This window comes from Pinus tabuliformis, chromosome 6 (assembly GCF_031772625.1).
Source record: "Pinus tabuliformis cultivar Carrire ecotype Pingquan chromosome 6, CPIR1, whole genome shotgun sequence".
Taxonomy (NCBI): Eukaryota; Viridiplantae; Streptophyta; class Pinopsida; order Pinales; family Pinaceae; genus Pinus; species Pinus tabuliformis.
The window spans coordinates 768,772,616-768,844,704 of NC_142292.1; the positions used below are offsets into that span (position 1 = coordinate 768,772,616).

At 36.2% G+C, this 72,089-nt stretch overlaps 1 protein-coding gene across 1 annotated transcript; it reads right to left on the bottom strand.

Moving 5' to 3' along the window:
• Window positions 1-24,051: 24,051 nt before the first annotated feature.
• LOC149260993 (FRIGIDA-like protein 3) lies at window positions 24,052-44,964 on the bottom strand. The gene is made up of 4 exons (XM_089367053.1): window positions 44,931-44,964; window positions 25,194-25,439; window positions 24,379-24,554; window positions 24,052-24,261 (listed from the first exon to the last, which is right to left on the bottom strand). The coding sequence occupies exons 1-4, from the start codon at window positions 44,962-44,964 to the stop codon at window positions 24,052-24,054; spliced, it is 666 nt and encodes a 221-aa protein (XP_089223179.1).
• Window positions 44,965-72,089: the final 27,125 nt, after the last annotated feature.

A 72,089-nucleotide genomic window follows, 5' to 3' on the forward strand; every position in this document is an offset into this window, starting at 1 on the left:
ACTAAGGTACATTACATGGGGCATGTTGTCTCCAAGGAGGGCATTGGAGTAGATCCAGAAAAGATAAGAGCCATCATGGAGTGAGTAGCTCCTAATAATGTGGATGAGGTGAGATATTTCATGGGGTTGGAAGGCTATTATAAGAGGTTCATCATGAAATTCTCACATTGCTTATCCTATCACATCATTTCAGAGGAAAGGTAAGAAGTTTGAATGGACAGAGGAGTGTGAGGCTAGTTTTGAGCAACTTAAGAAGTTGTTGACACATGCACAAATGTTAAAGATTGCAAATCCGAACAAAGAGTTTGCAGTATGCACAAATTCTTGCAAGAAGGGACTTGGTGGAGTCCTTATGCAAGATGGATAGGTGTTGTGCTATGAGTCACAAAATTTAAATTAGCACGAGCAGAACTACCCTACACATGATCTTGAGTTGACAATGATTATACATGCATTGAATATGTGGAGACACTATCTTCTGGGTAGGAGGTTTACATTGATGAGTGATCACAGTGGTTTGTGATATATATTTGACCAACCGAATTTGAATGGTAGGCAAGCTCGGTGGTTGGATACGATCAATAGATTAAAGGGGCAGATTCTCTTAGCAGGTAGATACAAGTAAATCACTTAGCGGTTATGATCTCCTATGGGACAGACTTACAGGGTAGGATATTGCAGGCAGGTCAGTAGGATGTTAGATATATGAAGATCATGCACAAGTTGCAATAGAATACAGGTACAAGTGATAGTACAGATACATGTACATGTACAGGTACAAGTAATGGTATAGGTACAGGTGTAGGTGCACATGATATGGAATATTTCCTTACAACATATGGATTGGTCTGATTCAAAGATATGATATATGTGCCAAACAAAAGTGTGCTCAAGAAGGTGATCTTGATGGAGTTTCATGCGAAAACATATTCAGGTCACCCAGGTTATCAGAAGACACTAACAAAAGTAAAGATATTTTACGATTGGTCGAACTTGAAGAGGGATGTAGCAGAGTTTTTGGCTAGATGTTTTGATTGTCAGTGTGTGAAGGCAGAGTGTAAATATCCATATGGACTGCTATAGCCGATTGGGATTCTAGAATGGAAATGGGAGGTCATTTCCATGGACCTCATCACAAGGTTGTTGGGGACAACGAGGCAACATGATTCCATCATGGTTTTTGTGGATAGGTTGACAAAGGTTGCACATTTCATTCCAGTGAACTTTACATTCTTAGATAGTGATTTAGCACAGGTATTCATCAAAGATGTGGTCAAATTGCATGGTGTTCCAAATAATATTGTGTCAGACAGGGATGCGAAGTTCACTTCCAAGTTTTTAAAGGATTTATTTCTAGGTTTGGGCACAGAGTTGGCCTTCAGTACAACTTATCGTCCACAGATAGATGGACAGGTTGAGAGGGTCAAAGGATATTGGAGGACATGTTGAGGATGTATGTGATGCATCAACAACAAAAGTGGGAAGAGTATCTTCCACTGGAAGAGTATGCTTACAACAATGGTTATCAGGAGTCATTGAGGATGAGTCCTTTCGAGGCATTGTATGGGTGGAGTTGCAATACTCCCATAAGTTGGAGTGATCCAGTTAACAGGGTATTGATTAGACCGGGCATGTTGGTGGACATGGAACATGAAAGGCAAGTAATCAAGAAAAATCTAAAGGCAACACAGGATAGACAAAAGAGTTGTGCAGATCAGAACAAATTGTTTAAGGAGTTCTAGGTTTGGGAACAAGTGTACTTGTGCATCAAACTAAATAATAGCTCCTTATGGATTGGATCATGTGCCAAGATGATACCATAGTTTTATGGACCCTTCAATATCGTTGAGAGGATTGGGTGAGTATCCTATCGACTTGAACTACCTCTGATAGTGAAAGTCCATGATCTTTTCCATGTGTCATTGCTTAAGAAGTATGTTAACGATGTTTATCATGTGATTTATTGGTATGTATTGCAGGTGGAACCAGATGAAGAATTCCAGCTGGAGCCTCAGTTCATATTGCAGAAAAAGGTTCTCATGCTCTGAAGTCGAGAAATCGAGCAAGTTAAAGTGTAGTGGAAGCACTTTGGGCCCGATGAATCTTCATGGAGATGGCGGATCAGATGCGGGCTATGCATCCTTCCTTGTTTGTCGTTTGAGGCAAAGAAGTGTTGGCATGGTGTTTTGGTGTGGTTTTGGTATATGTCTTGGTATATTTTTTGGTATATGTTTGATGATGTTTTGTATATGTACATATGTATATGGATGTAAATACCGCCATGAGATATGTTATAAAGATCCAGTATGCGGTATGGATGTCATGTCATTATGATGTTATGTTTGTTATGTTTCATGTTTGTTTGCTTCTCAGCATGATGATCATTGTAAATACTGCATCGAGCTAGGCTATAAAGATCCATCGACAATATATTTTGCTTACAATAGTTTTATGGTTATAGATGTTGTTGAACATCGAGGATGGTGTTCCCCTAAGGGGGAGGGTTCTGTAACAACCCTGGTGAAAATTCCATCTAATAAATGTTAATAAAGGCAAAATAATAACCACGGTTGATGGGACACTTATTCCAAGATGAATGTTGGGCAAGACATCCTAGTGTGAGTGTTCATTTGGTTATTAATGGCTAAGGAAATTGGCAAAGGAAATGGCTAAGGCTCTGGAAAGGCAAAATGACATTTTTGGCACATTTATTTATGAAAATAATGGCAATTAGGAGAAAAGGAAGGTGAAAGGTCACAAGTGCTCGGTTCGACTCAGGATGATAATTGATGCTTGGTTCGACTCAGGATCACAAGTGAATTTCATTACATAAGGGTTGGTCAATAAATTGGGATTGGAAGATTGTGATCGTCCAAGCCCATATCCATTGGGATTGGTAATAAGGATGTGAAATAAAGGTAACCAAACATGCAAAATAAAATTTGTTATTAAAGCTTATTTTATTGAGTAAGTAAAACTAGATGTAGTTACCCATGATGTTTGGAACTCCAAATATGTACATGTGGGATGCAATCTTGTAACAAAACCGGGTTAAAATTTCATGTAATAAAGTTAGTAAAATAAAAATAATACCAAGGTCATGGGACACGTATTCCAAGGTTAATGTTGGTCAAAACATCCTAGTGGGTGTTCATTTGGTTTATTATGGCAAAGGGGAAATTGGCAAAGGCAATGGAAAAGGCCTTGAAAAGGTAAGAGACATTAATTGGCATTTTATTTTATGAAAACAAAGGAAATTAGGAGAAAATGAAGGTGAAAGGTCACAAGTTGCATGTGAAGAGGAAATTGAAGGAAAATAATGGAAAATGAAGAAAATAGAGGCCTTATTCATAAAAAGGATTTTGGGGATCAGTTGGTAACCTTTTGTCAATTTAGTTTTGGAGCTCTCTCATTATTCTCTCTCTCTCTCTCTCTCTCATACTCTTGGAGCACTCTTGGAGGGTGTGGAATACTTGGAATTTGGAGCAAGAAGGCAAAGGATGAGCAGGAAAGTGCAAGAGGGCATCGGGATGAGCAACTGCAACAGATTTTCTTGCAGGTACTGAGTTGCATGTATGTTTTCTTCACTAGTTTTTGCATGAATGGCATATGTGTGTGGATTTTTGGCTCTGATCTATAATTGACATGGAGGATGGCCATGATTTATAGTGGATTGCCTAGCCTTGCCATTCCTGGGTATCCATGGTGATTGTGGGTTTGTTTTCCTTGATTTGTTTTGGTTGGTTCTCATGTTTCCTTAGCTTGGGTTGAGCTATTAGTCCTGGAAGCCTTGGTTGGATAAACACTCTAGAAGCCCTGTAACAACTTGGGTTGAGTTACTAATCCTAGAACCCTTGGTTGGACAAATGCTCTAGAATCCGTTATTGTGTTGAGTTATTAATCCCAGAAGTCCTAGTTGGACAAACTCTCTGGAAGCCCAATAAAAGCCGTGGGTTGAATTACTAGTCCTAGAAGCCTTGGTTGGAAAAATGCTCTAGAATCCCTGGAAGGCTTGGATGGAGACCGATCCGATGATGGTTTTTGTGATGTTTGACGGTGAGGTTGAATCACTATTTGATGGGTTGAGGTGGATGGCCTCCGGAAGCCCTGGATGGTTTTGATTGATGTGTTCTATGAGATCCCACATTCATTCTTAGAATATGGCACGCAGATGAATGGCTGAAGAGAGATTTGGCTCAACCATTCTACGGTCAGGTGGAATGTGGAAGTCCCATCTTGGGTTTGGATTTTGCATCATTAATGAAAGGTTATTTCTCGTTGTATTTATATGAGTATTATACCAGATTATTTGTGGTCTATATGGCTGTGATTTCATGAGTATTTCTACTGCTATTATGTTGGTTATTTATGTGTTTTATGACAGAAGCTATGTATGGCTCTCATCATGTTTTTACTTATAAATAAATGATAAATGTATCTATGACCTAATGGATGGAATGAAAGTTGATGTGTTGAGGCATCAATATTTTTTAGCGATTCTCAGCTAAGTATGAAACCCCTATGCTCAAATCTATTATTTACACCTATAGATAACATATTTGTGATATGTTTGACAAAATGCCTACCATGGCTAGTAGGGGTCCAGTCAAGGTATTAGTAAAGTAATTGCATTAATACTATCATTTCCATGTTATTTTACTATTCTAAAGTTTCCATTCAATTATGGGCAGTGACCTGGGCTCTGGGCCTGAAAATGTGGCTTAATTCTGGGGATGCTGGCACAGAATTGAAAAAAAGAGTCATTGAACACTGGCATGGCTATAGCATGAGCGATCAGAGGGAAAGTTATCCAAAATATCAGTGGGACCCAGGGGCAAGTTATATGAAGTGTTGGCATGGTTCTCATGGGTCCTATAGCTAATGTGGAAGTTCGATATAGTGATGAGCCTCAGTATTGCAACAAGAATGTTGCAAATCCGAAGGCTACCGACTTTAATTATCAACTCGGGGTTCGTACAAACTTAAGAGGTATCGACACTATATGTGTAGCATACAATGTGTCCTTCCTTTTTTGTCATGATGTAATGGAGTGCATGTGCTGAAGTCAAATCCTAAACTAATTACAGAAAATGAAATGTTCGAAATGGAACCTTAACCTATTGCAAGAAAGAAAGTACAAGGAAAGAAACCTATTCTAATTGCATAAAGATCATGAACTAAATGTAAAAGAAACCTAGCTTAACCCTATTTATCACATGTGATGATTTAAACTAACTGAACATGAAATCTGATCTAGAGAGTACTAACCACTATGTTCATGTGTAAATATAAAAGAACTCATTTTTAAAATCTTTTTTCTTTATAAATGCACATGCTAATCATTCCTTAATCTTTGGTAGGGGAGACAGGTGTGGAGCAAGAGGGGTAAAATGATTTTTATGGCTTGGAGGTCCAGTAGGGGCTTAATCCCAGCTTTAATGATGATTTTTCTCAATTTGGGCTCAAAACAAGCCGCTACAGGATGTACTAGTTCTCCTACAGGATCTCCTAGTTCTCCTACATGATCCCCTGATTTACTATAGGATGTTACAAATTTACTATACGAAATTATAATTTGTCGAATGACCAAGAAAATCAATTCCAAATTGGACAGGAAAAATTTTGTTATTGACTAGGATGTCTTAGGTCCCCATTCCAAGTGGAATCACTTAAAAATATATCTGTTAACCCATGCTAAAAAATAACACAAAATTACTAGTCAAAAATCTAGAAATTCGAGAACTAGTGAGCTAGTAAATCTATAAAATGGCTAACCTAATCAAGTGAAAATGCAGTGGGGTAATTTTTGTTATGAACTAGAATTTTTTTGTGATCTAATGCAAGTGGAACCAACTTTATTGAAGCTTGTTAGCATGCTCTAAAAAATAGCAGAAATTTATTGTTCTTTGCCACAAAGGAGTTCTAGAAATCTAGATTTGGGAATAAGAAAGCTAATCCAAGTAGCTCAATGATTACCATGACCTTCCAAAGCTTTTCCAATGATGAAATTATGCTTTTGATCCTGAAAAATAACTTACATAAACCATTTAACCCAATCCTACAAGAATAAATCATTAATACTAAATGCACAAATAGAAAGAAAAAACAAGAGATGCATGTGAATAAGAAGTGAAAAGAAGGAAAGAAAATTATACATAAGGGATCTGAGGCTCCTGGGATGGCTAAGCCCAAGGAAACTCAGAGACCTATGGAGGAGAACAAGATTTAGAAGCTTAACATGACACCAATATTCATTATTTTCATCAATACAATTGCATCCCTGCATGAAAATACATTGGAACTGCAGAAATACGAGTTCTCTCCACAAGGACACTAATGAAAATCTATCCCTATAGGAAAATTCGACTTGGTACTTATACAAAATGATTATGAGTCATTTCCCATGAATGGAGGAAGCTTTCCCCACCAAAATCCCTTGATTAGTGGATCTGGTTCCCAATACAAGGAATCTGCATTAAATGGTAGGGAACACATTCCTAGATTTTCTCAATCATTGGAGTTCCACAATTTGTGCCATAATTCCATAATATCTTGTTGATTTATTATCTAATAGTGATTCTCCTGTAGTAGGGAGCAAGTCCCTAAATTATATCCTCCTCCAAATCTTCGTAATCTGCCCAGTATTCTCATAATATTCTACAAAAATAAATAATATTAGGCACAAATATGCAATTATTCATAAACCTGCCTAATGAATATATTAAAGTTAAAAATATATTATCTAATGCAAAAATAGAGGTTTAATATGCTGAAGGATGGTCATAGGCCTTAATTTATGTTTAATTTAGAGGCATGGGCCCTAATTTATGTCTAATTTAGAGACCCATCGTACCCCCCTGCTGAAAGTGTTTCTCATCCTCTAAGCAACTTAGTGACCTCATTGTGACTCATTCATGGCCCTAGTGGCCTATCTCTTGTGCATTAAGAATCTTGGTTGTAAGTTCTACAAGGACAAGCCCAAAAACATATTTGTGCAAAGAAAAATCCTTGTTTCTTGAGACCATTAGTTTGTCTTCTTCTTCTCTCTTGTGGCAAAGATGGTTGCATAACAGCCTTAGAGTTCTCTGTTTGGATTAGGTCTCTCTTAGGAACTGTCATTTTGGGTTTTAGCACAATTTTTTCTTTCTTCCTTCTTGTAGTAGCATTTTGTCTTCCTGTAGTAGCCATTCCTTCTTCCTTTAGAGTCTTCTAATTGTATGGGAGTGATGAGAAATGATGTAGGTTTGTGAAAATGGAGAGGATGATCTGTTTGCTTTTTCAACAAATTTTCAAGGTGAGATAGGGTTTGTTCTTGAAATTATGAAATGGGACGGATGAATCATGGATAAATAGTGAATATGAAGTGGATGGAGGGCTTGGAGTGTTGTGATGACTTGGCATTTGCAAAAAAAAAATTCTTTTAACTATTGTCCTCATTCCTTGAAATCATCACCCTTCATAATTTGACTTTTCAACATTGCATGAGTGAAGGAGTGAGCTGCAATTAACTAGTTGAAGGTGGTTGAGACTGCTGACCCATCCTTAGCTTATAAATTTTCATCTCTCGTGCATTGACAACAAATTTCTAACTATAATATGCTCAAGAGAAGAGGTTAAGAATATTGCATACATGTACCTACCTGATGGTTGTTGGAGAGACATGCTGAGTTGATGTTGATGTGCAGGTGTTGGGGGACATATATCAACCTTCCCTAAAGAATACCTGACCTTTTGACCCATTTCTCCATCATATTTCGTCTTGTAGCTTCTTCTCGACCTTCTTATAGATTTTCAGAACTTCCTATAGTACTACAGGAAACTTTTGTAGTAATTCAGGACAACCTCTTGTAGCAGACTTGTTTTTTCCATATCTTCAAAACGGTAGAATGGATTGACCTGAAACTTTCTGAGCATGTTTCCATCATCATTATTCACATCCCCATAAAACAAATTGGTCAATGGATGCACAGATGTCGAGAAAAACTAAAAATATTTGACGGTGATGGAGGTCAATTTCTTGGAAATCGTGCACTGAAATTTGTTGAAATTTCCTGGGCATGTTACCATAATCCATATGCATCTCCCCATGAAACAAATTTTTAAATGGATGCACGGATATCGAGAAAATGCAAAAATGGCTCTAGGCGATAGAGGTTGATTTCTCGAAAATTTTTCACTGGAATTTGCTGAAATTTCTTGGGCATGTTACCATAATCCATACGCATCTCCCCCTGAAATAGGTTGGAAAATGGATGCATGGTTTTCAAGTTATGGCAAAAACAAATTTCTTCTCTACGTATTTTTGTTTCCTGTAGTAAAACAAAGCCTTCTTGTAGTTTTTTAGGACAACTAGTAAATTGAATGGGAAAAGTTGTGGAATGATGGGTGGATGGTGGAAATAGATGAGGTTGATGGATTGGCACGGCCTTGGCCTTGTTGGAGAATTTGAGAAAAGGATGAGAAAGACAAAATTTGACTTCTTTTGACTAAGCTTGACCAATTTTTTTTTTTTGGTACCAACTTGTTTTTGTTGCTTGTAGATGTTGGAGAGTACATGCATTCATCAGAGAGACACATGGAGGAAAGATTTATTATTTTTTTTCTCTTTTTTTAGGCCTACTAGCTGCCTCAATGAGGTTTTCAACTAGTAGGTCTGCCTAGGCACCTCAAAGGAGGTTTTCACCTAGGATCTTTTTTTTTTCCAACCCATTGACCGCCTCATGGAGGTTTTCAATCAATGAGCCAATCTTAGGTGCCTCAAAGGAGGTTTTCACCTGAGATTTTTATTTTTTCCTCTTAATTTTCATTTTTTTCTACTTCTAAAATAAAATCACTTTCAAGTATAATAATACTTCCAATGGAGCCATGTGCACATCAAGATGACAAAAAAACTGATGTGCATGCTTGAAATGTATGCTTTGACATGTACCTAGATTTTAGAGACCAAATGATTTGACTTTGAAAGGATCAAGCATAGTTGAAGAAGAGAGTGATGCTTCATCTTGTTGATTTTCTGGAATCAAACATCAATATAACTTTGATGTCCTTGATTTTCTTACTTATTTGGATCATTCTTCATGTCTTCTGCTACCATGACCTTCAAATATTACTATTTTTGTTGATTTTTCTATTGAATACATGGAGGATTTGATGGTAACCATGAGGGAGCTCTCTCGATCTCTGATTTTGATGTTTTCTCTTCATCAAGTGAAGCCCATGATTATGTGGTTTTTTCTTCTTCTAGAAGTCGTCCTTCAATGATATCAAGATAATCTCTTTTTTGAAATACTCTTCCTAAGCTATGGTGAATACCATTGATCTCAAGAGGAGATGTTTGGAAGTGTTGTACCTCAGCATTGTAAGTGGGCTGAGCTACTTCAATGTGTGGGTTTGGAAATGGTGATACAGGTAGTTGAGTGGGAGTGGATATTTGAGATGGATGTGGTTGGGGTTAAGGTTGTGGTGGAGATGAATGGTAGGGATAACATGGAGTTGGGTATGGAGGATATTGAGGAAAATATTGAGGATATTGTGGATGGCTCCCATAAGTTCCTTACCAACCTTGTTGCCAAAATTGGTTTTGGGGTTGAGATGGCCAATGTTTCCAAGGAAAGGGTGTGTTCCAATTACTTTGAGGTGGATATGAATAACCTTGAAATTGTGAATTAGGCTCTTGCATCATACTAGGTTGACTAGGCTGCCATGGTCCTCTTGGAGCTACATAACATAGTTGCATTGGCAATTGACTTGCTCCATTTTCCTCTTGGTAAACTTCCTTCAACCTTGGTAATGATGGACAATGTTTAACATCATGTGATTCTGCATGGACAACACAAATATCAACATCTTCTTTTTCTTCATCTTGCATTCTTAACATTTCTACTTGTTTGGTTAGATTGCTAAGAATTTATGTTTTAAAATCATCAAACAAATTTCCAAGTTTAGCTTGACTTACCGATCTTGATGTTGATTTACCTACTCTTGCCCTTCCTCTTGATATGTGTTTGCATGTTTCAGAAATTTATTCAAATGATAATTGGGCTACATCACCTCTACTTATGAGATCAAGGAGATCGATCCACTCATCCCTAATTGTTCTAAGTAAGAGGGTTTTTAGTGTGTCAGATCCTAAATGATGTAGTTTTTCCCTCTTAACATTATACATGAACCCCTCCCTCTTAACATTATACATGAACCTCTCTATTAGATCCTCAAGGCTCTCATCTTCTCTTTGATTCATTCTAAATATTTTTTCCTTAAGATCATGATCTTTATATTTTTCTAGAAATATCTTTTGCATATCATTCCATGATCTTATTGAATTAGTTCATAAACTCATGAACCATTTAAGAGCTCTATCCTTCAATGTTGCCGGAAACAATCTCGATTTTTGAGTTTTTAATAAGTAACCATAAGATCTACAAACAATTTCAAATTCAAAGACAAAGGTTTCCAGATCCTCTGACCTTAGACCATGGAATTTTGGAAGAAAAGATGGAGGGATGTTCTTCATGTGCACACTACCATCAGTATCTTGAATGGGAAATCCGAGAGGATCTTCCTCATTTTCATCATCTCCGTCCATTTATTCTACACTCTTTGTCATATTCTTCTTCTACCTGCAAAAGTGAATGGTGATGTCACTCTTACTACACCACGTGATCAAACGGGGTGGGTTGGTGTTGGGGATTTTTGTTTTGTTTTTATGATTGAATGAAAACAATAATGCAATGCACTTTTCTATTTTTGAAATGAAATATGCCTAATGCAATTATTTTTTGTTTTTGCAAAAAGTAAAAATAAATGAATCAACTAGGGAAGAAAAAGATGCATACTTTGACACCTCCTCGACAACGACACCAAAAACTGATGAGCCTTGGTGTTGCAACAAGAATGTTGTAACTCCCAAGACTACCGACTTTAATTATCAACTCGGGGTTCATACAAACTTAAGAGGTATCAACACTATATGTGCAACATACAATGTATCCTTCCTTTGTTGTCATTATGTAATATAGTGCATGTACTGAAGTCAAATCCTAAACTAATTGCAGAAAATGAAATGTTTGAAATGAAACCTTAGCCTATTGCAAGAAAGAAAGTACAAGGAAATAAACATATTCTAATTGCATAAAGATCATGAACTAAATGTAAAAGAAACCTAGCTTAACCCTATTTATCACATGTGATGATTTAAACTAACTGAGCATGAAATCTGATCTAGAGAGTACTAACTATTGTGTGCATGTGTAAATATAAAAGAACTCATTTTTAAAATATTTTTGCTTTATAAATGAAAATGCTAATCTTTCCTTGATCTTTGGCAGGGGAGACAGGTGTGGAGCAAGAGGGGTACAATGATTTTGATGGCTTGGAGGTCAATTAGGGGCCTAATCCCAGCTTCAATGATGATTTTTCTCAATCCGGGCTCAAAGCAGACTGCTACAGGATTTCCTACATGATGTATTAGTTCTCCTACAGGATCTCCTAGTTCTCCTACAGGATCCCCTGATTTACTACAGGATGTTATAGATTTACTATACAAAATTATAATTCATCGAATGACCAAGAAAATCAAATCCAAATTGGATGGGACAAATTATTTTATTGACTAGGATGTCTTAGGTCCCCATTCCAAGTGGAATCACTCAAAAAGACCTCTTTTAACCCATGGTAAAAAATAACACAAAATTACTAGTCGAAAATATAGAAACTCGAGAATTAGTGAGCTAGTAAATCTATAAAATGGCTAACCTAATCAAGTGCAAATGCAGTGGGGTAATTTTTTTTATGAACTAGAATGTTTTTGTGATCCAATGCAAGTGGAACCAACTTGATTGAAGCTCATTAGCATGACCCAAAAAATAGTAGAAATTTATTGTTCTTTGCCTCAAAAGAGTTCCAGAAATTTAGATTTGGGAATAAGAAAGCTAATCCAAGTATCTAAATGATTACTATGACCTTCCAAAGCTTTTCCAAGGATTCAATGATGCTTGTGATCCTGCAAAAGAACTTACATAAACAATTTAACCCAATCCTACAACAAGAAATCATTAACACTAAATGCAGAAATAAAAAGAAAAAAACAAGAGATGCATGTGAATAAGAAGTGAAAAGAAGGAAAGAAAATGATACAAAAGGGATCAGAGGCTCCTAGGATGGCCAAGCCCAAGGAAACTCAGAGACCTATGGAGGAGAAAAAGTTTTAGAGGATGAACATGACACCAATCTTCATTATTTTCATCAATACAATTACATCCCTGCAAGAAAATACAATGGAACTACAAAAATATGAGTTCTCTCCACAAGAATACTAATGAAAATATATCCCTAGAGGAAAATTCGACTTGGTACTTATAAAAAATGATTAGGAATCATTCCCCATGAATGGAGGAAGCTTTCCCACCAAAATCCCTTGATTAGTGGATCTGGTTCCCAATACTAGGAATCTACATTAAATGGTAGGGAACACATTCCTAGATTTTCTCAATCATTGGAGTTCCACAATCTGTGCCATAATTCCATAATATCTTGTTGATTTATTATTTAATATTGATCCTCTTGTAGTAGAGAGAAAGTCCCTAAATTATCTCCTCCTCCAAATCTTCATAATCTGTCCAATATTCTCATAATATTCCACAAAAATAAATAATATTAGGCAAAAATATGCAATTATTCATAAACCTTCTTAATGAATATATTAAAGTTAAAAGTACATTATCTAATGCAAAAATAGAGGTTTAATGTACTGAAGGATGGTCATATGCCTTAATTACGCCGTAAGGCATTTCCCTTTGAAATTAACTCCCCTAATTGCCACCTTGCACAAACCTGCACCATCCGATCAAATGTTAGACGATTCAAGAATAATGTGCCGTCAGATTAATACAGTTTCAACTAACTGACAAGATATGGCATATAACCCTCCATAATCATGAAATTAAACTTTGCATTTGTGTTTTCAATTTGCAAAAGAAAACTCCTCTTAGGTTTCTTCGCCTCTGTTCTTGAACATTCTACGCATTTCCTGGTATTTGTATAAATGCTCCCCTATCCATCCAAAAGCTTCAGCAAAATCATCTCATCTCTCCAGGTTTGTGAAGGTATCACATTCAAGATCGACATTCTTTCAGTCGTTTCATCAACAAACGATCCAGTGTTTTTGATCCCTTGCCAATGGATTTTGGGTCCATCCTTTCAAATCTGAGAATTTTCCATTTCAGGGGACATGCAGCATCGTGCAAGTAAGGAGTAACATTAATAACCAACATTCAAGGTTAATCCTCCCGGTATTGATCATACGCATGACAGGGTTTTTGTTTCTTTAATTGAAGATTTTTTGGATTTGTTAATATTTAGGGCCTGGTGTTTATCTGTTGGTCTTGGTAGGTAAGGAAACTTATGTCATGTACACCTTAGAAGCAATGAAAGAGTTTCCATGGCCAAAGGTATCACTACAAAAGGATCCCCATTTTTTTTATCGTTTGTCTGTCGTTTCGTCGTTTCTTATGTTAGTTTCAAATTCGCAGCCTGAAGGAGATGGTGCAGTTGTTAGACGAGGCATTGGAAGGTAATATTTCTGGAATTTTTTTAGGTTTTTTCTTTTTCTTTTCAAATGTCTAGTGTTTCGATTTCATTAGATTTTTGGATATCGATATGTGTTTCGATTTCAACAAATTTTTCGATATCGATATGCATGCAGGCCTGAATTGAAGAATTGAAGAATTTGGATCGTTTCCTCCTGCTGGACGAATTTTCAGGTTAGTTTTCTTATTTGACGAATTTGCAATTAAATTGAACCCAATTCGTTTAACAAGCAGATGATGAGAATCCAACTCTTTCCCACACCATTAACAACTTAGGCTTAGACATTAGTTAAATGATACCTTTGTAGTATTAAATATGCAGGATTCAGGGCTGGAAGAGATTTGGTCAACTTTCCTTCCATTGAATTTTTCACTGTGCCCTTAAAACACGCACACCCAAAAACATATCGAGACATCTCCAGGAATATGCAGGATTCAGGGTTGGAAGAGATTTGGTCAACTTTCCTTCCATTGAATTTTTCCCTGTGCCCTTAAAACACACATTTTTTGGAAGTTGTCTCAAATTGTGAGATTTTTGTAGCCATTTATTGATCAATTGCAGCATAAATGGGTTACAGGTCTACTATTGAAAGGTTTGTGTGTATAATTCTTGCTACTGTGCTGTCTACTGATCACCCTGGGACTCAGTTGAAGCAGCTACAGAAGATTCTGACAGTAATTCCTAGGATACGCTGGAGTTTATTGAGCTCGAGAGTAACCACCATTATTTCAGAACGCATTTCGACAATGATCCCCCTCAAACTCCTTTGATGGCACTTACTTGGGGCGGAAGATGATGCGGTTGATTTAACATTTAATACTTTGGATAAAAAGGCACTATAAATCTTTAACAACTTTTATCAAGAAAATGCAGTTCAAAACTTTATCAAAATTTGCAAGAAAAATGAGGTAAAGACAAAACCTTGGCTGCCTGAGGGAAGAGGACGGGAAAGTATAGGAAAAGTATATAAACAGAAAGGCAATGGCTGTAACCATTAAATTTTTCAATAAGATTAACTTAAAAATTATTACTACCATTTTTATTTTCCATATTCTTATTTTCCATATTCACCTTGAGCTTTGAGCAGTGAAAGTTATTTCTACGATCTTTACTTTCCATATTCACGTTGAGCTTTGAGCATATTAAAGGCATGCACAACCATTCGGTGTTGGTAAGACCACTGTTCACCATTAACAACAAACACACTTCTCACGTGCTTGGAAGATAGAAGCTCCCGGATCAATTCTGCTTCAATCAAAACAATTCTCACTTCGTAACCAAATCAGATCACAAACTTTTCACCTGCAAAAAGAAATTGAATTTCAAGTCTATAATTGCAACAAACAATCCATGAGCAGCGTATGCCATAAAAATTACTTGTGACAGTGCCACTCAACCATATAAGGGAAAACTCTCTTTCTGAAATCGTGATGTACAAAGGCCATGTCTGTGCGCAACTCCTTCTAATCGTGCTCGCAATATCAATAGATTGCCGATCATAAAGGGTGGGGCAGGGCCTTTGAATACCTGGTTTTCAGCGCTCCATGGAGAGCCCTCGCAATATCCAATAGATTGTTGATCATAAAGCGTGGGCAAGGCCTTTGATTGCCGATCATAAACCGTGGAGCAAGGCCTTTGAATCCCTGGTTTTTCAGCATTCCATGGAGAGCCCATGGCATCGACAAGTATTTGAGGAAGAAACGTTTGCAGAAAAAGGGATATTCCTGCAAGAAATAGTGTGAAATAGTGTGTACAGCAGAGCATTAACGGATTGTAACCAATTCAACGGATTCATACCATTTTTTCCAATCCGATGGCAGTCACTCTTTCCATTGTCTAACATCGGAATCAAAGGCTGATAAAGTTACAACTGGTGTGAGATTTTTAGCCATTTATTGATCAATTGCAGCAGAAATGGGTTACAGGTCTACTATTGAAAGGTTTGTGTGTATAATTCTTGCTACTGTGTTGTCTGCTGATCACCCCGGAACTCAGTTGAAGCAACTACAGAAGATTCTGACGGTAATTCCTAGGATATGTTGTAGTTTATTGAGCTTGAGAGTAACTGCCATTATTTCAGAATGCATTTCGACAATGATCCCCCTCAAACTCCTTTGATGGCACTTACTTGGGGCCGAAGATGATGCGGTTTATTTAGTGGAGAGAATGCTTAGATTCAACACCTGTTGTGGTTCTACTAGAGCTTATTACACTTATTACTGGAAGGCGGCCCATTGAACCAGAAACCCTTATCATGTTTCATTCACAGATGTTGATTGGTCAAAGGCATTTATCGCGGGAAGGTCATATGTTCAAATTCCGGGTTCTATCTAGATCACCAAAAGACAAGGTATGTTCTGAAAGATTTCCGCATTTACGCTCAGTATTAGTGAATGCCATTTGCATTTTTCTTAAGGTCAATATGGGTGTTTGCAGATTTAAAGGTTGAATAGTTCTCGGTGAATACTGTAAATTAATTGGGTGTTGTGCGTTTTCTATTTTTTTTGCAAATTCGTATTTTGTGTTGTATGACAAGAATTACTAAAATTGGGGTTTTACGGGTTAGGATTTGGGTTCTATGGTTCAAGGTTTAATGATTGGTCTTGTGTGTGTTCTGTGACTATAAATGCAGGTATTCTATGTTTACGTTCCTGAAATTTTAGTGTGGGTTGGTTTCTGTAATGTATAGTGAAATTTGTGCTGCTAAGGTTCAGGGCTTGGGTTGAAGGGTTTAAAGGTTGTTTAAGTGGGTTTTGTAATGGTAACGGGTTTTTGTAGTTGTAGGTTCCGTGACGTTTCCTTCAGATTTGTCTGTCACATGCATTTCTATGTGTAAGAGGTTTCGAGGTTCCAAGTTGGGTATGTTGAAATTTGGGGGTTTTAGGGGTCAGGCTTTGGGTTCTAGGGCCCAAGATTGTAATGAGTGTTTTTGTGAGTTTTTTGGTTGATAACGCAGGTATTGGAATTGCTGTTGTAGCTATTGCAACTTTATTCCAGATTTGTAATTTTGTCCCATCTGAAAAAAGGGATTTTAGGCTTTTATGGTCTTAATAGTGTATCGAATGATTTTGATTAAAATTTCTTGTTCCAGGGTTTTCTGGTTTCTGTATAGGATACTGGCTGTTTTGGTGGAATGCGTTGAAGGCTCATGCAATGCAAAGGAAGCTAGAAATCAACATGGATAATCAAAGCACTAAAGAAATGGAAGAAACATGTATTTGAATGCTTAAAAATAAATAAAATATGCCCCAAGGATTAAATCAGGCAGATCCTCCCACTTGCCATGGACCTTACTGTGAAATTTATTCAATCTAACCAATAAGCATATTGGAACTAAACTCTGAAAAATAACCAACCAATCCTCACGTAACTGAATAGATCAACTCGCTAAATGTTTATTCAATTTGACCATTAAGCATATTGGAACTTGCACTCTAAAACATAATCAATCAATGCTTATGTAACTGAATAGATCAATTCGCTGGATACATTAACACAAAAAACCAACCAAAATTACATCTAAAATCTTCACAAAAATTGTTTTGTTTTTAAACGAGACCAAAGATAAGCTACAAAATCTCAAACAAAAAGTTCAGCATTTCCAGCTAGAAAAGGACCCAGCAGCTTCAAACCATGAATCTTATAATGCTTCTTTGAATTATAGTTAATGTTTATTTGCACTCGAGTTCCACTTAACCCAAGAACTTTAGTCACCTTTCATACGCCTTACTAGGCATTTAACCTAGGCCAAACATACCCAGCCACCTTTCATTCTTAAACTATAGGTAAGTGTTGATAAATGTCTGGTTCCAAAATCGTTTTAAAATTTTCAATCAGTTATTTAGCTTTCCTGTGAAGTTGCGAGTAATGACTAATTTCTAATTTTCTATAATTAGTAATAAAACACCTTTCATACGCATTACTAGGCATTTAACCTGGGCCAAAAATACCCAGCCACCTCTCATTCTTAAACTATAGGTAAGTGTTGATAAATGTCTCCTTCCAAAATCATTTTAAAATTTTCAATCAGTTTGCGAGTAATGACTAATTTCTAATTTTCTATAATTAGTAATAAAACACTCTGGGAAATTTCTAATTTTCTATAATTAGTAATAAAACACTCTGGGAAAGATGACAACATTTCAAGATAAATTTGGTGAGCTCTACAACTGTGCTTCATCAAAGAACAAAATTATCCCCACATGATACAACTGTGCTTCATCAAAGAACAAAATTATCCCCACATGATACAACAGTTTGACTAGCATTCAAAATATGATGATTCACAAGTACACATGCGAATTGACAGTTTTTTTCTCCAACTATTGACATCAGCAATGTTCAAGGATGTAGGAAAATAATATTTAGGCCGATAAGGTTTCCTTTGAGTGAGCTTTTCATCTACACTTTGTTTCTCTGCTTGACAACTCACGTGCACCTTCAACTACCCTATGGTTGAAATTTGTCATGCAACTCCATTTCTATTTCTCCTCTTCAGCCCTATGGTTGACATTTGTCGTGCAACTCCATTTCTGTTTCTCCTCTTCAGCTCTCTGCTCTTCCTGTTTTCTTCCACGACCATTTCTGTTCCTCCTGTTTCCGCTTTCTGCTCTTCCTGTTCCCTCCACGCTCTGCTGCAATAATGTTTTCATGCTCTCCACTAACTACTGCAATGCTCAATTGCCTTGGGGTTTTTTAATTCTCTGAACAAATTTATGGCCTAAAAAGGAAATCCAAAATTGATTGAATTGATAAAGCCAAAAGATTTGTTACACCAAGTTAGAGCAAAGGATTGCCAGAATGGTGTGTAATTATTTGTTGCATATTTTTGTCAAAATACTGTGAGCGCCTCACTAGAGTGATACTTATGAATACAAAGTATTGGTGCCTTGATTAACTATTTTCCAAGCATCTCTTTCTCCATCCATCCGCCTCCTTGGTCCCCCATTAAGATGTCTGTCCAGAGTGGGCCTGTCTGTCATCAAGGACAAAGTTGGCCACTCTATCAGAAGTGCCATTGTGCGGTATCATCAAGGTAAGAATGCTTTGTGGAAGTTGGGTCAGATGGTATGCAGAAGAGATGTTGAGATTCATTTTGTCCCTTCAGTGGCTGCAAAAAGTGGATGACAGTTAATTTACCAATCGCTTCAACCATGTAACAAAGGTGCTCAATGTGCATTAGTCATGGGGTGTTTTGTGATAGCCAGAGGGAGGTCTAAAGTCTCAACTCAACTATGCCTTTTCCACCACACACTCACTTGTTGATAAATATCATGACAATACTTGTAACTACTAACGCATTCAGTTTCTGCAGCAAACCCAACGACGGAAAGTTTCAAAAGAGAACCATGTAGAACAATGTCTTTTTCTTGCACTACAAATTGTGGTGCATGCGGGCATCCTACAGGTCAGCCCAGCATGTGATAACTGTATGTGTGTTAATTGGTCTGTGAATTGAAGAATCTAATTTCTATCTATATATATGTGTCCCACAAAGTCCAATCAAACAAATAATATATCACCAAATATGATTCATCCACATAAAAATCACCATCAGCACCAAATGTATGAAAGCGGTATACACATCATGTGAAAAATCTTTTCGTCATCCATTGTACTATTCAAAGACTTTTTATAACAAATGATACTTTGAGCCACAATGAAAGGGAGCTTGCCCATAATTCTTCTATGCTTTTTTTTTTCTATACACAATTTTCTATACTGAAGAATTACAACTTGATCACGGCTATAGTTGTTTTATATAACTGCAAGTAATAGCAATAGTAGTAGTAGTAGTTCACTAGACTAGGTAATAATTATTCCCTAGGTTAAAATACCCAAAACTTTTCCTGTAAACTATACATTTTTTGGTATCTTCTGAATTTTATATAGTTATAAACTTATATGTAGACAAATTTCCTGGCTGCCTGCTTAGTTTGAAAATCCCAATTCAGTGGGGATGCAGATCTCAGTCGAAAAAAACAAAATATAAATCAGGCCCCAGGGCAGAACCTTGATGTATCACAGGGCACTGTGTACATTATCTGTATCTTCATATAGGTACAAAGGATTGCATTTGCACCATTTTCAAATTGTTTTATATTTTAGACTCGGTGCCATCTGAGAAATGGACCAAGCTAAGTATCATGATGTATATTTTGTATAACTACCACACATTTGCTGTGGGACTAGCTCTCTTTCCCAAGGGTAATAATCAAATTGTAAATCTCTCCTTCCAGAAAGTTTAAAGACCTGGTTGCCCTTGTGTTGCACACAAATAGGGCACTCCTCAGACAATTTAATTACCTGCACCAACAGAATTCATAGAAATGGCAGCCTGAATCAATTATATATGTTCTTTCAAAAATATATTGATTTAATAATGCAAATGAGTGCTTGGTGTATCTCACCTTTGGCACACATTTGAAACAAAATAAGTGGCTACATGCTAATTGCTTCGGCTCCACAATGGCATCTGCACATAGATTTATGGGTATAAGTTTCAGATTTTGTTGTCTGTTGTTAGAATACAGATAAATCATTGAAATAACAATGTAAAAAAAACGAATATTCTAAGTACCCAGGCATATAGAACAAGTAAGTTCCTTATTGGTAACAGATGTTGATGATGCTAGTGTTAAAGCTTTGGAAATAGTGGGCATGTTCCCCATTGTTTTCTCTAAAGTATATAATATCGTTTTAATACCATTGGATCCATTAAGATTTGAAAATGGACTTTCTGGAAGGTTATGTCCATAGCTGTTGCAAGGAAAGAAACTCATTGATCATTACCTTTTTATAATAATCACCAAAACAAAACAAAGTAGCTTCTATTAAACTACTTCCAGGCACCCATTATTGACAACTTGTTTTGTAAGTAAAATCTTTGTCATGTTCTTTATTTTACAGAACTACAGACTGTGGATGATGGTCTCTACCTTTCTTGATCATCATTGTCCTGATTAGGCTCATCTTCGTTATTCTCCAGTACCTCAAGCAGGTACCCAAGATGATCAGTTGAAGGAAAATTGTTGAGATCTGCATAAGAGGATGAATGAAATTACTTAAATGCAAAGTGACAGTCTCTAGAGAACATGTCTTGAATAAGTGGGTATCCTAGGTTTACCTTCTGATGCCTTGGATTCTATTTCAAACTGTGGGAATCCATTAGTGAATCTATTCTCGAGGGGGTGAGAAACAACAATAGGTAGTGATGTTGTAGGTACATTTGGGTAAGTATCCATTTATTTCTTTACACCAGCTCTTTCCTTAGGAATTTAAATGTCATTTATAATCAAGACTTCATAAAACTAGTTGCTATCATATTTAAGGTATCTGGCTCCAGAATATTTCATGTATGGCAAGGTTAATGAGAAGATGGACGTGTATTCCTTTGGAGTAGTTCTTCTAGAGCTAATAACTGGAAGAAAACCAATCAATGACAAGAATCCTAAAGGCCAAGAAAGCCTGGTTATGTGGGTAGGGCTCTAGTGTCCTTGCTTGTTTTGTATTTGATAATTTTGGATTCTTTTGGTTTCTTTGTCTTGGTTCAGAATCTTAATCTCTTGTAAATTTCAAAATTTAGGCAAGGCCATTACTGGCAGCTGGCTCTGTAAAAGAACTTGCAGATCCACTTTTGGAAGATGCTTATGACATGAGGAAGATGAAGAGAATGGTCATTGGTGTAGCATGTTGTCTGAGACAGGAAGCTCAGTTTCGACCTCGAATGGACAGAGTAATTACTCTTATTCTCATTAGTTGCATATATATGTTTTAGTTTCTGATCTTATGTCAAATTTAGTTGCTTGAAGACATTTCCTTTCCTGTGAGGAGTTAGTGCTAGAATTGTTTTTTCCCATAACGAAGAATGGCACATGAAATATCGAGTTGATATCCTTCTGACATAGAGTTAAGGGTGTTTAGACCTAGTGTTTAGGGTTGTAATCTAAACATTTGTTCAGTAGTTCAATTTGTAAAATCATCACCCTTAAACAGGTTAGCCCTGAATGCTGATGGTGGATTATGGCAAAATATTCAAAGCCTCAATTGCCAATAATCTCTTTTTCCATTAATGAAATATAATATTCTTTGAATATTAGCAAAAGAGATTACATCATATCTCAAACCAAAGCTTCAGTATGCAAATTACCCCTCCCTGAATAGGCAAGAAGAGCCAGCATATCTACTTTCGCTCCAATATCAAGAGAGTATATATCTTTCCTGAGAATCACTATCCTAGCTGAAATCTGGATTGCAAGATCTAAATTGAAAGCTTTGGTTTCCCCAAATAAAGTGGCTTACCTTTTCATTAAACTGGCTTTGTGAAATTTCAAACAATGGATAAATGTTAATGTAAGAATGTGAACTTATTCTTCCTCATTGTTTGTCTGTAACTTATTATTGCAGATTTTGAAATTACTACGAGGAGAAGGAGATGACCTACCTTATTGGACCAAGAGGTAATTGACAATGTCCATGGAATTAGATGAATTGATTGAGGATGAATCTGGAGCAAACTCTGGGAGTTGTGACATCCAAACTCATATATCACTTGCAATGCTTGGAGTTGATGATGATTTGGTATCAAACAGTAGTCCAGATCAAAGTGTAGATCTTGTACATGAGAGCAGAACCTTGGAAGATTATTTCTATGGACATTATAGTCATTCAACAAGCTTTGATTGATTTAAATCTACTTCTCTGAGCTTCATAATTTTTCCTACTCCTTGCTTTTGTAAAAGCTTCAATATTTTATACTTGGTGTATTACTGTGAGCCAATGCCACTACTTAGCTCTGTTCAATTTCAATCACTCTGCATATTGGCTGAAGCTGTGTCTGAAGTTGAGTGGAGTCCATGTAAAGTCCCTTGCCAATTCCTTGTATAAATGTGAAAGCCATTAGTAGTCACTCATTTTAGTGACCCACTGGTGCTCACTAGAGCTGAAAATTTTCTTGTCCTTGCCTTTGGAGCAATTGTATGAATGTGGAAGGAAAAGCAATTATGATATCGCTATTGATATGTCAAACCATTGTTATGTACTTTTTCAGGTTTGAAGATGTGTAACTTGTGGTTTACCTTGGTACATTCTCTTGTATACCAGTTTACTGTGAATTTGTCAATATCATAAGCCCAGTAGCGATTTAAGTGTATGTCTGCATGGCAGAACTGCATTGGGCTTGAACTTTTCTAAAATTAAAGAAATATGGTGTCTAAAAAGCATATAACTCCAAACATCAAATCTCTTTGCTTCTTGTAGGATTGAACCAACATCTCTTCTATAGAAATTCAACAATTCTAATTTAATAATCCTATCGGCCTCTCTTTGTACCTTTTGAGACAATTGCTAATTCTAGATGGGACATATAACTCCAATGTGCTTTGTCCTCATTACAGAGAACACAAAAATATTAATGCAGGGTATAACAACTATACCACTAGTACTACAAATCATTTCTGCTCAAAAAGGGGGATTTAAATCATGTAGCGGCTTAAGAGGGGCAGGGTCCAGTTTCCAAAATAGCCTTACAATTGGACTAATCAAAATAAAATCTGATTCACTTCATAGGTGTAGAGTAAATAGGTACCAAAGAGGTAAGGTGCAGGTGGACAATAAATCATATTCAGCACAAGTCCAGCCCTCGACATACAAATGCATTTGAAATTCTTGCGTTATGAGCTCTGAACAAGATCACAAATGATATATTATTCACCAAATTTTAATCTTCCACAAAGAGACAGATCGATCCTCTAAGATTTGTGGAACAAATAAAAAAATACCAAAATTATGCATAGAATCATCTTTGCACTGTAAACACTACAGTATATAGTAACCGGGGAAAGTGGTGAAGCACTCAATACCATACACAAATAAAACTCCTTAATAGAAGATTTCTTAATAGAAGAAAACACCACTGAAAATGGTGAAAAGCTGCCAAATGAACTTTGCCAATCTTTTAGATTTACAAAAAACAATGTCAAAAAACCTCTTCAAAGCTAAGTGCTTACTACCAGCAACATCCAATAGAAAAGGTTTTATGGGGCCTGATCAGATTAGAACTTGCTTGACCACGGTAAGATAAGCACTGTACCTACCTAATGTATAAAAGAAGACTGATAAGCTGGGGGAGGGGCAGGCAGTCTACTACCAAAGTAATGGTTGTTGTAATTAGTAGAGGAATTGTAAGAATCGGAACCCAACAACGAAGGCTCCATGTAATTTGATGGATACATATATGGCCTTGAGAGCGAGACTGGACTCCTATTTCCAACACCATAGGCTGCTCCATATAGTCCTTGGTTTGATCTGTCATATGCATTTTGGCCCTGTAGGTTGTAGGATGTAACACCTGGAGCTGCACCAGAATATTGTACTCTATCCAAAGACCTATAAAAGCTTCTGTCTGCACCATTGGAAGAAGCATAAAGAGTCGGAGTTCTTTCATCTGCACTTAAAGGAGGTATATTATACACTAGCATTTCCTCCATTAGCACGAGGACGCTTAGGCTGAGACTTAACAACGTCTGCAGACCTTTTTCTGTCAGCCTTAGCTTTCTCTAGCTGAGCTACACGCTTTTGAAGAGGATCTGGTGAGAACTGTGATTCAAGTTTGTGCTCCTCAATGCACTTTATAACAACTCTGTAAGCAGAAAGCTCTTTTGTATTTGCTTCATTCTGTAGCAGCAAATAAAAATATCGGTCAAAAAAGGAACTTCTGATATAATCAACAATACTAAGCCAAAATGATCATTACATAACAAGAAATTTTGTATAACAATAATACAATCGTACCTGTGCAACAGTAGAGTTATTCCCGCTTTTTAAACTTTCCTGGGAAGCTTTCTTAGCATCTTTCAGATATTCCTTCAACAAAGGAACAGGTTCAAACTTCTCTGTCAGCCCAAATGCATGAGCAAAGTTGATTGCTTCAATTTGTTTTCCACTATTGACCAGGGTTTCTACAACATCTGCATGAAATTGTCACAAAATTTTCAGTTAATCTGAATATGTCACAAACATTTGAAATACCAAAAGACAGTTTACTGTGAAATAAAAAACAATACAGACAAATTCAACGGATTTTTCAATAAAGATAATAGCTATGTCAGCTTGAGACCATTTTCGTAAGTAAACAGTTCCCCACTCATGAAAGGACTTATGACACTTTACCATAGATGATCATCTTTAGGTGCCTTTATTAATATCAACAAAATAACTTACCTACAACTTTCTACCTCATAAAAAGATGTCTACCTAGTAGAGGCCACTCAGTATCTACCTTGCATATGAAATGTTGAGATCTAAAGAAAAGACTACCAACCCCATCAACTTAGAAACCCGTTCACTGGACTAAACAAAAAACGTTGGGAAGGTTTACTACAGCCGGGATTACCAAAATTTATCTTCAACTCAATCAGCCACAACCAAGTATACTGATAAAATCGACCATTCCCTCAAAAAAACCAAGCCAGCCATGAATGCCAGAAAAACAACAAAAAGCCTATCTACCAAAATGGATGGGAAATTTTGCCAGCCTAGCCACTGAGGCTAACATTACAGAACACCAGCCAACCAACCTGGCATTTTTTATTCAAGTCCAAGGGAACGGCAGAGTTCAGGTGTCTGCCTATGCCGTGCAACTGCAAGGACAAGCTTGCGTAAGTCATCTTTATCAAACTCTGACGTAATTCCAAAAGTAGCTAGAAGTTGCAAGAAGGCCTGGGCCTCCAACGAATTGCCATTGGCAACATCTCCTTCAAGTTTTATCTTTGACTTCCATTCATGTGCAATACTTTTGGCTTGCTCCTTTATATTTAAGGGCAGAACTGGATGTTCAACACCCAAAATAGGATCTACCAAAACAGGTACAAGAGATTCCAGCAATAATGTACAGGCCTGGCGTAGAGCCGAGAGCCCGGACTCTTTCTTGTCACTTGACTTTTGTTCAAGAGAATAAAACCCCTCCAAGGAATCTAACACTAATCATGGTGGGTCAGTTTAATGCAGAGGGAACCTCATTGCGAAGCCCTATTTCCAATTGCAAAAGTCATTAAGAATGGGAAGAAAGGATTTAGGGATTATAATATCTGAAAATTGCTATCTTTAAAGTATTATAAAATGAGTTTAGATAGTTATATAACAATAATAATATTTAAGTGACTTTGAATAATAGTATTAGTCTCAAATTTTGAGATTTTTGTAGCCATTTATTGATCAATTGCAGCACAATGGCATGCACTTCTTACAAGCTCAGGCTGCAAGCCTTCTTTCTGTTATGGCTTTCACATCCTTCCCCTTGTTTGCTACAGGTAAGTGGGCTTGTATTCTTCTGTTCTTAATTGCTTGCTTTTGATGTATCCCTCGAGAATCATGGTGCTCTGCCCTTAGGGTGTAAGCAGATTGGTAACATGTTGTTTTGTCCTGGGCTATGTCACTAGGTAGAAACCCAGAGGATAAGGTGGGTATGATTGTAGAGCACTGCGTCTCTTTCCAAAATCATTCTACATGCATACTTTCATAATTCTTGGTAGCTACAACAGAGGATATTCTATCAATACTGGTGAGTTTCTTTGTTCAGTAGGGTAACTGATTGAGAGTGTGTTTTTTGGTGTGCAGGTTATGGAAACTATGAATATATATCGCAGTGAGTGATGAGTGTGAGATTGTTACAGAATCTTTGAGATTGGTTATATCCACATCTCCAATAAATAAATTTCAGCAGATTGAGATTCCAAATAAAGAAATTCAACAATAGTGATTTTAATGTGTTTATAAAGAAAAACCAGAAAAAGAAAAAGAATAACATGCTCAAAATTCTAACAATAAAAGAGGTGAACAACCTAACGAATATCAACACTCTTGGTTTTGTTTTTCTATACATTTGGTTTACAAGTGGAGAAATGGAAATTTAGTTTCGATTATAAAAATGGAAATAAAAATGATTTGGAAATGTTTTTTTAATGTTTTAAGATTGCTTTAGGTATTAATAAGTGGAAACCAGAAAAAGAAAAAGAAAAGAAAAGAAATTGATTGGAGATAAACTTTTTATAATTTTGTAAATGTTATTGAGCTCCAATGCTCAAACAAAATATTTATAAAAGTAAATTGACTGGTCTGTGGATGAAGCAAGAATTTGGAGCCTAATTCGTGAAGTCTGACAATAAAAGAGGTGAAATTAGAATGAGTAATGATAAGACAAACATCCCTGTATAGAAATGGCAATGAGGTTCTTCTTAAAGGTGACTTAATTGTATCACATTGATTTTGACATGACAACATCATTAAAATGATATAAAAGTCGTTGCAACTAGTACACCTGTGTTTGGTGCATTAATCGCTATATGAGATTGAAGGAATCTGGCGCATTCTCGATCAGAACTATTGCTTGATTGAGAACAGCATGAGCCTTGTGTTATACAACAATTGTATAATTGGTGCATTAATCACTGTATGATATTGAAGGAATCTGGTCACATTCTCAATCAGAACTATTTCTTGATTGACAATAGCATGGGCCTTGTGTTGTACAACAATTGAATAATTTGACTGTGAAGGATTTAAGGAGAAGTAATGTTGTTTTTCTGATCCTAGCAAGGATTATCAAATATACTATTTATTGGTCCCTGTGGTATACATTGTTTGGACCTTGTTTTCTCCCTTAATTGTAAGTGCATAAAAATATTAGATTCAAAGGACAGGGTACCATTAATCATGTGATCCAATGATCTTGGACATTTTCTGATTGAATTCTTCAAAACTTATTTCCATTTGATCTTCCAAAATGTGAAGATAGTTTTATTGGTTGGAACAATGCTACAACTTACAAGTTATAATAACAAAGATTCTGTTCTGCATAATGCTTTCCACCTTGCAATCTTTTTGTGGATATGGTTAAGCAATATTCTCTTCGAGTAAAGAATAAATTATTGTGTGTAGAGTCATTAGGTTTACTATAGTAATGATCATTACATTTTGCAGTCTTTTGTTTGTTGTTATGTGGTTTAGTGGTTGAGACAGTGCATTACCATGTTAATGACCCAAAGTCAAACTTAGAGATCAGAGCCCTCAATTATAAGTTGGTTGAAATTTATGAGATTTATATGCAATATTAATTCAATAATTAAAAAAAAAATATAGACTTCGGCACCCTAAATAAACTTCAATTTATACATCTTTAGAATTTCATTTATGCTACATATCTGCATCTTATGTACATTTTCCCATTCCCATGTTGGAATTGTTCCTCAATTTATGCCTTACGGCGTTTCCTTTGCAACATCTGGTGCAAATGCTAGTTTATGTTTAATTTAGAGGCATGGGCCTTAATTTATGTCTAATTTGGAGGCCCATCATATGGTGTGTTTCCGTCGATTCCACTTCCTTAACATGACTTAGGAGGTCGAATAATATCATACTGGCCTCTCATTGAATGTTTACCCCTGATGGTCGGTTACTTGGGTAGATGTGGGAAGAGGGTGTTACAACATGTAGGGGGTACACTTAGACTGTAGGTGTTATCTCCCATCTTCTACAATATCTAAAAGGGACCATATCGTAGAGACGTGATTTTCTTACCATGACCCTGTAACTGCTCCTTATTCAATTATAGCCATACTTTGTCTCCCACCTTAAAGGAATTATCCATTCTGTGTTGATCATGCATGGCATTTTATTTTTCCTATGACCTTTGTAGCGTCTCCTATACTTGTAGATGGATTTTCCTGATCTCAATAATTTTTTCTGCCCTTGAAGCATACTCTACGGGATCCTCCCTCACTCCTCCTTGCTACCCATATGCAATATCCAAAGATGAAGGTAAAAAAATATCCAAAACAAGTTTCAAATGGGGACCTAACGATAAAAGTGTAGATTTCTTTACGCACACACATACACACACACACACACCAAATTTTCATCCCAAGTATTCAGATGCTTATAATTGCCCCTCAATATCTGCACTAAATTGATGTTGACTATTTATGTTTTCCCATCTATCTGTGGATGGAATACTATATACCTCTTCAACTTTGTGTCCATCCTCTCCCACAATATAGTCCAAAATGCACTGATAAATATTATGTCCATGTTCAAAACAATGCTCCCTGGTGTCCCAACACTTAGGCCTATTGTTGGGTGGAGTCCCCTCGGTCAGTTTTGGGGCAAAAGCCCAAGTTTTTATGTAAAAAGATGTAAAGTCTCTGAAAATTGTGGATGCGGAGCGTGGAGTTAGTTAAGAGCCAAAGAGGGTTTTTACCCTCATTCATGTAAACTTGAGTCGATTTTTGAAGATCTACCCATGGTCTGCGGACCATGGGATTGTATAAATAGGTGTGTCTTAGAGATTCTAAGGCAGATAGAGATCTATGTTTTTTCTATGGGTATGATGGAAGGAGTCTAAAGCATTAGTGTGGGAAAGTAAGAGGAAAGGCTATGCATCTCAGTGTGCAGAGGCCTAAAGTAGTGTTTGCAGCTGAGTGCGCGGACCCCTACAGTTGAGTGCACGGACCCCTGCAGCTGAGTGCGCGAACCCCTGTAGCTGAGTGCGCAGGGAAGTATTGAGTATGTAAATCTATACTGAAGATAAATAAAGAATACTGTTGCAAAAATTCCTGTGTTTTATCTCTTTACTTATGTTATGTATGATTGCGATATATGTTGTGATGAAATGATGTCTTTATAAAATAATGATGTATTGATGCGTGAATTTACTTGATTTGTCTTATTATCTGAACGCAATTAATGTTAAGTGATTACGTGAAGATCATAATACTTTCTATTAAAGTTATCGAACACTTAGGTAGATATGAGTAAATACTGACTTAAGGGTAATCTATGGTGCACGTAAGTAGCTAATTTTCCTGTTTAGGGTCTGCAAAAACCAGTCATAGACCTTCGTGGAGGTCTAGAGGCCAATTGAGGGAATATACAACCCTAAGCCTTAAGGGCTTAGAGATCTGTGTGAAGGCAGATCTATATCATAAAAAGACATCACACTAATCTCTAGATGCAAAAACTTGGTTTGAGCATCCCCCCATACTGCTTCAGGTGAGACTTTAGTCCGCGCTACACGGATTGATGTCGAAAGGGCCAGTAGTGTAGGGATTTGTTTGGTGCAACTAACTCTGAACCTAGTTCAGGACCCCCTAAGACAAAAAATGGTTTCATTTCCAGGATCGAGATCTGCATAAAGAGATGTGTGATGTCACATCGCTGGAATCCAACCAAGAAGGAAATTGAGAAGTGGTTGGATAGAAAGATCCATGAATTTGCGATGCAGGAAAATAGGAATCCACATCTGACAAAAGAACAGTGGTTGGACAGATATTTGTATAGAGAAATACATGAAATTTTCCTCTACACCTTCTTGATTGAACTATACAAGTGGATAGCTAAATTGGCAGGCGACCAAGGAAGTCGTAGGCTTGACGGTCCAATAGTGTGGACTCCGGAGCTAGTGTGGAGGTTGAAAGCCTCTGAAGATAAGATCACGCGCATTGTTGACCATTGGCTTGATCAGGTTATAGGAGGATTTGTTACAGAGTTCGTGGTTGACACCTTGATCAGTTACAGCGAAGCAGAGCGACGCTTCTTCAAAGGACTGCGAGGTAAGTATTTGAAATCTTTGAATACCTGGATTAAGATTCTCTTGTGTGAAAATCGCTTTATGTCATTTCCTTGATGTTTGGATCTACGCGAAGTGGACAGAGCTTTAGAAACCAAGAAAAAGTAGGTCCGGAATACAGATTTTTGATTGGACCTCCTTCAAGTGACGATGAAGGAGTGGTGTAGGCCTCGTTGCGAAGCGTTGTCCAGTTGATAAGACAGGGTTTTCCATGGATACATCATCCTTCCACACCACCTCCACCTTCACCTCCACAACCTACACCTTCGCCCACTCCACCTCCACCACCACTACCGTTCGACATGTCGAATACCATGAAGTTGCCAATTTTCAAGGGCTTAGGAAGTGAGGATCTAGATCAGTTTTGGTTTGTTGTGAAGGTTGTGTGGACAACATAATAGATCACAGATGATAATATAAAGAAGGCGCAGTTGGTTACCACTCTGTAGGATCGCACGCTGACATGGTATGTTAAGTACTACACTGATAATCTGTTGGCGTCATTAGCAGATACTCAGACCACTTTGAAAAAAGAATTTGATAAGCCTAAGTCTGACTCACAATCAGTAATTGGATTTAAGGAAATCACGATGAGGCCCAGTGAGACAGCCTGGGATCTAGATCAAAGGCTGAAGTGTGGGATGCGCGAAGCTAATATGCATCTTACAAATAGTCAGCATCGCTAGTGGTTTATAGCCTCGCTCCTACCCCACCTAAGGATTGCTTTGTCATAGCAAAATATAGGAACTCAGGCGGAAGCCCTGGAAATTGTGATGAGATTGTATGAAACACCTATTCAAGACGCGTCTTTGGAAGTCCAACAAATTCACTCGTTGTTGCAGAACCTCTGTTTGGAATTGTAGAGCTTGAAAAAAGAAAAGGAGGCCAGGACAGAGGTTCGCGAAGAAGTCTGGTGCCTCAAGTGTAAAAGCCAGGGTCACGATAAGGATCATTGCCCTGTCTTCACGAATTACATCACCTAGGGGGGGGGATGCCTCTAAGGTAGGAAGATATAGCAGGACCAAGTATGGGGCTCGTGCTATGGTGTGCTATTTTTTAGGTGGCTAGAAAACATGTAATAGATAATTGTCATTTGCTGCAAAAATTTGTGCAGACACCACAACAATTTTTCTGTGATTTCTGCAAATCGGTGGGCCACAATGAGCGCCACTACCATAGGTATGAACTAATGATGGAGAGGACACCTACGTATCGAATGCAAGAAGAAACTTGGCCCCCGATTAGGGCACTAGAGGAGCGCACAGAGGATATCAGGTGTGCGGATGAGGCCAAGGAGGAGGAGGACCTAGTAGAGGTTGGGGACAGGTCATTTGCTATAATTGCGGAACAACAGGGCACTATGCATGGGAGTGTATGAGTCAAACATGCCCATCATGTCAATACTGCACTCAGTTTGACCACACAATAGAAGAATGCCCTGTGTTGATATCTAAGATGCAGGAGAAGAAGGTGCAGCCTCATCATCTTACCTAGAACTTACAGATGATGAGGGTTGAGACCTGCGAGGAAGATCCAAATGTGAATATTTGCTACGAAGTGGAATAATGACTAGTGATGATAAAAGAAAACAACCTGAAGAAAGTGGGTGGGTCCACAAGGCCTGAGAAAAGGAGGTTGGGTTTGATATGGAGCGCATGAAGGAAATGTTTATGGAGGTGAAGAAAAGCTTCACTGAGGCCTCTACCTCAGGAAGTCAAGACAAACTGCTAGCAACCAGTGCACCTACAGAGGTTGACCCCTCTATGCTTACCACCTTCTTGGAGACTTGTATGAAACTACTGCGCGATAGCAAGGCTATGAAAGGGCTACAAGAATTGATAAATAAGTGCGATGGGAAGGAAAATGCTCCTAAAGGACACCACGTAGTCAGAAATATTGGCAAACATAAGATGAGGACAGGGTGCGAGATGAGGCTCACTGCACGCAAATAGGAGACTATGAGATGGACCAGGTTATTTTGGATCTGGGATTTGATGTGAACATTTTACCTAAATAGACATGGGAGAGAATAGGGAGACCTCTGTTGCAGCGGTCTCTGATTCAACTGAGGATGGAGAACTAGCACAAGTTTATCCCTATGGGACGTTTGCATGGAGTGACAGTAGATATAGAAGGTGCGAGTACGTTGGCTGATTTTGAAGTGATAGAGATTGTTGATGACATCAATCCATACCCCACGCTCCTTGGTATTGATTGGGCTATTGACATGAATGGGGTCATCAATTTGAAGAAGTGAACGATGTCATTTGAAAGGAAATCACTCCGCGTTGTAGTACCATTAGACCCTGCAGAAGGACCACACTATACTGAACCGGTCTGTGACTATGAGGAAAGTGATGATGATTTGGATCAAATCTACAAAATTATGGTGCGAGACCAAGATTGGGTTAATCCAACAGCTGATGGATGGATTTCATGGGACTACGAAAGCTCCTATACCTCAGACTCAGATGAAGAATTGGAGCATTAGCAGAATAGGCTGCATGAAGTATCTACACTGCATTGCAATATGATGACTAAATCACTGTGTTGTGTGTCATCGGAGGTAAGAAATTTACCTTATTATGATGGTTTAACTGATGTAGATAAGTTTTTGGATGCTTTTGAAAGAGAATTCTTGGAGGATCATCGCTTTTAGGTGCTGGATTTGGCACTACGTGCTACGCCCACTCAATGGTGGGGTACACACAAGGACAACTTTGATGAATGGTGCGATTATAAGAGGATGATGAGGATGCGATTTGGTCATCCTAAAGTGCGGTTAACTGAGAAATATGATGGGAGGAATGATCCGTGCGATCATTTAGCAAAGTGGACTAAATTCTATGGAATAGAGCCACAGCCAGAGTGGGTGCACTTATTCTGTCACACTCTGGATATAATCCCTATGAATTGGTACCTAGAAATAGAGCTCCACCATGACACTGCAGAGTGGGATATCTTAAGGGAAGGCTTTTTGATGACCTTCAGTTTTGAAGACGGATTTGAAAGCATTGATGAGGCGCTACAAGAGGTTAAGGTAGTGATCTTCAGAATTCCGTAGGATCCTTTGGAATTGGTTCAACCGGATTGGAGCACCCAGCTGTGCCATGCGCTGGAATGCTATAATGTGATTGTTGAAGGGGAGGATGAGGATCCAAGGAATATAAATATCCCAGAAACAGAAGGTCACCATGAGTTCAAAGGTCCACAGATAGAGAACCCGGATATCACCGCACTGTTGAAAACTAGGCAAGTAAACATTGGTACTGAGGCATAACCAAAATTTGCGAAGATCAGAGATTATTGGGATGATGCCACAATGGATAAAGTTGTTGAGTTACTCCGTGAATACTAGGATCTTTTTCCTACAAAATTTTCAGACTTGAAAGGCATCATAGGTGATTTGGGTGTGATGAAATAACTTTGAAACCGGATGTGAAGCCCGTTAAGCAGAGGCCATATCACCTTAATCCCAAATATAAGGAAAAGGTCTTCTTGGAATTGGACAAGATACTTGAAGCAGGCATTATCAAACTTGTGGAGGAATCTGATTGGGTGAGCCTAATGGTAGTTCAGGAAAAGAAGCATAAGGGAGAGATAAGGATTTGTGTAGATCTAAGAAAGCTTAACGGTGTCTGTCAGCCCCCAAGCAAGAAACAAGTGTGCGCTATATCATCACCGCAACAGAGTATCTGACCAAATGGGTGGAGGCACAACCTATGAAGGATTGTATAGGGGCCACAGTAGCTAAATTATTGTTTGAGTACATGTTAACCAGATTTGGCTGCCCAAAAGTGTTGATGAGTTATCGTGGTACACACTTCCTCAACGAAATGATCAACGCACTGACAAAAGAGTTTCAGGTGTATCATTAGAAGAGTACGCCATATCATCCTCAGGCTAATGGAATAGTGGATGCCTTCAATAAGATAATGGAGAATGCGCTGACAAATATTCGCAATGCGTAGTGGAATGATTGGGGTGTGCATGTACAAGTAGTATTATCAGCATACAGGACTACTTGCAAAAAACTAACAGGTTAGAAACCTTTCTGGTTGGTCTATGGCATATAAGTTGTGATGCCTATGGAATATATCATGCCTAGTTTATGCATAGTATCTTTCACAGGGATGGCGGACCATGGAGCCTTGGAAGAACGACTCACGCAGTTGATGGAGCTCAAAGAGGACATATTCTTGGCTGGATTTCATCAGCAAGTACAAAAGGAACGTGAAAAATCATGGCACGATTGACACATCAAGCTGCGCACATTCAAGGTAAATGATTTGGTATTATTATATGATATTAAGTTCGATAAGTTTCCAGGAAATTTTCAAATGCATTGGTTGGGGCCATATGTCATCAAATAAATCATAGATGGGGGCGCATTCAGCTCATACAGTTGAACAGAGAACCTTTCTCGGGAAGGGTGAATGGGAGCCAGTTGAAGATGTATGCAGGAGATCTGACTCAATGGCTATATGGCGGCCGAACAGTCTTCGTGCTCCAGGCATCTATAAGGGAGCACGGGACTATAAACTACACTGCCCAGTTTTGGGGACCCTGCGACAGGGGGGCTGTGCAAAACAGGGTGATGTCACAATACCAGAAGCCACGTGAAGGGAGCTACACTATGGAGGGAGATACCGTGTAGCACAACCAGAAAATGACTATTAGAGTCACTATTCATGATTTTACAGCCAGGAGATGGTTAATAGGAGTGGGTGGGTGACATTTAAGGCTGAAATATTTGGAGGTCTGCTGCCAAATAAACATTAATGGACAGAGTTTTGGGGGAATGGCCGGATTTGAATTCAAATTCTCCTATAAACTATGTGTGCCAGTCCAGTAGAGAACATGTTGTACCCTTAGTGTTTTTTATTTGTACTGTATGTCACTTATGAATCGTAAGTTTTTTGAAGATTTGGTCGCAAGATCCATGTTTGATAATCTACCTAAGGAAACTCGACAATTCATTTACAACACTATGTTAGGACCAGGTGAGACTACAAGCACCGGAGGAACTGTTGCTTCCGAAGGAGTGGCTCCAAAAGTTGTGAGCATGGAGGCTTTGGATCTTGTGCCTATGATGTCGAGGTCGTCTTGGCTGAAGCCTACACCAATGCGCGAGACCCACAAGATGAAGAAAGACAAGCAAAAAAGGCTAGTGCCAGTGCACGAGTCGCCTAGAAAGAACTCTTCTACCTAGACATAGAAGAAGGACAAGCAACCTGAGAAGGTTGTAGAGTTGGAGGTCGAAGAGGGTACTGAAGATATAGATGCTAAGGGCATGGATCCCATCACCAATTTTCCAGACTACATCCCTCCGTGTAAAGGGAAGGCAAAGGTCACTAAGGACCCCGACGTAAAGAAATTTTTCATTCATACGCCCCTATCACAAGAAAAGATAACCTTCAAAGGTCTATGCCTGACATGGGTTCCCCTTTTAAATATGGAGGATTGGGACTTGGATGACCATGAGAGGTTCCCCCACCTCGCGACGGAGAATTACATGAAGTGAGTATATTACAAAGACTCTAGTGTCACTGTGTTGGAGACAGTTCAGTGGATACGTGGAGTAGAGCAGTCTAGGTTATTGAACCTACTGTGGGTGCCCCACTACCACTTCTCTAACATAAATACCACCTGTATACAACAGCTACTGACTTTGGTGCACGATGGGTGCTTATGGCTTGGTGTGCCTATCCCCATCATGGACATGCTCGTCCACAGGATCACGCTCCTACCACATGAAGGCTTGAATCCGGCCAAGGAGTTTGGCAGAAAGACAAGCGAGCAGGACTTGGAAAAGAAGATGAAGAAGAAATTTGAGCTTCTCAAGAAGTCGCGTAGGTACTGCATAACATCCATCAACAACCTCGCGGTGAAAATTTCCACCCAGATACTAACTGGAAAGGTCATGAGGAAGTGTCACATGGATAAGGTTCTATCGCCCGTGATCTCATTAATTGCACAATGTGCGGAGGGCGTGCAATTTAACTAGTCGCACTATTTATGTAGCGAGTTCCTTGTGAATTTTCGTGAGGCTCAAGATGAGAGAAAGACCTTCCACTACACGTGGTTGCTACTCTCCATTGTGCTGGTTGCTTGGGAGCTGCCGGAGGACAGTCAATTTCCTCCATTGGAGGTAGGTTTACCAAAGGCTACATAATTTTCCTCCCTTTGGGCCACGAAGGACCCCACGAGGGTCACAGAAATGAAGATTTTATGGGTTTTGATGGAGGTGAGCATTCACATGGCCATCAATCAATGCCCGTGATTGTCCCTAACCATGCATGAACAATTTTCAGAGTATGTGGAATTCAAGGTAGATTTCCACCGCGTTTATATCTGTACGCGGAAGGATCCACAAAAAAAGTGGTTTGATCTACCATATCTCGCCATGGATGATGCAATTCAGGAAGTAATTAAGCGTTGGCTCGCAAACTAGCACTCTTCGTTCGACTTGGTAGTGGATACAAGAAAATGCACGGGGAGTTCAGCAGAGAAAAAGAGGAAGGATGTAGCAAAGAGGCAACACAAAAGTTGGCCGCACAACAAAAGAAGGAGGCCAAGGAGAAGGCTCAACTAGACAAGGAGTGCGCTGCAAAGTAGCAGACCGAACAAGAGCAGCGCAACTCTGAGCACATCGGTAAATCCCCTTCACCTGAAACTAAGGAGGACGAGCACTCGGTGTAGGGCAGCGGAGGTGATGAGGGACAGAGAAATCCATTCCGAGTAAAAAGGTATAGGGAACAACAACAGGAGGGGTCCCAGAAGAAGACAAAGGCAACTAAGCCACCGTTGGATCCAATTAAGCTGGCGGAGGGTGATCTCGATGAGATCGGGGACAAGTTACGCGACACCACCGCTGAACTATTGCAAAAATTCGAGCAAAAACATATGCAGTCATTAGCTAACATTTAGAAGGATTTGCGGGAACCGTAGATCCATACCAACATGATACAGGGGGGCACAGGTCAAGTGGGCACTACACAAACGAGCCTGGCACCAGGGACAAGTCAGGCTACAGAGCTGGTCAGGAAAATGGATCTTAGGACAGTCACACTACCAGAAGGGTCCCTAAGCGTAGAGTCGGCTGATGATAAGATCATCGTTAGCACCTTAAAGAACATCGGCCTCAATATTGCAGTGCTCCCTAACGAGTATCTTCATGTGCTACAGACATGCATAACAATATAATTGAGAGCATGGGAGAAGCGTGATCTCAGCTTAATAAGTGAGTATCGGGTGAACAATGAGAAAATGTTCGTCAAGAATATCGAGGCCCTGAACGCAAGGGAAATGATCTAGGCATAAAGCGCCTAGCTAGAGGCTACGGTTGTAGAGACATGGAGGACAGTGCCAGAGTTGCACATACCTGAGGAGGCACCGCTTGAGGCTAAGATCTGGAAGCTAGCTGCGGGCGTCCATGAGGCGAAGGCAGAGGTGGCAAGAGTTCAATTTGAAATCAACATGAAAATCATGGAACTAGAGCTTAAATCATAGCCTTCGACTCCGCTTAAAGTCACAGAACAATGCAACGCTGTCGTCAAAGAAGGGACAGCTATTGTAGATGTCATGGTCATTAATTGCACAACTTTATTCAAACAGGACATGGAAGTGGTGACGACCCAGCACGAAGATCCCACCGTGAAGATATTGAATATAGATATCGGTGAGCTCCAGCAGCAGTAAGACGAGGTTAGGGTGACGATGCACTCCATTGCTATAGCGCAACACCTTGCCAAGCTGTAGGAGGAAAAGAAACTCCTTGCACAAGTGGAAGCAATGCAGAAAAAAGAGGTAGTTCTTAAGGCACGGTTGGGTCCTTGGTTGGATGAAGTATACGAAGTCTTAGCCAACATCTAGGAAAAGTTGATGAACTTGCAGCTCACACAGCAGAAACTCAAGTGAGTCGACAAAGGACCAACTACAGAGCAATTGGTCGAACAAGTGAAGCAGGCAGCCACACATAGCATGGATGAAGTAGCAGTTGTGTAGGTGGAGATGGGGGATCTTCACAGCAAGATCATTGCGCCAGCTGAGTGACTCAAGGAAGAGTCACAACCTTTGTGTTGGGGCCTGTTGGGATGGGGTCCCCTCGGTTAGTTTTGGGGCAAAAGCTCAAGTTTTGATGTAAAAATATGTAAAGTCTCCGCAAATTATGGACGCGGAGCACAGAGTTAGTTAAGAGTCAAAAATGGTTTTTACCCTCGTTCATGTAAACTTGAGTCAGTTTTTGAAGATCTACCCATGGTCCACGGACCATGGGATTATATAAATAGGTATGTCTTAGAGAGTCTAAGGTAGATAGAGATCTATGTTTTTTCTATGTGTACGATGGAAGGAGTCTAGATGGTTAGCGCGGGAAAGTAAGAGGAAAGGATCTGCAGCTGAGTGCATAGAGGCCTAGAGTAGTGTCCATAGGTGAGTGTGCAGACCCCTGCAGCTGAGTGTGCAGGGAAGTATTGAGTCTGTAAATCTATACTAAAGATCAATAAAGAAGACTATTGCAGAAATTCCTGTGTTTTATCTCTTTACTTTTGTTATGTATGATTGCAATATATGTTGTGATGAAATGATGTCTTTATAAAATAATGATGTATTGATGCACGAATTTACTTAATCCATCTTATTATCTGAATGCAATTAATGTTAAGTGATTACGCGAAGATCCAAATACTTTATTAAAGTTATCAAACACTTAGGCAGCGCTGAGCAAATACTGACTTAAGGATAATCTATGGTGCGTGTAAGTAGCTAATTTTCTTGTTCAGGGTCCAAAAAAACTAGTCGTAGACCTTCGCAGAGGTCTGGAGGCTAATTGAGGGAAGATACAACGCTAAGCCTTAAGGGCTTAGAGATCTGCGCGAAGGAAGATCTAGGTCATAAAAAGACATCACACTGATCTCTGGATGCAGAAACTTGGTTCCAGCATCCCCCCATACTGCTTCGGGTGAGACTTCAGTCCATGCTATGCGGATTGATGCCGAAAGGGCTAGTATTGTAGGGATTTGTTTGGCTCAACTAACTCTGAACTTGGGTCAGGACCCCTAAGCCAACACCTGTGCAAATAACAAGTTCACTTCTTATTTCTCGTTGATGGTCTTTTTACAAGGTATTAGAACACACATATTGCTAAACCTATCTACTACCATAAATAGGTGGTCATGTCCCTTCTTGGTTGTTAGTAAGTCTCTCACAAAGTCCATGGAAATGGTATCCCAAGGGTGATATGGACCTTCTTTTCTATTACTAGTCTTTTTGGTACAATAAAACATGCATCCCTTATGAACCTAGCTACATATTCTTGCACCTTGGACTAATACACACATCGTTGCAAGTTGGCCATTTCCTTCCCTACACCAATGTTCCCTTTAAACTTGGAGGTGTGAGCCTCTTGATTAACTATAGTCACTCACCTTTAATAACACAACTTATCTAAGCTATAGAGTAACCCATCTTGGAGATGGTAGTCGACTGTGTTGTTAAATCATACACATGGATTTCGTATTGCAACTACTTAAACACCTCCTTGAAGTCCTCATCCTCTAAATATGTATCTCTATATATGTCATGGGTGAATGGCTCGATGTGCATAAAAGTTACCAAAGTTGTGATCTTTGATGTAGGTGCTTTAAAATAATGTTCGACAACTCGTTTGTGTTTCCATTCTTGTACTTGATGACTGAATGAAACTTTTGTAGAAATCCCATCCACTTTTAATGTTTGGTCTGTTGTACCTTACTCTAGGCCTACAGGTATTGTAATGTCTAGTGATTTGTGTGGTTTATTGTGTCCTTTCCCATCAGATAGTGTTTCCACTTCTTCCTAGCTTTCGCTAGGGCATAAATCTCCTTGTCGTAGGTAGGGTAGTTGAGAACCATCCCATGAAATACTTTAGAATGGTAGTATCTACACCTTCCTCCCTACATCAAGAATGCTCCCATAGCATACCCACTTGCATATGTATCCACTTTGAAGGGCACATGCAAGGTAGGTTATGCCATAATTAGTGCTTGAACTATCTTTTTCTTTAACTCCTAAAAGGCCCTCTTCTGACCCTTTCCCCTACGTAAACTCTTTCCACTCACTATTATGGTGTGGAGTGGTGTTGTTATTGCTGAAAAAAAGGCCATGAATTTCCTCAATTAATGTGATAACCAAATGAATATCCTAACCTTAGAAACATTAGTAGGCACTAGCCACTTCATGGTTGCCTCCATCTTGGCAGGATTTATCTTCAATGCTCCTCCACCTATCACATACCCTAGATACACTAAACATTACTGTGTAAACTCACACTCCTAGAGATTTTCTAGAAAATCTAAAAAATGGTGCAATATATCATTCATTGACACCATAAACATAGCAAGTGCATTGCATAGGCCAAACAAAATGACTAACCACTCATACAAAGCATGCCTAGTTTTGAAGGAGGTCTTTTATGTATCTTCTTCTCTGACTAGAACCTCGTATTATCTAAAATTTAAATCCAACTTGGTAAAGTATTTTGCTTGTTTCAAATAATCCAATAGATCATCTATCCTTAGTAGGAGGTACATATCCTTGAGCATAATTTTTTTAATGCCTTGTAATTAACACGCATTTGTTAAGTCCCTTCCTTCTTTGGCACAATGATGATGGGTGATCCACATGGTGAGGTAAGTGGTCAAATGACACCCTATTCCAGTAGCTGCAACAACTACTTCTTCACCTCACTTGCTTCCATAACGAACTGCCTATACAAACCAATTTTTGGCAATGGAGATTCCAACAAAATTTGAATATCATGCTCTGATTCCCACTTGGGCAGTAGCATTTTAGACCCTTGGAACACTCCCATGTTTTCATGTAGTAATTCTTCTAGTTTTTGTTTTTGTTTCTTAGTACACCCCTATAGGGATGAATTTGTTCTCACTAACTCTTCTATAGAATTATTTTCTCTTAAAAACAGTAAAACACAATTCTTGTTAGAACTAATTAGTTTCTTGACTTGGTTGGCAATTGCCAATCAAATTTTGGACTTACCATTTTTCACATTGATGGTGAAGATTTTTCCATCTTTGATGAGGCAGTATTATTTGGATATCTGCATGAATATTCGTAACACCCTCCCCCCACTTTTACCTAAGCTTACTGGTCCACTGGGGTAAATATGTGACGAAGAGTTACTATGATATGATTCAACCCCCTCTATCACTTTAAGGAAGTGGAACTGACAAATCAAAAACTTTACAGAACTCCCTCATGTGCTACAGGACCCCTAAGATCTAACCAACCACCCTAGGTCCAAACCCCTTAGTTAACTTATCCTCTCACTGAACTAACCCCAGTCACTCCCATGACAAGTCCTCCATGTCATAGAAACCCTCTAGTCTCTTCCACAAGCCTACTTCCCAACATTTGCAATATTTTTCATCCAGGTTTTGGCCAGTGATTTCATATTTTAAGCCACTTTTTCAGGGTTATGACCCAAGCCTCTGCCCAGAACCTGATGAAACGCTCATAAGTGATAATTAACAAGAAGACAAGACCTCTAATGTAAAACTTCAACAAGGACCTAGCCTAACCCATCCTAACCATGACAAGGATTTTGTCAAACACATCATGAACATGCAATTGATAGGTCATAAAAACACTTCTGAACATAGGGGCCTCATACTAATCTGATATTCATCAAGAATATTTGATTCCCTCTCACAATAGCTGCATTATCATCTATTGGGTCATACATTCATTAAAATTTCATTTACTAACCAAAACATGATGAGATCCATAACTCAATTAGTCTGTCATAAAACCATGCTTGTAAGCAACATATAAATAGATAAACAAAAATAATAAAACAACCATCATAGCCACATAATTATAAGTATATTTACACATAGAACATAAGAGGAAAAGGGGCTTTTATTAACATATGAAAAAGCCAACCAAATCAGGGACTTCCACATACCACCCGACCATAGATTGGGTTGAACCAAATGTTTCTTTCAGCCAATCACCCCAATTCCATATTCAAAGCATGAATGTGGGACTCACAACGAAACCAACCAAGGCTTCCTCATGCTTTACTGTGTATCCCGCCATTACAAGTCAAGGGATTCCTAGGCCCGAAACCCTCATTTATACAACCAGGCTTTACTGTGTATCCTGTCATTATCGGTCAAGGGATTCTTGTTGGGTGTGTTATATTCTTTCCACGACTATCCCATGCGCGGGGGGGTCACAGGGGGGCAACAACCCCCCTTCACGCGGTCTAGGGAAATGGCCAAGATTTTTTTTTTGGAACCTATATTAGGTAGGTGGACCTACCAATGGTTTTGTGCATGGATTTTGCACATGGTTTTGGGCATGATGGTTTGTTGTCCATGGTATTTTGTAGATCTGATCAACGGAACTACGGTTATGTTCTAATCTAGGGTTAATGGATTGGGGTTTATGGATGCTTCAACATGTATATATATTTATTGTAACATTTAAAGGAATATAATGAAAAATCAATCTAGTAGTCCCGGTTTTGGGATCCAGGGGAAAATATCTATGTATATCTGTTTTATGTTTTATGCTCTCACCATTATTTATTTTCTATTTCTAGAATTCGTATGCAGGTAATTTTTGTACAAGGTGAAACCTACAATTATTAGGCCCCAACAATAAAAATATGCTACTAGAATTTACCGCAATCCCGTCATATATCGGTCAAGGGATCACTAGGCCCTAAACAAGCATGGATACCTCCATATTTATTAAACCTAAACTGTGAGGAATTTTCCCGTATCCACCCTCAGGCTTTACTATGTATCCCACCATTACGGGTCAAGGGATTCTTAAGCCTTTGGGAATTTTCCTGAGACCACCCCACTCAGTTTCGAAACCATCCGACGATCCAGCTCAACCAAGTAAAATAACCCCATCACACAATGACTATCCAGAAATGGAAAGGTAAGGCTGAAAACCACTGTCATACCTGGAAAAACCCATTTCAATGATAGCAAGAGAACCCAATACACACATGCATGTACCATGCATGCCAAAACTAGCAAGGAAATCATACATGAAACTTGATACTTGCAAGTGATTCAGTTGTAGCCGCTTGATCCAACTCTTCCATGCTTGATATTTGCTTCCATTTTCCTCCTTGTCCTTCCTTTGCCTTCCTTTTTCCAATGCTAGAGTGCTCCAAGAATTCTCTAAGTGTATGAGAGTATGAGAGAGTAGAGAGAATAAAGAGAGAGCTCCAAAACTAAACTAACAAAAGGTTGTACTAACAAAAGTTATGAATTGATCCTCAAAAGCCTTTTTATTAATGTGGCCTCAATTTTCTTCAATTTCAATTATTTTCCTTCAATTTCCTCCTCACATGCAACTTGTGACCTTTCACCTTCCTTTTCTCCTAAGATCCTTTATTCTCATAAAACAAAATTCCAATTAATGTCTCTTTCCTTTTCCATTGCCTTTGTTCATTTCCCCTTTTCCATAATAAACCAAATGAACACCCGCTAGGATGTTTTGACCAACTTTAGCCTTGGAATACGTGTCCCATGACCTTGGTCTTATTTATATTTTACTAACTTTATTACATGAACTTTTAACCCAGGTTTGTTACAAGATTTCATCCCAGATGTACATATAGGGACTTCTAAACACCACTATACATACATCATGGGTAACTACATCTAGTTTTACTTAATCAATCAAATAAGCTTTAATAAAAAAATTTATTTTGCATGTTTGGTTACCTTTATTTCATATCCTTATTTACCAATCCCAATGGATATGGGCTTGGATGATCACAAACTTCGAATCCCAATTTATTGACCAACCCTTATGCAATGATATTCACTTGTGATCTTGACTTGTATCTTTGTATGGAAGAGTTTAGTCATTTCCTTCTCTTCATGTTGTTGAGGTATACTCAAATTCACCCCCTATTGCACTAATGGATAAAAATCTTTCTCATCCACATCTGTGTCACTTTCCACATGGTTGCTTGAATTAATGGCCATGATATTTTTCTTCTTGGCATCATTCATTTTGTTATTTTGGTTGATCTATAGATGAAACTTCCAACACTTCTCATCTATATTACCATCAATGTTACAATGGTTGTTGGAATCATTGTACTGGTGTGTTGTGACTATTTTGTTTTTTTATCCCCTTTTCTACTTCTTCTTCCCCTCCTTGGACGCTTCTTGGTGCTCCTACTTTTACCTACTTGATTTCCCTTTCTTCTAGTCTATTTTCTCCAAGTATTGTGCTTATACACAAGCTTTGTCCACCGATCTGGGTTTTAACATCATCACTTGCTTTTGTAAATGGATTTGTAGACCCCACAAATACTTGAGGAGTACATCTAGGTTCTTTGGGGAGATACCCAACATTATGACCATCTTTCTAAATTTTGTGGTGTACTCCTCTACACTCTGCCCCTACTTCTACCTGAAGTAATTCCGCCTGATATTTTCGTCCTATACATACACGATAGGGTAAAATGATAACTCTATGAAAGTTTTGAAATCCTCTCACTTAGTCACTGTATGATCTCCTTCCAACCTCTGGGTCTCCATGTGGCTTTCCCACTAGGTAAGGGCATGCCCTTCTAATTTCATTTAAGCAAAAGAAATATTTTATTCCTCCTCAATGTGATGAACAGTAAAATAAAATTCTAATTGCTACAACTAATGATTTAGCTTTAGAGCATCAAACTCACCTTGATATGGCTTGATCTCGACCTTTTCTTCCATTTTGAATAAGGATTGGGACACTCAAACGAGGTTGTTCCTTTTTGAATTTTTTCTTTGATTCTCTCTATGGATTTTCCTTATTTTTTGATTTCTCCTTCGATTCTACCTATACATTAAAACCTCTATATTCTCCGAATAGATTGAGCTTATTGGTTAGGGTTTCCATGAGGAGGATCACATTATGGTTTATATATGAGACATGTGCTTCCATCTGGACAAACCTCTCCTCTACGAGATCTTGATGGTTATTGATAGATTCGTCGGTGTGGTCGATCATGGCTTGGGCTTTATAGCTTTTGGCTTAGCCAATTTGTATCCTTTGCAACTCCCCAAAATATACTCAAAGAAACCTACTATGAAATCAATATAATCGATAAACTATTGTAATATTTCAATAGATAGTTCATCACAACAAATCTAATGAAAGTATATTTAAAATCCAATATCTACATTATGAGGGTTAATTTCTCCTTAGATTTATGGATTTTTTAATTACTATCTTATGTTTATGCATGCAATAAATAAAATATGTAAAAAATAGAGGACAATGAAATAAAAATAAAAAACCACAATTGACACAAGATAGAACCAAGGAAACCCTTTCGGGAGAAAAACCAACCGGAAGATGAGGTTGCTTTGATCTCTTTTTCTGAGTGGAAAATGAATGCAAGTACAAATAAGTGAGACCTATGGCTCGTGGGATGCTACATTGCACAAACCCTATATATTTTCTCTCTCACTATCCACTCTTGGCTACTTTGCTCATCTATGCAACAAAATGCACTTGAATAGAATGGAACTCCCTTTCATCCTAGTGGTCTGGTTATAACATAACACAATAACCTAATAGTGGTTATGTTTGACTCCTTCAACTCTTAACTAAAGTTACAATATCGATTCTTCTAAAGTCTTATTCACCATGATCACATGGCTATCCCTTGTCATTAAATAATGAGTGCTAGTGTGACATCCTATTAAATCATGGTGGTCAAAATAGGAAGGTCAACTTCTTGGTGGCATGATTTTTTCACACTGACTCCAATTGAGGCGATTCTTGTGTTGTTGGAAAGGTATATGTGAGTAGAATAGTGCTAGGGGCCACGACACTTAAGTGGAAAAGTATTGCACCTAGAAAAAAAAGTTGTTTGATTCCTCAAACTACTTTCATACAATTTTAGACCTCGATTTACCAAACTGGAACCCGCTAGTAAAAATGGTATAGTGAGTTGATTCCTCCACTTTTCCCACTCTAAGAGCATCATATGGATGAAAAATAATACAATGATCCATTTCATATCAATAAGGTAGTAAATCATGGAAGGAACCCCAAAAAAAGCAATTACAAACTTCCAAATTACCCTCCCTTTAAATCTAAAAACCTACAAGTTTTGAGAATGAAGAAGGTTGATGGTTGGGTAGATGAAGAAAACAAAAAAATGACCATGTCAAGAAAAAACAAGATTTGGATTCATGAAGATATTCCTTTAATGATGAATGGTTCTACTCGAGCCATAATAAACCAAGTAAAAAATAAAGAAACTCCCAAGTGTGGCCTTCATGGACACCCTTTCTCTTGCAACAATTGCATGCCTTCTCATGGAGATTGTGGAAAGGATTCAAAATCTAATTATGCCTATGGAAGAATTGAGAAAGCATGAAAATCTATAAAATAATCCAATTAACTATATTCATAATGATTCAACAAAAAATACAAATTCAACCCCAAAAAAAATAAAAAAATACAACTACCATTCACCATCTTTGTTATGACTCATACAAAATTTCACAATTATTATACCAGCTTGAATCACTGGCAAAATCAGTTCAAGTTAAGGATAAGGACGGTGCTTGTAATGTTGATGCCCATTTGAAAGCTGTGATTGAGACAACAAATACTCCCTAAGGCTTCCTTCCATCATAGTGTGGGATAGATATGTGTACTTTTATGGAAAACTCGATCGTGTATGGGGTGCACTCTTCTTTCTGCATTGATTTGTCTCAAAACTCAATTGTGTCAATATGTGGAGTACACGTGTCAATATATGGGGTACAACCTTTTAAGAAATGTATTTGATCATTCAAATAGATAAATACCAATAGTATTTCCAGAATTTTTTAAATGATTTTTGTTTAATCATTCGAACACTTGACTTCATTCTTTAAGCTATTTGGCACCTTGACACCTTATATAAGGTGTCAAATCATTAATGTTCAATCTTGTATAAAATAATAAATTATAAAACCTTTGAATTTGTTGCAACTATATATGCATTGTGGTTTATTTATATGGTTGTAAAATTTATGATTTATAAATATTGTTTATAATTAATAAAAAGTAATTAATATTATATAGATAAGTAATTAATATGATGTAAAATGACATATGTATTATTTAATATTAATATATTCTATTAAAGTAATTAATGTTAAATGCATTGAAATGTATATTATGTATAATCAATATATTTTAAAGTGAAAAATATATATTTTAATTAATGTATTAGTATATTTTTTAAAGTGAGTCAATGAAATGTAGAAGTAATAAATTTATATTAATGTTGTTAAATGAAACTATAAAAATATTGTAATTAATATGAGTTTTTATTTGAAAATAATTGATGATGATGATGATGATGATTAACGTCTATTAAGACCAGTGAGGTTTAGTGAACCTTAAACAAGTAAGATATCAATTGAGACTTTTTAATATTTTACTTCCATTATAGTGCCTCACTCTAGTTGTCTGACATTTATATGGCATAAAATTGATGTAGCCCTAAGGATCACAATTTATTCTTTGAGGACCTCAGGTTGAGGATCCAGACACTTACTCTGTTATTAGTGGATTTGATGGTATGTTTGTTTTCTAGTTGATATTATGATGATGATAGCATTGATGGATATTTATGTTCTCTATTGATATTATGATGATGATAACATTGATTGATATGTATGTTATATATTGATATCATGATGGTTATAGCATTGATGGATATGTATGTTTCCTATTTGATGTTATGATGATGATAGCTATGATGGATGTGTTAATTATGTTAGCTACTTACATTAGTTTTGGTTCACGATGAACAATGGTGTGAATGAATAGGTCATATTGATGATGCTATTATGACAATGACTAACACTGAGAAATTTTGTTACTGATGATTATCAAGTATGACAGGAAACCACTAGAGGCACTCACATGTGATGAGTCAACGACATTTGGTTTGATGGAAATGAATATTTTGTCTTTGAAATTCTAAGTTCAATTTGAAACCTGCTCTCTCTCTCTCTCTCTCTCTCTCTATATATATATATATATATATATATATATATATATATATATATATGCTAATGGTATGTTAGTGGCTACAAGCACAAGTTAGTTGCTTGGTCGAATGACTCACACATGGGTGATGGGGTTGTACAATTGGATGGAACTACATGGGAGGGGTGGGACAATGTCCCTGATTTCACCTGCTAGCACTGCCACTGTGACTTGGGCTGGAAGGGTTGGAACTCCTTCACCTTGAAGATCATGATGCCATGGCGGCAGGTCCCAAAATTGGGTCGCTCACGAGGATTTTATTGGGGGGTGTGCATCAAGGTAGATTCCTTGATACCCAACACCATTAGTCTCACTATAAAGGGAAACACAAGAGATGATAATGGTCTCTATCATTGCACCTAGACTTTCCCCTCGTAGCCACTAGATGCTTGAAGGGAAAGCAACATGGCACCCTTGGAACTTCAAGGGAAGTTATTGAAGGGCGTGACTGACTCGACACCCTTGGCATCACAAATAAGTTGATAAGAATGGCACCCTTGGAACTTCAAAGGGAAGTTATTGAAGGGCATGAACAACTTGTCACCCTTGGTATCATTAAAAATAAATTAATCAATATAATCAAAGATATGAAAATCCTACAAATTCAGAGCAAGTGGTAAATGAGGTTAGGACCCATGGAAATTAAATCAAGAATAAAACTTGGGGTAAAGGGAGAATATGAAGAAATAAAAATATTGTACCTTGAGAACTCTACCCTTCCCATGTTGAAATATATTAGGTAGATAATGTAGATAAGTAATTTAATTAGGTAAAATGGGGAAACAGGGACATAGAGTTAATTATAAAGATTAATCCTAAAATAGTTAAACTTCATTGAGGGAAGAGGGTGCTAAATTAAAATAAGATTAATAAATTAAAATTAGACGAATTCAGAGAACCTCCATGTGGTAATAACCATCATAAGAATATCCATCTAAGAGGAAAATTGAGTTAAATTAGGAGGAGGTTAGGGGACGAAATCTAAGACTTATCAGTTGGCTTTAGTAATGAACTCAAATTGAGGAGCAAAAAAGGGGTATCAAGAAACAAATAGGAGAAGAAATAGGAAGTATTGTTGGGGTGAGGAAAAATATTATCTTTGAATTAAAATTTAAGTAAATAATTTTGGAGAGCCTTGGTGAGGGGATGACACATGGTTTGGTGAATAATCACACTTTTAGATTAATAAAAATAAATAATTATGCATGAAGTTCCAAGTGTCACCTATGAATCCCCTATAAAAGAAGAGGAAATCAATAGGAGAGGAGTTTTTTTACCCTATTGTTGGATGAATGAGATTATGTTATTGTGAGTGGCTACGAGCTATAGTTGAGTTTGGTGAGATCGAATCTCGTCTCTGGGTGAACAATACCTATGTTATTTATAATGTTTTGTTATATGATTTCATTGTGCATATAGTTAATAGAATGTAAAACAAATGATATGCATAATGTAGTGAATTTCATAGATGTTTGATGTAAGTATTTTAATATTTATGAGTTCCCAATGTTTATATGCTAATGTTTGTATTCCTAATTCATCTGCATTGTTATATATATATATATATATCATAGGGTTGGTCCCTACATCTATAATCAAAGAGAATGTCATGAATCTTTCCTAGATCACTATAGGTTTCTTTATTAAACAAGTCAAGAAGGTTGGTAGTGTGGAAAATGTTCTGGAAACGAGAACGAATGTGAGTATGAGATGAGAAATCCAAGAAAAAGTGTTTTTCATCTTCAATCCTCATAGTATGGCACAATTGTAAGATTCTTTCATCCCAAGGTGTTTTGGGAATAGACCAATTCCTGGTTTCACTTTGAAGCTCATGGGAGTTAGTTCTTATTTTTGCAATGTTCATTTTATTCTTAGCACTAGTCAAGATAGAGAGATAATTCTGGTTAGCGAGAGGGAGGTTGATCACCTCCTTATAATACCTTAGCTTGCTTTTCCCATTTATCTGCTCATCACCCCACAATTTGTCCTTGAATTTGGAGTAGTATTTTTAATATTCTCTTTATACTCGAAGATGATCTCCTCCTTTAACCCCCAATAGTTGAGCTAAGACTGAGCATCCTTGTTCCAACAACACTTTATCCAGAGGTGGGGGTTTTGGCTAGAGTAAGAAGCAATTTTGGGGAACCTCTTGGTTTCTATGTTGCAAATATTCTCCTTATACATCAAATATCAAAATGTAGCCATGTTTTCAATAGGGGAAAGACTTGCTTCAATCAAAAGGATAGGATAGGTGTTATGAATAAAATATATTTAAAATAATATAAATAATGTAAACATTAATAATAATAAATAATGACTGATTAACTAGTAATTAGTTAATGAAGAGGTATTTCCTTAAGGACATGAACGTTGGTGAAGAGGTATCTACCTAGGGTATATAAAAAATCCCTCACCTTCATTGTAATCATCTCACATCAATTCTTTATATATTATTCAATATATTATTACTCGTCCTATAATGGCTTTCTTTGTCTTCAAAGTATTTTGAAGATTATTGTTGTATATATGATTTTCGTTCATTACAATGGTATCAGAGTCACGTCTGATCCTGACCTTGGACATTAATTCTCTGTCAACTTTTTTCCGACACAAGTCAAGCATTTCATTTCATAAAGCTTTGGAGATTCTCCATTTCACTGTTTGACCCTTGGCCATTTAATATATATATATATATATATATACAAAATAACTCCAAAAAAGTAATATATATATATATATTTTAAAAGAAAAATAGAAACATATCTATATATGTATTATATATAATAAAAAACAAAGTTAAAAAAGGAAACAGAAAAAGAAAAGTCAAAATATATTGATATATATAAAGTTATAATTTAAAAGGAAAATAAAAGAAAGAGAAAAATCAAAACATACCTGCGGGTTGCCTGACTAGATGATCCACTGTCTACGATACTCTCATCCACTCCTCTTGCACTGACAACTGCAACAGGCTCTATAGTGGTCTAGACTCCTCCATTCGAGCAGATGCCACCACCGCCATAGGCTGCTCATCCAAATTTGTGGCACGAGGAAGCCACACTGCGCCTTCCACTCAGCCTCCGCCATAGGAAGACACACTGCCACATCATCACAGTGTGACATTGCTACCGAACTTCACTGCCATCTACACCACCACTTTCATACCTAGCCATAATCCCCTTCCCCCGCACTATGTGTCTGATAGTCAACTAAAGCCATAAAATCGAGCAGTTCCTATTTCCAACCCTATTGAAATATAAATGCGTCTGACATGCGAGGGGAATAGGAGTTGCCTTGCTGCTAACATGCCAAAGTCAACTTTGAGGGAAATATAAATGCAAGGCAACTCCTATTCCCCTCGCATGTCAGGTCGCATTTATATTTCAATAGGGTTGGAAAGAGGAACTGCCTATAAAATCGTCGGGTTACTTGGAAGGCATGTTTTGAAGTCAACGTCACATAATAATTAGTAAATCAATTACCATAACAAAAAAAAATTCCCGCAATTGAAAAAAAAATTATGATTTCAAAAGTATTTTGTTGTTTTTAAATACACAACATTAATTGAAGTGAGCACATGGAAGATAATAATAAGGTTTTTCCCAAGCTTAAGGTGATAGTATAAAAAGATATACAGGGATATTTTATAAAGTATCAAAGTTTTTGGTAAGAAGTAGAAATAAGTTTAACTTTTTATGGAGTTTATATATATATATATATATATATATATATATATATCAAACTTAAGTGGTATATCAAGAAGATTTTGAAGGGATATTTATTAAAAAATACAGTAAAAAGAGTATTTCAAGAAAATATATAAAAATACAAGATTTAAAAAAAAAAGAGTTATAAGAATTTTGAAAGTATAAAGGGGATATCATAAACTCTAAGCTCATTCACGAACATGAAATAAATAAAATATAAAAATGGAGTTTAATTTGAAAATGATGAAGGAAGAAAATATGAGTTTTTGTAAACAAGTCAATATTTTGAACTCGATGCTCGTTTTGTAAAACGGAAATTGAGTATTGATGGATTCATAAAAGTTGTGAATTATGTTGTCCAACATGTGGGAAATTATTTAACACAAAAAAAATGTCTAAGTGAAGAACAAATGCAAATTAAAATATTAAAGGAAGAAATTGCAGAACTTCAACGAAAAAATGAAGCATCAAAAAAGAAATATAAAGATCTCAAAGATCGATTTTATGAAGAATCAACAGAAAGTAAACAGAGAAAATTGGTGTGTAAGGGACCACAATAAAAAATTACTTGAGAAGGTTAAGAAGTGAAAAGCTACAAAGAAAAAATTAGAAGAAGAAAATGAATGTCTAGAGAATAAATTCAATGAGAATCTATCAAAAAAGGAAGAAGAAAATTTGCATTTAAAAACCCTTAATCAAAGGTTATTAAAACAAATAAAAAATTTAAAAGATAAGGAGGATACTAAGAATAAAGTCAATAATCTAGAAAGTGAAGAGCTTTTACATCTAAGGAATCATAACCAAAACCTTCTTACATAAATAAAGAAGCTTAAAAGTTACAAGAAGCCACTAAATGACAAGTTAGAACAACTTACTCAAAAAGAAGTATTGAAGTCCCCAGTCGTAACAATCCAAGTTGAAGATAAAGGAACACATATTGATCCAGTCAGTATCGCAACTAAAGAAGATGAGAAACCAATAGAAGTTAAAACATATTCAGATGTTGTAGTTCAAAAAATGGAAATTCTAGTGGGTGATTCAATAACCAACTCAACAATGAGGGTACTTGAATTAAATCAGAAAACTTCCACACACATGATAAGAGAAATTCAAACTGTAAGAATTCTTTATCGACATCTGACTCACAAGAGTAGACAATTAAGTCAATCTACATATTTGAACCATTCAGAACAAAAACAACATATTTATGATCCAAAGAATACTGAAGTTTGTAGAATCCAGTTCTATGATAATAATTCATTACAAATTTCTAGTGATCAAAAGATTCCACAAAAGATTAATCTAGGATGGTCAGATCCATTCTCAACTCGACAATTATATTTGTCACTCAAATGATCATATCGTCGTGTATCAATGAAGATGACAATTTTGAGATGAGAAGACATTCAAAACATTAAAAGAGATCAAACATTTTCATCAGTCAACTTTGAGGATAAATCTTTTTGAAGAGGAAAGCAATGCTATGAATAAAAAATAATAAAAATAATGTTAATAAAAATAATAATAATAATAACAAATAATGATTAATTAACTACTAATTAGTTAAAAAAGAGGTATGTCCTTAAGGACATGATCATTGATGAAGAGGTATTTGCCTAGGATATAAAAGTAGGCCTTCACCCTCATTGTAATCATCTCACATCTATTCTTTATACAATATTTAATATGCAATTACTTTTCCTATAATGGGTGTCTTTGTCTTCGAAGTATTTTGAAGATTATTGCTGCGTATATGAACTTTTTTTGTTACAATAGGGAGTATTGACTTTAGTATTGAGGTCGTAGGCTATAAATTGCTTTTGGATCAACTCAATCTTCCTCCACGATTCTCTAGATATGTTGCAACACCAAACCTCATAGCAATATAAAATAACAAGGGTGGTGAGAGTCTCAAAAAGGGACTTTTTTTTACTCCTTCATCTTGAAATTGCTTTCAAGCTCATAATAATCTTTTCAAACTCCAATAATCCTTTTCTCAATGTTATAATTCCAGTTGAGCTGATGATGAATATCAATACCTAGATATTTGTATGAAGAAACCTTCTCCAAGTAATTGTTATCATAGATGAAATTGTCATGGTTAATCTTTTTGGATTTAATTATCACGAATTTAACCTTATCGGTATTAACAATCATACCCATCTTGGGGAAATAATCATGGAGGATTTTAAGCTATTTGTCGAGATTTTCATGGCTCTTGGCAAGAAGAACAATATCATCAGCGTAATGGATAATAGTAATGGCCATACTAGTGAGCTTGGGGCCAACACATCCCACAACATCCATATATGCTTCTAGCTTATCAATGTAAATGCCAAAAAGGGTAGGGGATAAGGGACACCCTTGCTTAATGCCAATAGTGCATTTAATTTCTTTAGAACAACCCTCGACGACCTTAATCTTGGTGACAATGTTCTTGTATAGTCGGATCACAACAACCCTCAACTCAAGAGGAACCATTATTTCTTCGAGTCTTTGGCATAACTTATCCCGAGGAACTATGTTGAAAGCTTTTCAAAAGCAAACAAAACAACAAAATAGATCAATTTTACTATTACGACATTCTTTGGCAATGATTCTAAGAGTGACAAGATGGTCAATAGTTGAGTGATGTTTTCTAAAATCAACTTTCCCTTTAACTCTTTTACCTCGATCTTCAAGCCATACGCTAATCTTTTTTTTCAAAATGAGCCCATACAATTTGGCTAAGATGTGGCTAATCATAATGGTCCTGTAATTAGAGGGAACAATTTTCTCCTATCCATTAAAAACTTAACATATATACTTTGTTCTCATATCTATGATTTTATATCTAATAAAAAATATAAATTACTAAAATTTTACCAAAAACCTTTATGATGTTTTATATTTTAATATATATTTTATAAATTTAAAATAAAATAAATTTGATATAATTTTGGATCATCATAAATTATGTATATTATATTTAATTAAAAACAAAACTTATTCAAATAATAAACTAATTTCAAATATGCCTAGGCTTTCCTTCAACACCTTGTGATCGAGAAGGGTAAGAATTAAGTGTTGGAAACTGTTAAGTATTTGGTGAATCAATATCAGATTTAGTGGTCTTGGATACGCTGATTGATTTGTTAACCAGGGCTAAGATGTTTGATGAGGTTATTGCAATGTTATTTCAATATATTTTCAGAAGCAAATTCGACATACAACAAATTTTTTTTTTTTTTTTTTTTTTCAGAAAACAATGAAGGATTTCAAATCTGTGAACTAGAAAATTATAACGGTAATAGTCTTGATGATGTGGCTTCAGTGTTGAATTTCTACACTAAGAGAACATAAAATAATCCTTCAAGCTTAAATGCATTTGATATCATTTCTCTCTCACGAGGCTTTGATCTATCAGATTTGTTTGAAGAGAAAAAACTAAAACATGATAAATGCTTCACGTCTACTCAGCATGTTGCCAATATCATCTCAAAGTTCGAGGAAATAACTAATCTTGAAAATTTCAACGTGAAGAAGACATATTACAAGGTGAAGATGCAAGGGTTTATGGGACACAGGAAAGGGAAATTATATATTGTTGCAGAGATACTTGAGGTAACTACTCCTCTGTTTATGGTGGAGTTGAAACAAGTCAGTGGCGACACAGTAGACTATGAGAAATTCTATGAAGAAAAGCTTAGACCAGGCCTCAAAGACAATGTGTCGGGCTTGGCATGGTGATCCCATTGAATGCCCATTTTCAAATTTGTGGACACGACGGTTGAAAATTTGACTGATGATTATTTGTCAGATCAATTAGCGAAGGCCAATATTCATTTCCTTCTAATTCAAGGTTATTTCCCCTTCATTCTCTGTTTATAAAGTTCTTATGATTTATTTAAAAAAACAGAAATGGATTCTCTGCTGGGGTCTCTTGTATAGTTGCAGTGTGTTAAATATCTTCTACATGTTTAATTCGTTGAGATTGGTGTGCACTTCTGTAAACCATAACAAAGATATGTCCGAGTTTTTGTTTAATCGTGACATTTGTGAACCAGTTTTCCTTTAATCGTGACTCTCGTGAACGCGGAGTAGTAGCTGTGGGTTTGCCTTGTTTCAACATTTTTTTTCTCTGTTTCAAATGGTTGGTAACGGTAGTTGGCATGAAATTGAAGTGTGAAATGATAATTTCAAGAGTGTTAACGTCGTCATTAAGGTTAGTTGGAGTGTTAATACGGCTAACTTAGCAAGAAGTCGTTAAGAAATGTGAAATGATAATGTTAAGAGTGTTAACTTGGGTAACTTAGCAAGAAGTCCTAATTTTTTTTTTAAACGAATCTTCTACAATTTTCTATGATAGTTTACACCATAGAGGCACATGGAGTAAATGCAATAAACAAACTTTCATTTTTAAGTTGTTTTCAAGCATCCGCTGGAAGTTTCATGATGGCTTACCCTACTAGCAAAAGAAATAATGAATTTGAATTCGTTTTGTTCGGAGCTTTTTTGAAGAATTTGCCAGAAGTTTCATGATTTGCTACATCATGGATGATTCATTATTACACTGACCTAAGTTTTGTAATGTTGGTGGCCCATGAGACATTAGTAGCTAAAACCACTCCACATTCCATGTGTCATTTGGCATGTGTCTAGTTGTATAGTGTTGGGTATACGACAAAAGTCCCACATTGACTAGAGGTGGGGAGGATCATGGATATATAAGGATGGACAAATATCTCCATTGGTATGAGGCCTTTTGGGGTAAGTCCAAAAGCAAATCCATGAGGGCTTAGGCCTAAAGTGGACAATATCATACCATTGTGGAGATATGTGGTGTCCAGAGTCCTTACAAGTGGTATCAGAGCCATGCCCCGAAGTTAGCCAAGTGGATGAATCCTCGGAATACCGAACGAAGGTGGTGGGCCCCGGTAATATCACGATGGGATCCGTGGATGAGCTCGGTTAGACAGGCTGTGTACTCCAGATTCTTCATGGACGTGTCCTGGTCCCAACACGGTGAAAAGGAGTTGACCTGGGATAGAGCAAGCTCTCGAGGCAGGTGGTGCTCCATGTAAAGCGTGTGCTTCCAACGCATTGGAGCGGAGAATCCTAGTTGGTAGAGAGTGAACGGATGGATAATCGTTTGAGGGGAGGCTCGATGGTCCTTTGTTCGAGGGGAGGATTGTTGGGTATACGACCAAAGTCCCACATTGACTAGAGGTGGGGAGGATCATGGATATATAAGGATGGACAAATATCTCCATTGGTATGAGGCCTTTTGGGGTAAGTCCAAAAGCAAATCCATGAGGGCTTAGGCCTAAAGTGGACAATATCATACCATTGTGGAGATATGTGGTGTCCAGAGTCCTTACATATAGTATTTTCTAGATACATACATCACCATCCACGATAAAGCAAAAGATACAACCTCACGATTTACCATAATGAAAATTTGAAATAACACGCTTATCATTTCCAGTCACGAGAAAGCAAAAAGGTAAAGTATAACGTGACAACATTACCATCCCCACCATAAAGCAAAACTGAAATAACACACTTACCATATTTGGTTTTTGAATGCATTAATTACATTTATTAGATATTTATGGGAAATTTTGTATTATTCAATAATATTTTGCATACCAAAAGTTCATAGAAGTCTTGTTTAAAAAGTATACAATCATTCATAAATTTCTATTTATTTTTTAAGAATGTAAAAATAATTTCACTTTAATTAAACTTTTCATTTAAAACATGTAAAAATAAAATATTCAATAGTCATTTATTAAATATTTTATAGGATATTTTTCTTTATTCAATAATAAGTTGTTTATAAAGTCTCTATTTAAAGGGTATAGTTCAAATTAATTATTGCACTGTGAGGTGCTCTAGCCCAATATGGAAGAGGTGTTGTCTTGTTGTGTTATATTATGTAAACATTTTACTTTGTCAAATAAAATAAAAATAAAAATAAAATAAAATAATACAATTAATAATTATATTTATTAATAAAAATAAAAATAACTCTACCTTAAACTTTTTTACTTGATCAAAGATAAAATAAAGAAAATTAAAAATAACTCTACATTAAAACAAAAATAACTTTAAACAAAAATAATAAGGCAAACTTGACTTGATCAAGTTAGTCGTGGTTTTTAAGCTCCATGTTGATGAGATGTTAGGCCCCTATACTACTAGGGTAACCCCTTACTGTTATTAGTACAACCCCCTTATTATATTGATGTACCCATGTAGTGCCTATATTGTTACTATTGTGCCCCATAGAAGCCCACTATTGTTATTATTGTGCCCTTACATTATTATTGTTATGTAGGCTCTGATTATATTATGACCCCTTAGACTCCTATATATAGAAAGGAGGCCCTTTCATTTGTATCATCAAAGAATCATTCATTTGTGTAATGTAAAGGAGGTTGCACCCTCGAAGAGGCTGAATTCTAAGGTGTTGATGTATCTTTTCTATCTTTTTATGAGCTGGTTTCATAACATTTGGTATCAGAGCTTTGGATTCTAGGGTTTCACTGCTCCAAATAGGTCATCATGGAATTTTTGCTATAACTTTTTTCTGCGACATTTCAGAAGCAAACAAAAATACCCATTTGAGACGAAATCGCACTGAACCTCGAGATTTACGAGCTATATTTGCGGAGATATGATATGAGGAATTTGGTCTTTTTGCAGACTCCTGAATTAAATTCCAAACAGGTGACCTAGGGAAAATCATCATAACTTTCTCTCCGAGCATCGGATTGAAATTTCGTAAGAAGGTACAGAAAGAGGACGGATTGTAGTTTCTTGTATATATTTTTCAGAGCCAAAGGTCGAAACAAGGACACGTGGCACGTCGTACAAGTTCACTCTACTGAACTAGTCTATAATCAAGTCACTGTGGGAGATTTGGCATAACTCTTCCTTGGAGAATCCAATTGGATCAGACTGGTGGCATTGGAAAGAGGACGCATAGGGCTACTGTAGGTCGCAATTTCAGAACTAGAAGAACCAAAATTACAGAGTTATAGTCATTTCAAGATCAAGCTCCTAAAATCAAGAAAATGCGATATGAGGAAGTTTGATGGCAAGGATCCAATAAATTGGATACTTTAGATGGAGCAATATTTTGATCTACATGGTGTGCCATTGTTACAAAAGGTATGTATTGCATCTTCATATTTAGAACTGGATCAATTTTTATGGTATAAAGGGCTTTGTTCTCGTAAGCAACTTGTTACGTGGTCAATTTTCATGGAGGAAATGATAGCACATTATGAGGATACAAAGGGCAACACCAAAACAATTGGAAAGAGTAAAAGGGATTTGTTACATAGTGGAAAGTAAAATTATGGCAACAAGGAAGTCTACCCCTCACAACTATAAAGATGGAAGTGTTGTTTCTCCTAGCCTTCCACAACCTACAAGGGTTACACCACAACAATTGGAAGAAAAAGAGAAAAAGGGCTTTGTTACAATTGTGATAGAAAATGCACTAAAGGTCATAAGTGTTCTGAGAAGAAATTATTTTACATAGAGTATGAAGAGGAGGAAGAAAAGGATCAAGAAACATCAAAAGAAGAGGATATATGCCAGGACCCAACCCCGGAGAAAGAAGAAATGAATCAGACCATATCTTGTAAAGAATTGGCAAGAATTACCACTCCTCAAACTCTCAAGATAGAAGGAAATATCAAGAAGAAAAAGGTGCAAGAAGTGAAATATCACATCGAGAAAGAAGAAATGAATCCAACCATATCTTGTAATTCATTGGTTGGAATTACCACTCCTCAAACTATCAAGATAGAAGGACATATCAAGAAGTGAAAGATGACATCGAGCATCAAGAAATGAATCCTTCCATATCTTGTAAAGGATTGGAAGAAATTACCATTCCTCAAACTCTAAATATAGAAGGACATATCAAGAAGAAAAAGTTCAAGCAGTGAAAGATCACATCGAGCATCAACAACAATTTCTCCAACTTTTAAAGGATAACGCCACTTTGGTGCAAAATCGAATGAAACAACAGGTAGATCAACATCGTAGTGAAAAATATTTTGATGTAGGCATTGGGTATTTTTGTTGCTACATCTCAAGCAAGCTATTTATGAGAAGGAAATGTTGGCAATACTACATGCACTTAAGAAATGGCGACCTTACCGAATGGGAAGACACTTCAAGGTAAAAATGGATCATGATAGTCTTAAATACTTTTTAGAACAACTATTATCTTTAGAAGAAAAGGAAAAATGTGTCACAAATATGCTGGGTTATGACTTTGACATCATCTATAGAAAATGGAAGCAAAATTTTGCTGCAGATGCACTCTCAAGAAAGGATGAGGATGTGGAAGCATTGTTTTGTGCTATTTCTATTATCCAACTAGATTGGATAAACGAAGCAAGGGATGAATGGAAGAAGGACAAAGAAGTATGGCCACTTATTCAAAAGTTGCAAAAGATCCCTTCAAACAATATTGCCAGAAATTGAAGAGGAAGGAAAAATCATATTGGAACATGGAGCAGTCATAGAAACAAGAACTCGACAGCTACGAAATCGATCAATTTCAGAGTATCTCATCAAGTGGAAGAACTTACCCGCTGAAAATTCCACATGGGAGGACAAGAATTTTATACAGAAGCATCAAGAACTACTCAAGCATTGAGGACAACACTTTTTGAAGGAGAGGGTAAACCCTTATTGTTATTAGTACAACCCCCTTATTATATTGATGTACCCATGTAGTGCCCATATTGTTACTATTGTGCCCCATAGAAGCCCACTATTGTTATTATTGTGCCCTTACATTATTATTGTTATGTCGACTCTGATTATATTATGACCCCTTAGACTCCTATATATAGAAAGGAGGTCTTTTCATTTGTATCATCAAAGAATCATTCATTTGTGTAATGTAAAGGAGGTTGCCTCCTTGAAGAGGCTGAATTCTAAGGCGTTGATCTATCTTTTCTATCTTTTTGTGAGCTGGTTTCATAACATGAGAACCCATGGTATTCATGTGGAATATTTCCTTGTATTGAATTTTGTTCATAAAGTGCAAAATTATTACTACTTATGGTATAACATTTTATCTCCAAGTTACTTCAATGTTTTTAAGCGATCCTCAGTCCAGGTTAGGTAGAGTCAGTCAATCTTTGAAAATGTAGAGATGCATATTTAATGACTTATAAGTAATCTTGACCTAGATTTCCACTCCATTGCCCTAATTCTTGATTCTTAAGTGCCCCACGCTTTGGGATGGATAATATTAGCGTTGGTCCATAAGTAGTTGTCACATAATAGATGTTTTACTCTTGAATCAATTTGTTTAGTCCATTTTTAGGAAATTTAAAACATTCAAACTCGTAAACAACAAGTCAAGACATAAGTAACTATATAATAGATTTAACTCTAGACACCTTGGCATTAGATATAAATGCCAAAGCAAAAGTTCTCAAATATATAATTTTAAAAACATTACAAAAAGCTTAAATTGTATGGAAACCAAAGTACAACTTCTTCAATTTAAAAATCCCATCGGCATCTCTTTGCACCTTTTAAGACAATTGTTAATTTTAATAATGACACAAGCACATAACCCACCTTATTTTAAGAGTCCAATGTGAAGTATGTGAAGGCAAGGAAAAGGATGTTAGCTTATTAAGGTTAGGCAAGAGCAACTCACAATCAATTCAAGTGCATGCCACAAGGAGATCAATATTAAGATAAAGTTAAGAAATGAGAATAAATACAAAAACAAGTGATTTATGGTTTCGTGGAACCTTCATGACCCCAAGGTGGATTGCAAAGCTTCAGTAAATCGGGATTTTTATTCTTTAATAATAAAATCGGTCTTACATGCCTTTCTACTAACATCACAAATTATCAGTTTCGATGGTATTGAGTAACCATTTAGAACATAGTAAAGATCAAAAATAAAAAAATATAATTAAATGGAGCCTTTACGATAGTTTTAGTTAGTATTTTTTTTATTTTTTTAAGAAATGATAGAATATTTTTAATGGTGTTGGTTTTTGGTTATTTAAAATTTGTTTTTGAATATATAAATGAATTCAATACCTTGAAAATCTCTTGGGGCATTAGGGCACTTTGAATTGTATAAATTTCACATAAAACTTATAATCCCAATAAATTTAGTTAGATTTTAGTAAATTTGACTCGAAAATACGCCCAAAAAAACCTTCAAAACATAGAACAATTAGACTGCTACCTTTTTAATTACTTGAAATCGATAAGGCATAAAAAATATTGTATTAAAAACTCATAAATATTTTCTATGGTTGATTGGAAACATTGTTTTGATAACAATAATCCACATTTCATTATTAATTAAGTTTATTTATTTTTATTACTGTGAACTCCTTAAAGAATGATTATCTACTCAGTCTTGAGGATGTGGTCCAATGGTTAGGTGGGTGGTTCGGTCCCCACAGGGCTCATGGTCCAATCCTGGGCAGGAATATGTATGCCTGAGAGTTGCTCTAGATACAATTTCTTCAGCTTAAAAAGCATGATTATCTACTCATAAACATTAAAATCCAATGCTATTAGTCACTAGTTTAATTGAATCTCCCAAAGATGAAATTGACATTTCAAATGGAAACCTGTTTTTATGGGTAAAGATGTTTCAATTAGAAGTCTAGGTCTCATATAAAATGGTGCTTCGTCAAAATTAAGTTTCATATTATCACCATTGATCCTTCTTATAAATGATTTTAATGCAATAAAAAATATTGGTAAGATCTCTTATCATTTAACTCTTTTAGTCCATGATAATGGTCCATTGACATATGTTGTGCCAATTTTGTCAATCTTGCCTGAAAATTGTTTACAGGCTTTCTATTAATGGGAATATCTTGATTAACTTGAGAAGGGGTAGGATAACAATATTGATGATAGAGCCACCATTATCCCTTGGTTTTCTCATATTGTTGTGTTAGGTCCCGTTAGGTCTTTTAAAGATTCTACCCTTGAATTATATGATCATGCTATGCAAATAAGTGGCAAATTTTTTTTCATAATCCACCCAAAATTTATATGTATTATAAATGCATGAATCTCCATGATACATGGGGAAGTTTGAAGGCTATTTTATCTATAATAAAATATGTACATACAAATTTTTGGTGCATCTTTCATGAAATTATAATTTTTTTGAAAATCTTGATGAAACGTTCTCTAAATTATAAAATATTTCAAAATCTTGGCAAAACTTCATTCAATTATAAAATTTTGTAACCTATTAACAAATATTTTACTAAAATATAAAACATTTTGATGTCTTGGATTCTTTTTTGGTAAAGTATAAATGTATATATCATAATAGACAAATACATTCATTAAATTGTTATATAGTCATTTTCCATGTTTGGAAAAAGGAAAAATAGCATGCCCCCTCCAGAAAATCGAAAGCATTAGGGGTTGTGTTTGTTAGGGTTCTTACTATACATTCTTGCGCATCCCTTTATTAGTTTTGATTATACTTAATCAGAATGTTCTAAGATGTGTTGGTCCTAACCTCCACTTCTCTTAATATTAGGAGAGCGTAATATTTTCTCCGCTACTTTTGCCATCTAATCTTCATAACAAATGCATTGATTATGAAAGGGTTATTAAAGTGCATCATATGATGTTCCTAAATAGGAGGTCACATGATTTTGTCCATCAAGAACTTCAAAGATATAAGAATGTTGATAGGTCACAATGCATGAACAACTACCTCTCAAATCATCCATTTGCACCCAACAAGAACCCCAGTTTCCATTTAAGATGGACCACTTTTATCCATTACATCTTTGTTGTGATATAAAAAAGTTGAAAGACACATAACTTTGTAATATATGTTGGGCATAGAATGGGCCTTAAAAACTATAGGGCACCTTGAAAGCATCCACTGAACATAAATATCAACTATTAGGTACAAATGAGACAATAAAAACCCCTAGCGGATATATAAAATTGTAATTTAGATTGTTAGATATAAGAAATGAAATTTGGAAAGATGATCACATTCTTGGCCATGCATAGATGACATGGTCATTAGGTTATAGGACATGACATTGTAGTTAATAAAAAATAAGAGTATGAGTAAATTAAATATGCAAAAGGAAACCTCTTTAACATTTTTCTATTACAAAATAAGAATGATTGACTCAGTAATGAAAGTTGGCCCACCCTAATGAAACCACTAATTTGGACATGCAATGGTGTTATAAAGTTTCTAAAATTAATGACTCGCAAAGAATAAAAATATTGTCTCAAACACAAAACACATAGGGTCCATTTTCAATTTGGGTTCAAAACACATAATATTTTTAAAAGTAGGTTCAAAACATAAGACATTCCCCTATCACAAAATCCTAGCAATTTGGTTGACATTTGTTGCTAGATTTCCTAGAATCTAGATAGATGGTTATGTTTTCACTACATATTTACAATGTACTCTAGCACTAGAACAACTTGTAAATAAAAAACATAGCTAGTTTGTGAACTTTACTTATCAAAACCACTTGTATGCTTCTTTGTTTTAACTTGCCTAAATATTAAGTATAAAGATGATTTCAAAAATGTCTACAATATACAATTGAGGATCTGATTAATGTTTGAAATTTTTTTAGCCTACTATACTTGGTATACAAATAATTTTCACAAATTTATGTGGGATCCAACAATCCCCCTTAATACAAAACATAAATACAAAGAAGCTAGTTGTTTGAAGGTGAAATGCCAAGCTTGACAATCTCTTCCTTAGTATTCTCAACCACTTGAATAGATGGTTGTGGTGCATTCACCTAAGCAACTTTTAAGTATGGAACTTACCATTTTACAAAATGACATGCAATCAAAGTAAATAATCCGTATAAGAGAAAGACAATAAGCTATCTCTTATAAACAATTAAAATAAATATAACACTTTTTTTTTTATAAATTTTACAAAATATCCACATCATACTAGTGATCCTCTTTATCTATTTACAGATTATATCTCCATTTGTGTTTACCTATTAAATGTAGAAACATGCACCTCAACATATTCTTTCAAGTTCTGTTTCACATGCTTTAAAATAAAGGGTGTGTCAGTGACCAATACTACTTGTGGTCTCACATTATTACATGAAATTTCATTAAGGAGCTTTTGAATATATCTCGAGTTTGCAAGTAATGCTCTATCATAATTATCCTTGCATTAGAGTAATGTGAGTCTCATATCAATAAGTTTCTTATGATGAATTCCTAGGAACCTAGTGCATAGACCATTTTTCTCTTTTCTAAACTAGACTTAGTCCTACAAGTTTTGGAGTAGAAACATAAGCATAATTTTGGTCCATAGAAGTGAGAATAATGAGTGGGTTTGATAACTAATTAAATCAAACGCCGGAATAAATATCACTAAAATTCACTAAGTACAACTCAACAATAACAATATAGTAACTGCTAGAGAAAACCATTAATAGAGCAATTACACTTCATCAATTGTCATCATAAAATTGAATACTACTTAAATTTGACCATCGGAAAGTCCACCTATTGTAGTATGTAGTCTATCTTAACTAACTGCATTAAAAATCATGACTACTAGCAACTATTTACCAAAACAATGTAGTCCACCTATCAACATTTTGCATGTGACCACATAAAGGTTCAAAACCCTATTTTGGTATCACATAAAATATTTGTTAAGATTTTTTGTGGATGTTTCTAGGTGACTTAGTAGTCAATAGATACACTTTGTGGAGAAAAGTAAAAAGAAAATTGGAGGAAGCCATTAAGAGAGAAGATTAGTAGGAAAAACAAAAATGTGACAATACACTACAACCTTAACACCAGAAAGGATACCCTTAGGATTTGACCAATCATATAGGCAAAAGTTGGTGAAGATGAAACAAATAAAGAAGAAATTAAGGATGCAGGAAAAATAATTTCTTAAAATCTAGGGGCTTAGTATTGAAAACTATGCCTAAACTTAGTGACAATTAAAGGCATTTTAATCCATCAAGGCACTAATTTAATGAAAAAATAGAGGAAGTAAAAATAAATTATTCCCTTAGAATATAAAAACATGAAAAGAGGAAGATTTATCAATTCCTTACCAACAAAACCACCAACTAGATGAGAATAAATCTGAGCAATCCTTGGAACAAGTGTATCATCCCCATTATAGGTCACATTTCGCGGAGCTTTAATTTTTTTCTAAGACCACAAACTCGATGGAAGCTTGTTTTATTAGATCAATGCCTATTTTTGTAAGCCATAAAAATATATATAGCTTTATTTACATACTAGGTGTCAATATCAAACCCCTAAAATGTTGACATGCCATAACGAAAGAGGGGAAGTTGAAATATATAGCTTCTCCATAAATGAACTATGTTGACTTTCTATTACTACCAAGACAATAAATGGTATTTGAAAGTACACAAATTAAAGTATCGAAGAGGATACACCATCAAAGGCAATGTTCAAAAATGGTCCTAATAAAATTTTTCCATAGCGGGGAGTCTAACTTATCATCAACACTAAATCAAACTATCATGAATGAGACTGCAACTTTATAATGGTAAAAGGAAACAAAGAGTAAATTTCATATAATGTATGCCCTTGACCCATGAAAGTGATATAAATGTTCATTTAATAGAGCACTTCACAACCTCCATTTGTTGGTTTAAGGCTTAATTTATCATAAATATATTTTTATAGCATAAATGAAATTCCACACAAACACACACATTTTATGCTATAAAAAAAGGTTCAAGTAATTTTTCACAATATAATCTTTTTCTTATATGTGTCAAATTAAAGTTATGGAATTGTAGTAAGGTTGGTAATGAGTAAACACACCGTCTCTTATTTGAATGATTAAAATTGGTATTGTAATGAAGATTGAGTATGCATTTTAGTGAAGTTAGCCAAAATTGTCCTATTTCACTAAAATACATGCCAATGTTTTATTTATTCGCCAACTTGTGTGTTTTTAGTTAGAAATTTTGTATTTTATAATTCTTCGCATTTACACAATTTCATATTTTTAATTTTAGCTTAAATTTCTTTTGTTCTAGATTTCCTTCATCATGTAAAATTTTTCTTTGGGGCGCATTTTGTCAAAGTTGTGCATAAGTGGGAAAAATAGGTATGTAGGGATCTTGGTAGATCTAATGCAAGGGTGAATACATTACTTACCGTATAATTATGTCTTAGTCCAAATTTTATACCTTGGGTACATTTGGTTTGTCCCTAGAGTGCATTTTTGTATTGACTATGAAAAGTAATGAATAATATTAATTGCTATCTTAGAAGATTCAAATTTCATTGTAGACCTAGGGTGCATTTTCAACTAACTATGAAAACTAATAAATAGTATCAATTGCTATCTTGGAAGGCCTATATTTCATTGTAGGATATATATTTTATACAACTTAGTATGAAATGTTCTATAAAATGTCAGTAGATCCAAGTTGCAATTTTTATAATTCCATTCATCATTAACTATAGGTCTTGGGGCGCATTTCTTTGAGTCACTCAAACCTGACTTTTACCATATGAAAAAATAAATTTGGAGTATTTTTGCACAACATAAACTTTTATTGTCAAATTAAAATTATGAAATGGTAACAAGATTTGTCATGAGTAAACACCCACTCTCCAAGTTGAATCATTAAATTTGGCTTTATAAATAAGGTTGGGCATACCTTCAATGAAACTAGCCAAAATTCCCTTGTTTCACTAAGATGGATGCTAATGATTCATTTTTCATCCAATTTGAATGATTTAAAATGGAGATTGTATATTTTATAATTATACATATTTATATAATTTCATATTTTTAATTGAGCCTTAATTTCTATGCTTTAGGTTTCATTTAGAATGCAAAATTCTGTTTTAGGGAGTATTTTGTTATGAAACCAGCTCATAAAAAGATAGAAAAGATAGATGAACGTCTTAGAATTCAGCCTCTTCGAGGGGGCAACCTCCTTTACATTACATAAATGAACAATTCTTTGATGATACAAATGAAAATAACTCCTTTCTATATATAGGAGTCTAAGGGTTCATAATATAATCAGAGCCAACATAACAATAATAATGTAAGGCACAATAATAGCAATAGTGGGTTTCTATAGGGCACAATAGTAACAATATGGGCACTACATGGGTACATCAATATAATAAGGGAGTTGTACTAATAACAATAAGGGGTTACACTAGTAGTATAGGGGCCTAACATGCCCCTCTCCTTCAAAAAGTGTTGTCCTCAACGCTTCAGTAGTTCTTGATGCTTTTGTATAAAATTCTTGTCCTCCCATGTGGAATCTTCAGCGGGTAAGTTCTTCCACTTGATGAGATACTCTGAAATTGATCGATTTCGTAGCTGTCAGGTTCTTGTTTCTGTGACTGCTCCAGGTTCCACTATGATTTTTCCTTCCTCTTCAATTTCTGGCAATATTGTTTGAATTGGGATCTTTTGCAACTTTTGAATAAGTAGCCATAATTCTTCATCCTTCTTCCATTCATCCCTTGCTTCGTTTAAACAATCTGGTTGGATAATAGAAATAGCACAAAACAATGCTTCCACATCCTCATCCTTTCTTGAGAGTGCACCTGCAACAAAATTTTGCTTCCCTTTTCTATAGATGATGTCAAAGTCATAACCCAACATATTTGTGACCCATTTTTTTGTTCTTCTAAAGATAATAGTTCAAAAAAGTATTTAAGACTATCATGATCCATTTTTACCTTGAAGTGTCTTCCCATTCGGTAAGGTCGCAATTTCTTAAGTGCATGTAGTATTGCCAACATTTCCTTCTCATAAATAGCTTGCTTGAGATGTAGCAGTAAAAATACCCAATCACCTACATCAAAACATTTTTCACTACGATGTTGATCTACCTATTGTTTCATTCGATTTTTCACCAAAGTGGCGTTATCCTTTAAAAGTTGGAGAACTTATTGTTGATGCTCGATGTGATCTTTCACTGCTTGAACCTTTTTCTTCTTGATATGTCCTTCTATCTTTAGAGTTTGATTGGTAATTTCTTCCAATCCTTTACAAGATATGGTTGGATTCATTTCTTGATGCTCCATGTGATCTTTCACTTCTTGAACATTTTTCTTCTTAATATGCCCTTCTATATTGATAGTTTGAGGAGTGATAATTCTAACCAATGAATTACAAGATATGGCTGGATTCATTTCTTCTTTCTCGATGTGATCTTTCACTTCTTGAACATTTTTCTTCTTGATATGTCCTTCTATCTTGATAATTTGAGGAGTGGTAATTCCGACCAATGAATTACAAGATATGGTTGGATTCATTTCTTCTTTCTTGATTTGCTCTTTCACTTCTTACACCTTTTTCTTCTTGATATGTCCTTCTATCTTGAGTGTTTGAGGAGTGGTAATTCTTGCCAATGCTTACAAGATATGATCTGATTCATTTCTTCTTTCTCTGGGGTTGGGTCCTGGCATATATCCTCTTCTTTTGATGTTTCTTGATCCTTTTCTTCCTCCTCTTCATACTCTATGTAAAATAATTTCTTCTCAGCACAATTATGACCTTTAGTGCATTTGCTATCACAATTGTAACAAAGCCCTTTTTCTCTTTTTTCTTCCAATTGTTGTGGTGTAACCCTTGTAGGTTGTGGAAGGCTAGGAGAAACAACACTTCCATCTTTATAGTTGTGAGGGGTAGACTTCCTTGTTGCCATAATTTTACTTTCCACTATGTCACAAAGCCCTTTTACTCTTTCCAATTGTTGTGGTGTTTCTCTAAAGAAGGTGTTGCTCTTTGTATCCTCATAATGTGCTATCATTTCCTTCGTGAGAATTGACCACGTAACAAGTTTTTTACGAGAAAAAAGCCCTTTATACCATAAAAATTGATCTGGTTCTAAATATGAAGATGTAATACATACCTTTTGTAATAGTGGTACACCATGTAGATCAAAATATTTCTCCATCTGAAGTATCCAATTTACCAGATCCTTGCCATCAAACTTCCTCATCTTGCTTTTTCTTGATTTTAGGAGCTCGATCTTGAAACGACTATAACTTTGTACTTTCGGATTTTTAAGTTCTAAAATTGCGACTTGCAGTAGCCCTCTGTGTACTCTTTCGAATGCCACCAGTCTGATCCAAATTGGATTCTCCAAGGAAGAGTTATGCCAAATCTCCCATAGTGACCTTATTATAGACTAGTTTAGTAGAGCGAACTTGTATGACGTGCCACGTGTCACTGTTTCGACCTTTGGCTCTGAAAAATATATACAAGAAACTACAGTCTATCCTCTTTCTGTTCCTTCTTATGAAATTTCAATCCGATGCTCAGAGAGAAAGTTATGACGATTTTTCCCCATGTCACCTGTTTGGAATGTAATTCAGGAGTCTGCAAAAAGACCAACTTCCTCAGATCATATCTCCGCAAATATAACATGAAAAGCTCTGAAATTTAGATTCGAGGTTCAATGTGATTTCATCTCAAATGGGTTTTTTTTTTTTTTTTTTTTTTTTTTTTTTTTTTTTTTTTTTTACTTCTGAAACATCACAGAAAAAAAGTTAAAGCGAAAATGCCACAATGACTTATTTGGAGCAGCGAAACCCTAGAATCCAAAGCTCCGAACCCAAATGTTATGAAACCAACTCACAAAAAGATAGAAAAGATAGATGAACGCCTTAGAATTTAGCCTCTTCGAGGGGGAAACCTCCTTTACATTACATAAATGAACAATTCTTTGATGATACAAATGAAAAGACCTCCTTTCTATATATAGGAGTCTAAGGGGTCATAATATAATCAGAACCGACATAACAATAACAATGTAAGGGCACAATAATAAAAATAGTGGGTTTCTATAGGGCACAATAGTAACAATATGGGCACTACATGGGTACATCAATATAATAAGGGGGTTGTACTAATAACAATAAGGGGTTACACTAGTAGTATAGGGGCCTAACATATTTTGTCAAATTTGTGTATGAGTAGGGAAAATATGAATGTAGGCATTTTTAGGACCACACAAGGGTATAAATGTTAATTATTGTGTATTTATGTTTCAGTTCAAATTTTGTATTTAGGGTGAACTAGGTTTCGCCCCACATATAATTTTCATATTGATTATGAAAACTAATAAATAATATTAATCATTATCTTGGAAAACTTGGACTTATTGTAGAAGATTTATTTTAGACAAGTGATCGTGAGATGTTCAATAAGATGTTGTTAACACTAGTTTGGAATGTTTATGATCCATTTACAAGTAAATATAGGTCTTGGTGTGCATTTTTTTATATAATTCAACCTTGACCTTTTTTTTTTAATGGTTAGAATTTGTATGAAAAATGACTACCAAATTTGTTTCAATAACATCATTAAAAAAATTTCATTACCCATCCTTCATCAAAAAAGGAAAAAAGAAAAGATAGTTACTATAAAATAAAGCACTAGATTTTCCAAAATCTCTACTTGTGTATATCCGTGTATATCCATAGATATATCCCTTGTAGTAATCGTACTTTAATTAACATAAAAAAATGACAATATTAAAAATTATTAACTCTTTTATGACTTCTCCATAATGAACATGGAATTTTGGGGTTTGCTACATACCCTGTGAGATACATGATGTTGTTTCTTTCTCCCTACATTGTTTCTGATTTCATGATGTAGAGAAGACCTTTGGAAAAGCCTCTGTAAATTGCTAGTTTCTTCTTATTGCTCTTTTCTTTCTTCCTCCCTTTGCTTTCTTTGTTGCTCTACCTCTATTACACCTTTAAAAAGAGGATATGCCTTAAACTTTCTGCTTTCCTCCACTACCAAATCATGGTTTGGTCTCTTCTTTAGTGATATAGTATTGGTTGGGGTGGTCACTTCCTGGGGAGTCTCCTCCATTTATGTATCTGGGAGATGTGTAGCATAATAAGGGCATTCCTCATCATCTGGCTAGTTGTGCCTTAATGCATTGTACCAATTTTTTATCTTTTCATCTTTTGGAAACGTCATGGATACATATGACAAAGAAAAATGTAACTTAGAATAATGTTGTCTGCAAACATTCATGGAGTCATATTTGTGA

Excerpts from the sequence above, each read along its gene's own strand:
- LOC149260993 (XM_089367053.1), bottom strand. The coding sequence starts at position 44,964 with ATGGAAGAAAAGGTCGAGATCAAGCCATATCAAG. Across the intron at positions 24,555-25,193 it reads GCAGACACCTGAACTCTGCC|ATGTTGTAGAAACCCTGGTC; the intron begins GTTCCCTTGGAC and ends AATTTCATGCAG. Across the intron at positions 24,262-24,378 it reads ATAACTCTACTGTTGCACAG|AATGAAGCAAATACAAAAGA; the intron begins GTACGATTGTAT and ends TTGCTGCTACAG.